This window comes from Canis lupus, chromosome 17, assembly GCF_003254725.2.
Source record: "Canis lupus dingo isolate Sandy chromosome 17, ASM325472v2, whole genome shotgun sequence".
Classification (NCBI taxonomy): domain Eukaryota; kingdom Metazoa; phylum Chordata; class Mammalia; order Carnivora; family Canidae; genus Canis; species Canis lupus.
In genome coordinates this window covers 55,092,809-55,159,042 of record NC_064259.1, presented here as the reverse complement: position 1 = coordinate 55,159,042, position 66,234 = coordinate 55,092,809, and the positions used below count along the sequence as shown (strand labels likewise).

Here is a 66,234-nt window from a genome sequence, read left to right as displayed (position 1 = left end):
AAGGGAACTACAATGTGGTTATGGAAATAAACACACACAAAGATAAAACCAGAATAAAATTGAAGAGAAACTGGAAATGCTGAGTGGGAGCTGAGTGTGTAACTGCCAGCCTTGGGTTTCCAGGATGGCCCCTATATTTGGAAATATTGAAGAAAGGTCTCACTGCAGGGAAAGGAAAAAAGCAAATGGAGACCATGGTTTTGTTTTACTTTGTTGGTGGTTTTTGCTACGTTTTTATCAGATATATGGACGTGGCTACAGATACTAAGGAGGTTCACACTGAAAGGGACAGCAGTGTACCTCCCGCTTCTGTTGACTCTTAGTAGGAATAGCCACTTTTAACTTTTTCAGCTGTTCATTCTGGCTCTGTAAACTGCTTCTACCACTATTTCTTAATTTATGAATTCAGAATGGTGTCCATTGATTTTCTGCTTTCCTAGGTGAAGATTTAAGTCTCTAGTTCTACTTCTGCCTATCTAGATGCTCCAATATGGTTGTCGGTATTTTGAATTCCTCAAATCTTAAATTCCTTCAAATATGCATGTCTTCATTTCTTTACCATTGACTGTAGACAGCATTTTTCAATTCACTATGGTTATGGACCACTTAGTGTTGCCCCCAAATTCATATACTGATGCCCTAAACCCCAGTGTGGCTGTTTTTTGGAGACAGGGCCTTTAAGGAGATAATCAAGTTTAAATGAGGTTATACTGGTGGCCCCAATCCAGGATTGCTCCTGTCCTTATAAGAAGAGGAAGACATGCCAGGAGTGCACATGCCCAGCAAAAGATGGCCATTGGTTGGGCCTGAAGAGGACTCACCAGAAACCAAACCTTCTAACACCTTGATTTTGGAATTCCAGCCTCTAGAACTGTGAGAAATAAGTTTATGTTGCTTAATCCACATTGTGGTATTTTTTTTTATGGCAGCCCATGCAGACAAATATACTTACTTTACTAGATTGGGAACATTTACTTGCCTTACAATAGTCATATTTTTGTTTTCCATAACTTCTTTTTTGTGTCTTGATGGTTCTTTTTTCATTTCATCTTGATCTTGCCTGTAATATGTTCTTAAATGAGGATAATTATTATTCTAATACCAATTAGAACTTAAAAATGTTTGTTCTTCTCTCCAGCTATTTTCTCTGAAAAGCCTGTTTTCTATTTTTTCACATCTCTCTACCCTACTAGAAGACTTCCACAAATGTCTGGAGACCTTAACCCTATGCAGGAAAAATTGCTACATTATGTCTAAAAAACAATGCACAACAAGTACTTAATTGCTAAAAAAAAAAAAATACTAACCATCATCTGCACTTTCAGCAAGTCACAATCACTGATCACAGATCAGGATAACAAATAGAATAATAATGAAAAAGCTTGAAATATTGCAAGAGTTACCAAAATGTGACACAGACACAACGTGCGCAGATACTACTTGGAGAAAGGGCTCCAGTAGACTCGCTCAACACAGAGTTGCCAAAGACCTTCACTCCAAGTGCAAAAAAGCAAAGCACAGTAACATGAGGGATGCTTGTATACAAGGAACTCTAAAACTCTAATGAGAAACCATCAATTGAATTGTATTTTAGGGGGCAAAGATTTGAACAGATACTTCATCAAAGAAAGACATATGGATGGCAACTGAGCACATGATAAGATACTCAACATCCGTAGTCATGAGAGAAAAGCAAATTAAAGCCAAAGTGAGATACTGAGAATGTCTACAATGAAAAGTCTGACCAATAGTATGTACTGGCATGGACACGGGGAGTTGGAACCCTCATACACTGCTAGTGGGAATGGGAAATGGTAGTTTCCCGTTTGGAAGTTTATTAAGGAGGTAAATATAACCTACCATATGATTCAGCCATTCCGTTCCTAGGTATTTGCCCAGAAGAAAGTCCATACAAACACTTATACCTGAATGTTCACAGCAGCTTTCTTTGTAATAACCTGAAATTACCCCAAAGGGGAAACAAATTTGATATATTCCTAAAATATAATACTCTTCAACAATAAAAAGGAATAAACTATTGATATATTCAACAACATGGATAAATCTTTAAATAATTATGGTGAGTGAAAGAAGCCAGACAGAAAAAGATATTTACTATGTGATTCCACTCAGAGAAAATTCTAGAAATGCAGAATAATCTCTGCTGACATAAAGCAGATCAGTGTTTTGGGGGCATGGGAGTGGTTGGGTCAGAGCAAGGGAGGGAAGGATTGCCAAGAGGCACAAGGACATTTGTTCTTTAGATCTGTTCATTATGTTGATTCTGGTGATAGTTTCATGGGTGTGCATGTTTTAGAACTCATCAAATACGTGTATCTTATTGTTTATTATACCATAACAAACTATTAAAATAGAGTATATAAAATATATCTAAAATATATACCATACATATAATGGTGCATATTATAAATATTGTAATATATTAATTATATAGCATTTATGTTTTTAAATGCAGGAAACAAAGAAGAGAACAAAAAACCTCCTGACAAACCCCTAGCTTCTGTTGACCAACTTTTTTTTTTTAAAAGATTTTTTTATTCATGAGAGAGGCAGAGACACAGGCAGAGGGGAAAACATGCTCCCTGAAGGGAGCCCAAGGCGGGACTAGATCTCAGGACCCTGGGATCCTGTCCTGAGCCAAAGGTATGTGCTCAACCCCTGAGCCACCCAGGTGTCCCAGCACTGACTTTTATAAAGAAAAATGCCATAAATGTGAAGTTGGATCACTTCAGCAGCACAAAATGAAAAGTGAAAATGGAATGCTGGTGCTCACACTTTCCCCTCCCTCTTGCAATCTCTCCACAAAGGAACTCAGTGTGAACCAACTCTAGTGTTGGGCTATGGGATGATTTTTAATGCCTCTACTTATGGCTAAAAATTTTATCAAGTGAAAACAAGTCGAACACCCTTGGAGAGATCCCAGCTATCCAAACCTTGTCCAGACTCAAATGTTCTAAATGATTCAATAAAACTATTGCCTATTAGACTTAGAAGGAAAGATTATTATAGCTGCTACATTAATTTTAAGTCAAATTTAGACAGAATAGGGATGCCTGGGTGGTTCAGCGGTCTAGTGCCTGCCTTTGGCCCAGGGTGTGATCCTGGGGTCCCAGGATTGAGTCCCACACTGGGCCCCTGCATGGAGCCTGCTTCTTCCTCTGCCTGTGTCTCTGCCTCTCTCTCTCTCTCTCTCTCTCTCTGTGTCTCTCATGAATAAATAAAATCTAAAAAAAAATTACATAGAATATACTGCTTCTTTAAATGTCATCTGTAAATAATTGTTATAGGATGGCAAGCATTCCAGCCCCTCTGCACTGAATGAATACAGAACATTTGCACCCATTTTATAGATCTCAAAGCAGGATTTTATTATCTTATATAAAGAAATATGGAATTTTGTTTTTCTGTCTTTATTTTTTTAATAATAAATTTATTTTTTATTGGTGTTCAATTTGCCAACATACAGAATAACACCCAGTGCTCATCCCGTCAAGTGTCCCCCTCAGTGCCCGTCACCCATTCACCCCCACCCCCCGCCCTCCTCCCCTTCCACCACCCCTAGTTCGTTTCCCAGAGTTAGGAGTCTTCATGTTCTGTCTCCCTTTCTGATATTTCCCACACATTTCTTCTCCCTTCCCTTATATTCCCTTTCACTATTATTTATGTTCCCCAAATGAATGAGAACATACAATGTTTGTCCTTCTCCGATTGACTTATTTCACTCAGCGTAATACCCTCCAGTTCCATCCACGTTGAAGCAGAAATATGGAATTTTGGAGGTCAGTTACTGTAATCGGAGAGGTTTAGGCTGAAAGCAGGATGGGACATTGGGAGAAGCAGCCTGGAGCCAAGGTGAAGTAAGGTTGGCCAGTGTACCCTAGACATGGTGGTCATCCTCAGAGAGAGAGGCAGGGAAGTCCAGAGAATGCCCAGTGAGAGCCCATGCCTCTGCTTGCTCCAGCAGTGGCTCCCTCGGGGGCAAAGGTCTGGGACTAGGGTGGGGGCACCTGGGTGGCTCAGTCAGTTAAGCATCTGCCTTCAGCTCAGGTCATGATGCCGGGGTCCTGGGATCGAGTCCCTCATTGGGCTCAGTGTGGAGTCTGCTTCTCCTTTTGCCTCTGCCTGCTGCTTCCCCTGCTTGTGCTCTCTCTCTTTGTGTCAAATAAATGATTAAAATCTTTTTAAAAACCACACATGCACACACATACAAAAGAACCCCAGGGTGGAGGAAAGGAGGCCTGCTCCATTTTACTGATTGTCTTCTATGTGCTGGACATGAAGGGATAGAGGCTCAGAGGGAATTGATCACCTCAGGTTCACATGATTTCAATGTATGGGACTTGCTCGGAGGTGCCGGCTGGGCTGTGGCTGGCTGCAGCTGGGGAGAAGCAGCGAGATAAGGGGTCCAGTGCTCACAGCAGGTGCCACTGGGTCTTCTGGCCCACCGGATGTAGGCATGGGACATGGAATGGTGACAGAGACCAGACAGTGAACCTGGGTGCTGTCGGGCCTGGCCTAGGGGATTTATCTGGGGGAAGCTGGATGAGGAACTAGGGCAAGTAGGGTCTGGCAAGCAGAGATGAATGGGACTTGTCCATCCCATGATGGAGCTGGGACCCTGGGACCACTATGTGGCACACACCCCCTAAAGCACACACCAAATGAACAGAGGAGAGCCACATATAGAGAAGCTTGTCGATGGAGACCTGCTTGCACAACCAATGGCTGGTCTCCGCAATAATGTTTTTATTGCCCTTCTCAATGATTTTTTTATTGTGCTGTTTTTGGCAAGCTTGTGGGGTTTTGTTGTTGTTTGGTTTATGTTTTCTTGTGGAAAACCTGAGCAGCTTTGCCATAGGTCAGTGGCTTTCAAGAATACTTTGGGCCCCAGGACAAGTCCTGCCTTTCCCTGCCCCTGGACCTGCTGTCGGGCGGGCCCACAGAGGCTTGCTTTCTGCAACACTCTGAGACCTCAGCATTAAGCTGAGCTTTTCCTGCTCCCAGACAATAGGACATCTTCTCAGTTCAAGGCCATGGAGAAGCAGCAGAATCTTTTTCTCAGTCCAGACCATGCCAGGTTTGATGGATGGTCCCTCACTCACCTTTATAGTTCTTCTCCAATTCTGCAGCCTCTCTCCCTGCCTCCACTTACCTCACCCTTGTTCAGCACCTGGGTGACCTCTCTGTCCCTAGCCCTTGAATTCAAGGCCTTTCAGGAATGGATGGCACCCTCCAAGGAGACTGATGAGAGAGAGACCAGGGCCACAGGCAATGATACCCAGGGACTAGCAGTGGGAAGTGCTGTTACCACCCATAGGCCTGTAGGGGCAGAAAGAGGGCAGGGTGTTATCCGGGCCTGAGAGCACTGGAGCTGTGGCCACAGGGCCAGCTCACAGGACCTGTGGCTGTAGAGAGAAACGTGGCATTGCCAGAATCGTGGCAAAGCCAGTAGGGAATGGCAGCATTGAAACCTCTATGCTCTCCTTCTCTCCCATCTACTGCTGCTGCCTCCAACTGGCTGACCCCAAAGGGAAGTTAGAAGGCTGAGGAGACCAGGAACTGCAGCCTATTGAGGTCAGCCTCCTGGGACCCAGAGCCAGGCCCCAGGATGGATCCAGAGGGGGTGATGAGTGAAAAGGAACCCACATCAGCAATCTTCACATCAGCTCTGTAAGGTGGAGGCAGCAGGCACCATTATACCCATTTCCTAGATGAGAAAAGCCCAAGCCCAGAAACAAGTTCACAGGACCATGCAGAGGGGCCAGGTCTACATGCCAAGTGTCTGACGCTCTTTGATTCTCTGTCATCCAGACTTGAGATGCCTACCTAAATGCTCTGCTCAGCCCTTGAGTCCACACAGCAGCCCGCTTGGCTCCCCCACTCTGCCAGTCATTTCTCACACCCTAACTGAGCACATGCCAGGACCAGTCTCTGGGCTTCAAGCCAGTATCATGTGGCTTAGGACTGTATGATGCCTTATCTTGTGGCCTCAGGACTCTTGTCACCTTCTTCCCAGTTCCTCGTCTCCACTTTCAGCTACTGACCTGGCTTCAGTTTTGAACAAATGAAAAGTCTCTAGGGGGCTCAGTCCATAAAGCATCTGCCTTCGGCTGTAGTCATCATTCTGGAGTCCTGAGATCAAGCACCAGGTCAGGGGTGGGATGGGAGGGTTGGGCGGGGGGGAGGGGGAGCCCCTGCTCAGCGGTGAGTCTGCTTCTCCTTCCCCCGCTCCTGTGTGCTCTCTCTCAAATGAATAAATGAAATTTTTTTAAAAAATGGAAGCCTCTAAAACAAACTCTGTCCTTCCTTCACCACCAAGTTTCCAATATTCTTGTGTCAGCCTTCCTCCTACTCCTCTCCAAACTGAAGATATGTCTCTTCTGCTATCTGCCTGTCTCACCATTTAGGCCAAGGTATGATGTTTGATAAGTTAGATGTATTATTATTATTAAAGATTTAATTAATTTATTTATTTGAGAGAGAGAGAGAGAGAGTGAAAGAGATTGTGAATGAGGGCGGGGGCTGAAATGGAGGAAGAAGCTGACTCCCCGCTGAGCAGGGAGCCCAACACAAGGCTGGATCCCAGGACTCCAAGATCACAACCTGAGCTAAAGGCAAACACCTAACTGACTGAGCCACCCAGGTGCCCCAGGTTAGGTGTATTAAATGCATTTTCTACTTAAGATATTTTCAATTTACGGTGAGTTTTAATTTCATCTAGATTTTCAAATTTATTAGCATAGAGTTTTCATAACATACCTATGTTAACGAGCTTGGGCTACTATAATAAAATAGTATGTTTAAGCTTGGATGGCTCAGACAACAGGCATTTATTTTCTTAGAGTTGTGGAGTCTAGAAAATCCAGGATCAAGGTTCTAGCTATATTGTGATTTGTCTTTGTTTTAGATTTTAATCCAAGTGATGCTATTTAGTTTCAGACACATAGGTGTTTAAAGCTGAAATCCTTTTGTCATTAATTCCTAATTTTCTTTCATTTATGAGAGAGTGCTGAATGGTTCCAATTCTTTTGGCTTATTGAGGCTTCTTTAATGATTTAGTGAAGGGACAATTCTGTAAATACTCCATGCTTTCTCAAAACTAACGTACATACTAAAAAAATAATATATGAATGTATTTATTATATTTCAGATCTTCTGTATCTTTGTGCCTTTTACAATTCTACTCTGTTCTACTAGTTTCGGAGAAAGATGGGTTAAAAATCTCCAGCTATAATTTTTGGTTAATCTATTTCTCCCTGCAGTTCTGATAGTTGATGCTTTTTGTATTCTCAGGGTATATTTTTAGGTGAGTCATACTCACCACATACCCGATACCCCTCCGACTGAACCACACTTGCCCAGTGTGTCCACATGGTATATCTACATAACCCTCCCTTCCGGAGGCTGCGGAAACTCCTTACCAAGGCCTTCCAGGGCTGTGCCATCTGGTTTCTCCTTTTGTCTCCAGCCTCCTCTCCTGACACTCACATCCTCATCTCCTCCACTGCAGCCGCACAGACACTCCAACAGCTCCTGGAAATTCCAAGGTCCCCCCAACCCCAGCCCCAGCACTTGAATTGTTTATGCCCTGCAAGCTCCTGTCCAGGCTCACAGCTGAGCTGACTCCACTTGCCCTCCAGAATTCAGCTTAAATATCACCTCTTTGGTGAGGCTTTCTAGGATCGACCATTCTCTATTACAGGATCTAAGTGTTCTTTTTTTTATCTTTTTAAATTTATTAATTAATTTCAGTTTTCTTCATTGTATTGAGCACATATAGCAATTCTTGATTTTATCTGTTTCACTTTGGATTATCTATTTCTACCACAGAATATGAGCTCCTTAGGAGCACACATTTTCTTTTTTTTTTTATACATTTATTTTTTATTGGTGTTCAATTTGCCAACATATAGAATAACACCAGTGCTCATCCCATCAAGTGAGGGGCACACATTTTCATCTATTTTGTCTGCTGCTGTGTCCCCAGTGCCGAGAACAATGCTGGGCACATAGCAGGCATACAACAAAAATTGCCTAGTAATGGGATGAATGGTCAAATAAATGAATGAAGGTTAAAGATCACTAAAACTGGCCATGCTGGGAACATTGCTGGGTGCCATCTGTAAGTTTCACCCTTTTCGACCTTCACAGTAACCCCAGGAGAATTAAGGAAACTTCTACAGCACAGTTAGCAAGAAGTCAAACGTGTTGGAGCACAGAGTTGCCCTTGGCAGAAGCCTCTGTGTCCTTGACCCTACATCTGCAAGATGGGGTGGAGCCTCCTGCTGCATCACTGCAGCAAAAGGGTGCTCGGCTGGGGTGCCTAGAGGGCTCAGATGGTTAAGCATCTGCCTTTGGCTCAGGTCATGATCCCGGAGTCCTGGAATCAAGCTCTGCATCAGGCTCCCTGCTTGGAGGGGGGCCTGCTTTATCTTCTGCCTCTGTCCCTGCCCCAGCCTCTGCTTGTGCTCTTTCTCTCTCGATCACTCTCTTTCTCTCAAATAAATAAATAAAATCTAAAAAAGGGCGGGGGGATGCTTGGCCTTGACAAGAAGAGGAGGGAAGAGCTAATAAACATAGCGCTGTGCGGGGCTCCACACGGTAGGTTGCAAAGGCCTCCAGCAGGCAAAGTGGGTTTAGTGGAAGAGCAGAGCTAGGATTTGTGGACACTGGGCACCCCTTTTGCCTTCATAGTCCTCCAACCTTCCAGCAGGTGGGGGTGGGGGCTCACAACTTCAGTGCAGGTTAGAGGTCAGAGAGCAGAGTTCAAGAGCACAGAAGATATAGGTTTGAATTCTGGGTTCCTTGTTCTCAGGTGGGTCCCTACTCACTTATAGCCTCTGGCAAGTTCCTTTCTCTCTCTAAGCTTATGTTTTTAAAAAATATTTTATTTATTTATTCATGAGAGACATACAGAGAGAGGCAGAGACATAGGCAGAGGGAGAAGCAGGCTCCCCACCGGGAGCCCGATGTGGAACTTGATCCCAGGACCCCAGGATCATGCCCTGAGCCAAAGGCAGATGCTCAACCACTGAGCCACCCAGGTGCCCCTAAGCTTATGTTCTTAACTATAAAACAGGGATAATTGTATCTGCCCAACCTAAATCCCAGGGTTTTGTGGGTCCCAAAGAGGGGAACGTGTGTGAACAAAACCAAAATGGTGCCAGATTGTAGTAGATTCTCAAAATGTATTAGTTTCAGGCATTCGGTTTAAGAGGTGCTACAAAGATTTTAGATACTTGGGAGAAAATATTAGCTCGATTATGGAGCTTTGGGGATTTTTATGGATTCAGGGCCATCTGCTTCCTTCTCACTGGCCATGGATTTGGTTCTGCTTCACTCTGCTGAGTAAGGACCTCTTTGAGTGATTATCATGTTTGAAAGATTTTTTATTTAATGAAGTGTACGCTGAAATGGGATTTAGCTGTTAATGGTTCCAATTTTTTTCCAATTGCTGTAAGAATTTTATAAGCTGTTTTATACTCATAATAATATCCCCTCTCTACTTCGATAAGAGCAGCCCAGTATCTGATTCAAGCCTTCTGTTCATCTAGGTCCTGGTAAAGAGGAAGGGAGGGAGAGAGAATATGATTGAGTGTCTGTGAAACTCCTAAGTCAAATTCCATTCAATTCAGGTTGATTCCAAGCAAATTCTTAGGTTCTGCTGAAGACAAGGGAGACACAAAACTGTTTGTGCTGTTTCTCTGAGTGAATGCAGTTAGAAGGTAGTTTGCTTTTGTGTTTGGGAGCGCGTTAAGGTTATTACTAATATAGGCAGGTCCCTGAAGCCTTAGCACTTGTTGTATAGACAGCTCTTAGGTAAGAACGGAGGCTGCCACATCCAGTGGCACTCCCATTGCCCTAGGCACTCCTGAACCACTTGTTATAGTTCTCCTCGTGTGGTCACTTGGCCAGTCAACAAACATTCATTAAGATCGCCAAGTCCCACTCCAGAGGCAGTGTGGGGCCATGTGTGAGAATGTGGGCTGCAGAGCCAGGTGGTTGGGGGCTTAAGTCTGGCTGGGCAGCTGTGAGACCTTGGATAAGTGGCTCTTCAGCAGCCAACTGGAGATAATTCCCTTTTTATCTCAGTTCCACAGATAGTTGTGCTTCTCCCCTGACACTTGAACTCTCTACCTTATGGAGACTCAGAATCTTGAAAATGATTGTGATTTCTTTCTTCCAAAGGGTCACAGAAAAGCTCAGAGCTAGCCCTGCATGTGGCTTCTTCTCTCTGGTACACAGAATTTTGAGGCAAGCGTTTGTTACCAGTTTCGGTCTCTCACGTGCTTTCTCCCGGCCTTGCCTGACTTTTCTCACAGATGTTTAATTTGTGGCCTCCCTCTGATCTGTGTGCCCTGCCTTGTCGGAGGAAACTTGCCATGTCTAGCAGGATAGCTCCTCCACGACTGTGTCGCCTTGGCAAGTTGTTCTGTTTCCTCATCTGACAGAGCTGCCACAAGGACCAAAAGGTTCCAAGCGAATATGTAAGGGGTTTAGATTCGTACCCAAGATATAGTAAATGTTCATGAATTCTGTTAGTGCAACAACATCACCACAGCGTAATGGGGCTTGTGTTCTAGAACATTTTTTTTTTAATGTAAAGTTGTGCGGGGGCCATGCATCTGAGGAGAGAACAGGGGACTGAGATGCAGTCTGCACTCCACTCTCCAAAAGTAGGCTAGAGCTGCACCCACTGGGAGAAAGGGCTGCCTTTTAAAAATAGCTCCCCTCTCCTTCCTTATGAATTGAACATTCATGAAACATGAGGACTCACAAAATTGAGCAACATCTTCTATTTGGAAGAAGTTTAACCTGGTAGAAAAAGAAGTTTCATCAAAAGAAGTTCAGCCTGGTATCAACTGGTATTCAAATGGGCAGTGTCTTCCCACCGTGCATCACCCAGAGGTCCCAACCTCATTAGCCCTTGACAACACAGTGAGGTTCCATTTCCTTTCATAATCAAGTTAGAAGAACTCGGAGCCTCCACCTGCCAAACTGGAGAAGTTTGGTTACACATATACACACACACCTGTGCCCCTTAGTCCAAGCTCAGTCCTCCTCTTTGCTCACCCGCTGCCATCTACTGGAAGATGCTCAACCATGGGGGAGAGGTCTGACCTCAGGCCCACTGAACTCGGAACCGTCCAGGCCTCAGCTGCCTCTGACCTGCAGGTGTGTCTGAGGGTGCCCCAAAGTCTTGGCCAGCCTCCAGAGCTTGGGGCAGATTAGGTTCCCACTCCGGCTGTCCTCAGAGCTCATCTTGTTGTTCCCACAGCCACCTACATAGGCTATGCCATTTTGTCCAGTTGTGGGGTTCCTCAAGGAGTGGGAGTCCCTAGCTACAATGATGATGCACAGCAGAAACACTGCTCTGGCCCTAACAGGAAGCCCTTAATGGTGTAGCTCCTTTAGTTCACACATTTCTTTCCTATCCTCCAAGATCCCCGAGGGGGGCCAGGGTCAAAACGTGAGCCTGTTTCCACTCCCCACTATGTCTAGAATTAGACTCTCCTTCCTCAGCCCTGTTTCTTCCCATCTCCTTCCTTTGTAGTCTTTCCTTGTGGGGTGCTCCCTGCCCCCGGCCCTGCTCATTGCTTTTCCTATGATCTGCTCAGCTACTAGCTACCTAAATCATGGCACACACTGTAGTTATTTCTGAAAGTCCAGGTAAACAGGCTGTAGCACCAAGACCTTTTCTCCCAGGGCCCTTGCAAATTCCTGGATAAATACATGAGTCTCCAATTGTGACAGCAGCCAAAACCCAATGCCAAAAGGTAGGCGGGCCTCCCACCTCCTGCATCTATCTCATCTGTAGGCTGCCCACCACGCAGTGGGGGGTCCTTGCCCACATATTCCCAGGAATTCACCACTCACTCACACAACCACAATCATCCTTTCTGTGACGACACTCTCTGCAGGATCTTGCAAGACCCCCAGTATGATCACCTTCCAGTTCTACGCTGAGCAATCTTATCAACTTCTTAGGGACAGAACTGCAAGCAGGTTACTTCTGGAGCCCCACTCCCCACCGGGATGGATACTGCCTGGGAATCTGATGCTCCTTGCAGCAGGGGACATGAACAGAAGACTGGACCCAGAAACCCCAGCAGGAAATCAAGACCAGGGGCCAATTCTCACTCAGGAAGTAAAAAATGGATGCAGAAATGGGCTCCCAAGGTGGGGTTGTCAGATTTTAGTGACTAAAAATGCAGGATGCCCAGGTCCATTTGAATTTCGGATAAACAAATACTTTGCCGCAGAAGTCTGAGCATCCCGTGTTTTCTCTGGCAACCCTCTCCGAGGCCCTGCAAGCCACTGTCAAGCCCACTTAGCACAAAAGCCACAGAATCAGAATCGCCCCAGCCTGCTGGCATTTATTTCAGGGCCCGGGCGTCTGAGAGGTGGTCACAGGTCACACGTGGCTTCCGCATTGGCCCTGCGGGTGTAAACCACCTGACTGGGAGGTAAACCAGAGTCAACAGCCCCAGGGCTGCAGGAGCCAAGGATGGTTTCCAGGGAGAGATGAGAGGAGAGGATGCGGGCTCCTGCTTTTACGAGGAGGGCCCTGCCCAGTGTGCCTGCCTCCTTGGCTTTCGGGCCTCCCCTGTGTTTTACTTGGAGGAAAGAGTTGGGAAGCTCTGCCCCGAGGCACACAGACTCTCTAAAGGAATGGGAAGCTTTCCTCCCTCAGACCAGCACTTGATGGAGTGGTTTCATTCCTTTAAGCTCCCAATGTGTTTGTTCCCCCAGTGAGAGGAAAAGGAGGTGCAAGCTGGAGAGGAGGAGGCCAGACCAGGAGTCCAGGAGGCGGCTGTCCAAACAGGCCTTGGCTGCAGCCGCCTGGCGGGCAGCTCACTCGCAGCCATGACCCAGAGCAGCCTCCCTGAGTCCTCCACTGAGCTCTGCGGGATTTCAGAGCTTCCAGACCTGAATGATCTGGAAAGGAATGGTAAGAAAAATGCCGTGTGCTCCAAAGCTTACAAAGCATTTTTCTAGACCTTCTCTCATGAGGCCCTTGCATTGACCGCATGGGGTAGGGAGGTCAGAGACACAACTTCCCAGGAATTACCAGGCTGGTGAAGAACAGAGCTGGGACTCAGGCTTGGGTGTCCAGAGATCGTCCCGAGATGGGCAGATGCCTTGTTGCTCCTTGCAGATGGCTGGCACGGCTGCGAACGAACCCTGAGCATGGTGGGCAGCCATCTGGCTCATTCAGGGACCGGCGGTTTCCCAGGACGTGGGACTTGCTGCGTACCACCGAGACAGCCCTGGGCCATCTGGGATGGTTGGTCACCCTACTGGGGAGCCCCCAGGGGCTCCACCCTGCATCCCCTCATACCTCCTCTGGAGGGAGGCCACTTAAGCAAATCTTAGCCCAGGATGAGCAGGAGTTAGAAAGAAGGTGGCAAAAGAGCTGAGAAGGAGGGATTTGAGGGCCATGCAGTCTTACTCCTGTGTCTTTGCCCAAGCTCATCCTTCCACCTGGAGCCCCAGATTCACCCACCATTTCTCTTCCATCCCTCATTCACCTAATACTTAAACACCCTTCACCCTGCTAGGGTCCGGGATGCCGCCTCCTCCAGGAGCACCACTGACACTCCTAAGACTGGGTTAGGTGCTCTGTGTATTCCCAATGTGCAATTATTTCACCACAAAATACGTGTTGAATTTGCTTGTTTACTTGCCTATCTCCTCCCTGGAAAGCAACTCTGTGAAGGCAGGGGTTGCATCCTTGGGTTACAATGGTGCTGAAAACAAGCCCAGAACCTGCATACACGGACCCTATAAGTCCACTGGGTGAGACAGTTGTCAATTAAATCATCATCACACGAGCAAAAGCACAATTATAACTACGTTGGTAACCATTTGCTTTGAGTTCATCTAAGTACCATGCAGGAGTAGTGCCCACATTAGGGGAGCTTGTAATAGGGAAACCAGGGAAGCAGGAGTGTCAGAGAAGCTTCCTCTGAGAAGGTGCCCGTGGAATAGAGATCCTGAGACCAAGAAGGGGTCCACAGACCTCTAGGCAGAAGGAGCAGCCTGTTCCCTCATTCTGGGAGGCAAGACAGCACTTCAACACCAGAGGTTCTCTACAGGGGTGAACTTGAACCCCAGGGGACATCTGGCCACATCTGGAAATATTTTCTTATCACAACTTAGGTTGAGGGTTACTACAGGCATCTAGTTGGTAGAAATCAGAAATGTCGTTAATACTGTACGAGGCACAGGACATTCCCCACGATGAAGAATGACCTCGATCAAATTGCCAATGGTGCCCCTGTCGGTAGAGCAAAGAGCAAAGGCAAGTGTGCTAAGTGTGGAGGCTGGAAGCCCTGAAAAACTTGTCCATGTGGTGACATGATCAGACTAATGTTCTAGAAAGATTCATTTAGCTGCATAATGTGGAGAATAGAATAGAGCAGAAGGGAAGCGGAAAGACCAAAGGTGGTCAATTATCGTGGTCCAGTTGACAGAGGACAGCAGCTTGGACCAGGACTTTGGTGATAAAGAGGGAGAGCACGGGATGGATTCCCCAACCACTGTGCAGGTAATATGACCAGGAGCTGAGTGCAGATCGGAGGAGAAGCGGGGATCAAACCTGATCCCTGTTTTTCTGGCTTGAAGACCTGCACACGTTGTGATAAGGGCTCTTCTCCATGTTCTACGCGCATCCGCTCATCCAGTGCCCACAGCTCTGAGGAAACTGAGGCATCAGGAGTAGAGTAGCACACTCACCTAAGGGGCTGGGCCAGCACCCACATGCAGGCGGAGTGACTCCTGAGCTCTCAGTCACCGCCCTGGGTGCCTCTCTGAATAACGGTGCTATCCACTCACTGGGGATCGCGGGTGGGGAGCTGGGCTTGGCCAAGGCACACGAACTCATGTTTGGGCGTGCTGAGTTTGAGGTCAAGGTAGAGAGCTGCAGGTGTGATCTGAAGCCCAGAGGAGAAGTGTACCTCACTTATCCCCATAGCCCGGTCCCCTGCCAGCCACAGCACAGGGGACTCGGGAGCAGCTAGTGAATTGGGCCAGAGGCTTCATGAATTGGTTAAAAAATAACCTTCAGGGGCTCCTGGGTGGCTCAGGGGTTGAGCATCTGACTTCGGCTCAGGGAGTGATCCTGGGGTCCTGAGATTGAGTCCAGCATCCTATGTCTCCCTCTGCCTGTGTCTCTGCCTCCCTCTCTGTCTTTCATAAGTAAGTAAAATCTCTAAAAAATAATAAAAAATAACATTCATTGAGCCATGCCATTTTCAAGGCACTGTGCCCGATACTCAGCATTTGGAGACACCTGAGACACAGACCTTGCCCCGGGGGGATTCACAGTCCCCAGAAAAAAACACAAGACCTCAGAGGAACTGAATTTGGCCCAGCCCCCACCTTACGCTCAGCCTTCTCTCTCCTATCTGACCTGAGGGTCCTAGGGGGCAAAATCAAGTGTCTGAGCAAACTCTTTGGGCTTCCAGAGTCTGGGAAGCCAGAATTCAGTTGTCAGGATGACTCTGCCCAATAAGCAAAAAAACAATAAATGAAAACAGAAAGCAAACCTGGGTATCTGTGTGTGTGTGTGTGTGTGTGCGCGCGCGTGTGTGCACAGGCCATGCCCCATACCCGCTATACCTTCCTCGACCTCCGGGGATGGCTCCTGTCCCACAGACTCATAAATCCTGTCACTGCCTCCTTTCTGCTCTGGGAGGAATGAACTAAAGAGCTCAGCCTGAGACTCAGAAAAGCAGCTCTTTAAAACCTCTGCCTAATTTTCTGTGGCCACCGGTAGTTGGGTTCTCAGCCACTCTTTGCTACACAGGCGGGCCAGGGGGCTCAGACGTGGCCTGCGACAGTGAGACAGATTAGTCTGTTTGTGGGTGGGGTTCACCCCAAGTGGGCTGTTTTCTTGTTTGATGAAAATAAGTCCCTCAGTCCCAGCTCCATAATTTGCAGGGTCCCCGTGCAAAATGAAAACGCGGACTCGTCCCAAAATTCTTAAGAATTTCAGAATGTCACAGCAGAACATCAAACCAAGCGAGGCGGCTCTTGCGAACTCACGCGGAGGGCCCCATGTACACCCTGAAGCACCTCCAGAGCCTTGGGTGGTGGTGCAGGGAGGACGGGCGGAGCAGACCGAGGGGTGCTGTCCCCAACATCTTCCTTCTGCTGCTGCCCATGTGGGGGGAACAGCCAATTACGGAGGTGAGCCAGATCCCAGGAGGAGAAGGCCAACCCTATGGCAAAGTCAGCAGTGGCCTTGGCAGAAGGATCAACTTCCAGGGGATGACGCAAGAGCAGAACCCTCTTTTTCTGCAGCAGAGAAAAAGAGGTGGCTACTGGAGAGGGTGAGTCAGGTCCTTCTCCACTTCCCCAGCTTCTGACATCACATTCCAGCCAGGAGCACCTGTCCACCTTCCTCCCCTGTGCTGCAAGCTGACTGTTTGGACCTCCTTATCCCAAAGGGTTGCCTTGTCCATTCTTCCTTCTTTATTTAATTAAGCAAATATTTCTTGAGTGCCTACTCTCTGCCTGGCCTGCATGATGCCCTGGTGATAACAGTGGTGTGAACCGATGTAGCCACACTGGTTAAAGTCTCGAAAGACATCTCTACCAGCAGGCAAATAGCTGCTACCCTAAGGGGTTTCCATTTATTCCCTCCCCCATTGCCTGCCACACCAGGCCCTACCCCATATCCCCAGGATGTCCCAGAGATCCAGTCACAAAAGGCCCTGCCCTTGAACTATTGAGCAACATTGGCTCTGGCTGGCTGGTATGGAAAGGCTGGCAAAGAGTAAGGCAACTCCTCGAGGGTTCAGGAAAGAAAGACCTTTTGCAGAATGTGGCGTCAGAGCAGAGGCCTCCTGAGTGAGCTTAAGGAATGACATGTAAAGATCCCAGGAAAGCAGAAGGAACAGTAGTAGATGCAAAGGCCTTGTGATGCGACGACGTGCCAGGTTCAAGGACATGAGGGGGCCCAGTTTGACAAGAGCCAGGAGGTAAGGTGGACAGGAAGCCAGGCAGCGTGTCCTGAGAGCCCGACACATCGTAATCTGAAAGTTGGGTTTCATTCTCTGTGAAGGGAAATGAGTGGAGGATTCTGAGCAGAAGAGTGACAGGAGCTGATTTACATTTTTACCAAGGCTTTATTTTTGTAGAGCAGGTTTAGATTGACACCAAAATTGAGAGGAAGATACCAAGATTTCCCATACCCCTCATCCATATACCTGCAAAGTCTCCCTCATTAACCACATCATCCCTCAGAGGGCGCAGCTGTAACCAAGGATGAACCTACATTGACATTTATTCCCCCCGAGACCATGGTTTACTGTAGGGCTCACTCTTGCTATTGCTCATTCTAGGAGTTTGAGCAAATGTATAATGACACATATCCATCAACCTAGGGTCACACAGAGCATTTTCACTGCCGTAAAACTCCTCTGTGCTCTGCTTATTCATCACCCTACCTCCCGCCACTGATTTTTCTATTGTCTCCATAGTTTTGCCTTTTCCTGAATGGTATACAGTTGGAATCCTACAGCTCGGCTGCTTTCACTTAATAATATGCATTTAAGATTCCTCCATGTCTCTTCACGGCTTGATAATTCATGTCTTTTCAGAGCTGAGTATTTCCTTGTCTGGATGTGCCCCAGTTTATTTTTCCATTCACCTACAGAAAGACGTCATTACGGCTTCAGGTTCAGGCAATCATGAGTATAGCCGCTGCAAACATCATGTGCAGGTTTTTGTCTGGTTATAAGTTTTCAACTCCTTTGGGTGAAAGCCAAAGAGTGCTATTGCTAGATCATATGGTGAGGGCGTGTTTCGTTTTATAAGAAACTACACAACCGTCTTCCAAAGTAGCTATGCCAATTTGCATTCCTACCAGCAAGGACTGAATTCCCACAGGAACCAACGTTCCTGTTGGTTGTGCCACATCCTTGCCAGCATTTGCTGTTGTCCGTGTTCTGGATTTTGGCCGTTCTAATATGTATGTTGTGGTGTCTCATTATTGCTTTAATTTGCATTTCCCTGGTGATATCTGATATGAAACATATTTTCATATGCTTTTTTGCCATTTGCTCATGTTTGGTGAGTGTTAAGGCCCATTTTTAATCGGATTATTTTCTTGTTGTTGAGTTTGAAGAGCTTTTTGTATATTTTGGAGAGCAGCCTTTTATCAGATGTATCCTTTGCAAATATCTTCTCCCAGTCTGTGCTTGTCTAATTCTTTGGACATTATCTTTCATGGATCAGAAGTCCTTAATTTTACTCTAGCATATCAATTATTTCTTTCACAGATAATGTTCTTTGTATGGAATCTAAAAAGACATCATCATACCTGAGCTCTGCTAGGCTTCCTCCTAGGTTATTTTCTGGGAGTTTTTAAGATTTGCATTGTGCATTGAGGTCTAGGATCCATTTTGACTTAGTTTTTGGGAAAGGTCTAGGGCCTGTGTCTAGATTCACTTTTTGCATGTGAATATCCATTTGTTGCAGAGACTACCTTTGCTCCACTGTATTGCCTTTGTTCCTTTGTCCTGATTTACATTTTAACAGATCACTCTGGCTGCCAGGAGTGGAAGGAGAAAGGCCAGTTAGGAGGACTGTACCCTGTCCAGTGATGAGTTCCTGATCCTGCTGAAGATACACTCTGGAGCTACAGAAGGAGGGACGGTGTATGATGATTTGGTTCTTGGCTCCAGGTCTCCCAGGCTGAGACAGCTGTACTGAGGAGACAGTTGTTGCATGAGTTCTAAGCTCCCTATAAGGAGGAGGCAGGGACATGGAAAGTGTATGGGCTTAGAAGCTTGCAATATCAGAGATGCCAAACTTCCAGTCCGTGCCTCAGCATGGTTGTGTGCAATCCAGCTGGGTGACTTGGGAAACATTACTAAGCTTCTCTGAGTCTCTATTTGAAAGTCTCCTGTGAAAATTGCCTAATATTAATACCTGCATAGCATTTACTATGTGCCAGGCACTGTTGTGAGTGTTTTCTGGAATTCACTCAGTCTTCCCTATAACCCTACAAGAAGTGCAATTGTCATTTCTATTTTATGGAGAAGGAAACTGAGGCACCAGGATGTTAAGTGATTGTCTCAAAGCCTTGCTCTTGGCGTGTGGAGGAGCTGGCACTTGAATCCAGGGATTTGGCACCAGACTCCTTGTTGGTAATCATCCCTCCCTGCTGCCTACTTTGCAGAACCACTGTGAGGATTAGATAAAACAATGCATCTAAGTCATCCAGCACAATCCTCAACATATTAAGGCTGAAGACACTTGTCTGATGCTTTACAGACTAAAAGAGGCAGATAATAGTGAGAAAAACATGGAAGCCCAGCATCAGCGTGCATCAGAGAAGGTGTGCACACGAAGGTTGATGCAGCGTGTTTGGTCTAGAAACATCCTAACTGTCCATCATTTGAGAATAGTCTAATGAACTCTGGTGTATGTGTCCAATGGTGTACAATACCACAGTGAAAGAGAATGAACTGGAACACAGATCCCGTAGGGGGTAGGAGGAGGTGAGAGGGGAGATGCCAAGTTAGAGATGAATATATACAGTGTGATTCTTGCTATAAAAAGCTTAAAACATAAGAAAGTCTATACATCGTTTATGAGTATATATATTATATATATACTCATTATATATATAATGTATAAGAAGTACTACATAGATGGGAGGAGACACACAGTATTCAAATGAGTGGGTAGCCCTGGAGATGGGCAGAAAGGGATGAGGAGGGAAGATGGAAACTTCTACTTTAGTAGAAGGTTTATTTTATTTTATTAAAAAAAAAAGATTCAAGGCAAAGATGGCAAATCTTAACACCTGTTAACACTGAGTGAGGGCATAGTGTTTCAATTTTGTAATAACAGCTAATATTTGTTGGCCACTTGCTATGTGCTAGAACTATTGTCGGAGCTTTATAGGCATTGACTTGATCCTTTAAAACAATCCTATGAGGTTGTTCCGATACAATCCATATTGTTGCAGCTAAGGGAACTGAAGCACAGAAAGGTTAAACAACTTGCTCAAGATGATACCGTCATCAGGTGGTAGAGCCGGATGGGGCTCGTGTGCAGGCAGATGAGCTACAAAATTTACGCTGTTTGGGGCACCTCCTGGGTGGTTCAGTTGGTTGAGCACCTGACTTTTGATTTTGACTCAGGTCATGATCTCAGGGTCGTGAGATCCAGCCTCGAGTTGGGCTCCACGCTGAGCATGGAGCCTACTTAAGACTCTTTCTCCGTCTCCCTCTGCCTCTCCCCCCACCCCTACCTGTGCACTTTCTCTCTCTCTTAAAACAAAAAACAAAACAAAACAAAACAAAACAACCAAAACAGCCCGTTACACTGGTATGCCCTTTGCAGGCCACGAAGGCTGACACTCACATGTGCCAACTGCGTGCCAGGCTCTGCTCCAGGACATCAGAAATGCTAATGCATTTTATCTTCCCAGCAGCCTCACAAGGGTGTGTGACCGTCCCCGTGTCCCAGGAGGCAGCAGAGCTGCAGGACGGTGAGGCAGCCTGCCCCACATCACACAGGATGGGAGGCAGTCCTGGGGCTGACCCCGGGTCGTCCCTTAGCAGCTTGTCTCTTAACAGTCACACAAAACCAGCACTTGAGCTTCCATTACATTATTCTCAGTATTTTGAAGTGTGTGCGAAATACTTCATACTTTGAATATTTTTGATTGGAATTAAAAATAAATAAAAAATGGAAAGGAGTTCATCCCTAGTGTTGAATTCTATAGAGGGAATGAAGACAAGGGTGTGAGCTGGAGGATGACGGGGGTTGGAGGCTCTTCCCATTTGCCGTATTGGGGGCGGGCGGTGGTCAGTGGTCCTCACCCCTGTCCCCATTATTCCTGAATCTGTCTCCAGCACCGCTCCTCCACCTAGGGGTGTAATCCACTGCTTCTGTCTGTCCAGACCCCCTCATCCCCGCCATAGACTGCTCACAGCCTTTGAAGGGGAATCGTTTTTGTGGGTTTTAAAAAATTTTATTTATTTATTTATTTATTTATTTATTTATTTATTTATTTATTTATATTGAAGTTCGATTTGCCAACATATAGTATGACACCCAGTGCTCATCCCATCAAGGGGAATCACTTTTGAATTCTCCTTTTTGCCCTCAGGGGCAGAGCCTATTACATAGCTGAGGTCAAATCATGACATTGGAATAATAGTGATGCCCAAGAAAAGCAGCCACCTCCCCCCGCCCCCCGCAACACACACACTCCCAGGAGCTGACAGCTGGGGGTCCTCACTAAGGAGAGATGAGGCGCCTGCTCCTGTCTGACTGTCACTTACATGCAAGAGTCAAGACATGGGACAAGGGAGCAAGGGAGGAAGGGGACACATACCAACTCGGGAAGGCTCCAGGGAAGCAGGTGCTTGGTGGGCCAGGTGCCAATGGGACAAGACCAGAGCTGCCGGAGGGCAGCTTGGGGGTCACAGGACAAGGTGATAGAACTTGCCCCGTGAGGCAGTTGTCGTACCACTGAGTGAGCCTCCTCAACCTGAACAGGACTACAGTGGCCACACAGAACCAGTTAAAAAACAAGAAACGAAGTGTGTGGCTTTCGCTTTACGGCCCTCCAAGAGGACGTTCCCCCATCAGAAACTGACATCTGGCTCCTTTTCATGGATGGATTTTTTTTTTTAAAAGAAATTCATAGATGCAAAGTGTTTTCCTTTCAGTTTCCCAACTCAAGTCATTTAGTGATAAATCAGCTCTCAAAACAGTACACCCACTTGGTTTGGGGCAGCAAAGTACAATGTGAAATCAGTCCTCAGATTGAGAAACTGATTAGCTCTCCTGAGAATGCAGACTGTTTGGCTCTTTGAGCCTGAAACTTCATTCACCAGCTTGTGTTCGAACATGAGTTGTTAACCATTGCCTTTATTTTTATTATTATTATTATTATTATTATTATTTTACCATTGCCTTTACCTCAAAGTTTGCTTTCTTATCAGAGTTGAACTCTTCGCACCCCCTTCTTATTTTTTTTTAAGATTTTATTTATTTATTCATGAGAGACACACAGAGAGAAGCAGAGACACAGGTAGAGGGAGAAGCAGGCTCCCCATGAGGAGCCCAATGAGGGTCTTGATCCTAGGACCCCGGAATCACACCCTGAGCCGAAGGCAGATGCTCAACCACTGAGCCACCCAAGTGCCCCTTCCCAATTCCTTCTATGTGTCCTGTGATGCAAGGTGACTAAAGAAGATACCAGAGGGAAAGGCAAAGATGAGGAAGCCAGACAGAGGAGAATGAGTCCCTTCTCGCAGCCTCGACTCTCAGAAGTGCACTGAGAGAGTGTGTGTGCGTGTATCACGTCATTCTGTGGATGTCTAGACAGCCTTCTCACTGCTTCCTGAGATACCCAAGATTCCTCACAGTATTTTCAGACTTCGGATGAGTTTACTGATTACATGGCTATCTGACAGTTAAAAAAAAAAAAAAAGTCAACCACAGTCACACACCAAGGCTTTGGTAACTGCCAGCCGAGGCAGGAATTCTGGCCTCTAGAGGTGTGGAGGTGGAGGCTCATAATCCTCCCTCCTCACCATGGCATTCATCCCCAGAGAAACCCAGCACACTACTGCGACCAGGCCTTTTGGGCTCCTCTCATGGTCCAGGATATCCCTCAGGAAAGGGAGCTCTTTTTTAGGTTCTTTGTAGAACTTCACATTCACTAATTAATTAAGAAAAGAAAAGAAAAGAAAAGAAAAGAAAAGAAAAGAAAGAAAAAGAAAGAAAGAGGAAGAAAGAAAGAAAAGAAAGAAAGAAAGAAAGAAAGAAAGAAAGAAAGAAAGAAGAAGAAAGAAAGAAGAAAGAAGAAAGAAAGAAAGAAAGAAAGAAAGAAAGAAAGAAAGAAAGAAAGAAAGAAAAATGTTGGAATATCTTTAAGAACTAGTCTTCCCTTCAAGCTTCTAGACGAAAACAAACCTCCCAGTTATCTTGGGTTCCTCTCTCCCTCACCTCCCACAGCCCGCGGGCTGCCAAGCACTGTCTGCCCTGCCTTCCCACCCGGCTTACATCCGTCCCGCCCCTTCGCTCCTGCTGCTGCTTCCCTACTTAGCCTCCTCGCTGGCCTCCTGTCTGGTTTCCTGTCTGTCCTCCTCCACAGAGTGTCCGCGTTACTGGTACACATGTCTGGATCCAGGGCCTGGGGCCCCCGAGCGGCTCGGTAAACTGTCAGCCTCTGAGTCCCTGATTTTTCCACCATTTATTCAGAATTCTTAAGGCATCCTTGAATTCTACTTTGGAAGGCTGGAGGGTTTTTTTTTTTTCCCTCAATTTTTAAAATTTGAATATAGCTGACGCACAATGTAATGTTAGTTTTGAGCATACAGCATAGTGATCCGACTCCTGAGTTCTGAACTTGCTCCTCCAGGCCCTCCTTAAGCTGACCAGCCTGCCCGTGGTTACCACACCTCAGGGAGCTTCTATTCTGGCCATGCTTCTGGTCCTCCCCTGCTTCTTGTCTTTGTTTGTGCCATGCTCCCTACTTGTAATGTCCTTGCCCCAAGTCCTGACTATTCTGCGAGACCTATGCCCAGTGGCACCTCTTTCTTGAAGCTATGCCTGACTCTGTGCCTCTGGACAACCCCCCCTCTCCATCCTCTGCACTCACCAGTTTTCTGTTCTCTCATGTGGAACCTACTCTCAGTTCGGGGCATGTCGTCTTAGGCTGTGCATATTTGGGGAGCAACATCTGTGTTTCCGATGCAAGATCATATGTGAAGTGAGCATCAGGGTGACTGAATAGCAGTATTTAGTAAATGCTAGAGTCTCCCCTTTTTCGACAAGCTTTTCGTAAGTTGAGCTCCTCAAAATCTCTACAGTACAACTCCTTTTCTTGAGAAGCCCAAGGGACTTCACAGCATCTTCTCTCTGCTTATTTCAGGGAAGATGCCATGATCAAGCAGAACACATCACACCAGAGTCTGAGTCCTGGTTTATAGGACCATATAGGACCTTGGTGATCTCAGAAAATTTGTGTGATTCCTCATTTTTTTCATCCTTAGCATAGATTTCTTATCCACTATATTAAAACTATAAATACTGAGCTTGTGTCACAGAGAGACCTCCAAATAAAAAGATTCAAATAGGAGAGAAGTTTACTGTGTTCTCATGTAATGACCTCTAGGTAGGGAGGTGGTTGAGGTAGGAGACTGCTCCCCCAGGCCAGCCAGGAACTCAGGTTCCTTTGGTCTCACTGCTTTAATATTGGCCAGGTGAACTAAAGTTTATTTGCCAGCCCTACAACCACATCTACTTCCAGTTCCCGGGAAGGGAACAGAGAGGAAACATCTCCCCCAGTATGGACTTCATCCCAAAGCTGCACATACTACTTATATTCAAATCCTACAACTAGCACAGAGTCTCTCAGCCATGCCCACCTGCAAGGGAACCTGGGAAATGTTTGTCAACCCTGAGCATCTGATTCTTCCACTGTCCTATGCAAGAACACCAAGGAAGTCACATGCCCTGCTAAAATTCCAGGTGGGGAAGGGTCTGTTACTAAAAGAACTCAGCAAGAATGGGTGAAGGCAGACAAGTACTCCTCTCTGCCACACCGACCTAATAAAATTGTTGCAAAGATTACTTGAAAAGATTGTGAAAGCGCCCAACATGATACACAGCAAAACACCGTCCATCCCTTCCAACTGATCTCAGCATTCCCATTTGCCTCGCAGTATCCCACATACTAAGCTCTCACTAGATGTTTGACCAATGAATGCTTCAATGGAGTTCATTTTGAAGGCCCCCCATCTCTAGCTAGGTAACCCCATTTTTGTAATTTGCTTGTTGATTGTTGTGTAGAAGCTTGCTGCTAAAATAGTTTACTGTGGATAAAGAGTCCTCTTTATTTCCAAGTGAGGAGAACTAACATTATTAAGGACCTGTGGGTTGGTTGCTAGGCATCATTTCTGTGGATCCCTGCGCTTCTCCAGAGCAGAGCCCAAGAAGTGATCCATACCAGCCCCTCACATTCTTCGGTTTGAACACTCATGTTTGGACTATTTCCAACGACATCAGGATGGAGAAGTGGATGGGCAGAGTGGGGTCTGCTCTTCTAGAAGTCCCAGGAGAAGCTGAGCAGGACTGGGGAGTCCTCTAGCTGGAGATTACAGGATCCTGTGAATCCCGGGAGAAAATCACATGAAGAGAGGTATGCAATGGATGGGGAGTGGGCTGCTCTCCAACAGGATTTCCTGGGTTCTCTCCCCGACACTAAACACAGAATAGCCTCGAATCAGCTGCCCTTGGTTTGAACCTATGGCAAGAGCTATAGTGGTGCAGCCTGTTGCCTTAGCGAGCGGAGTCTTAGACTTCTTTGCAGGTAAGTTCTTATGCGATGACTCGGCAAAGCACTTAAAATGTCCAGGAATTGTCATTTAAAGCAATCCCCAGAGCTCTGGGAAACTGAGCAAATTGACCTAAATAGAAGAATGCTTTGGGATGGCTAGAGGGAACCCACTATTTCTTCTCTGGGCAAGTAGTCCAGAGGGTGCAAACCCATCTTGATGAAAACCCTGAGAACCCAGGTCAGCCTCCCCAGTGGGCAAGAGTCAGGTGCACCAGCCACTTCCCTTTCTCTCTTTTTCTGTAGTATCTCTTCTCTTGGAACAACTTCCCACTCCCTCCTCTTTGATTCCTGCCAAGTTGGTATATTAACCTCTTCTCTTGAAACCTCAGTTCATATACTAAAATATTTTCTGTAATCAGATTGTACTAACCAAACTTTTTTTTTTTATTTATGATAGTCACAGAGAGAGAGAGAGAGAGGCAGAGACACAGGCAGAGGGAGAAGCAGGCTCCATGCACCGGGAGCCTGATGTGGGACTCGATCCCGGGTCTCCAGGATTGTGCCCTGGGCCAAAGGCAGGCGCTAAACCGCTGCGCCACCCAGGGATCCCCTAACCAAACTTTTCAATCTTCTCTTTGGTAGCTTGTTTTCTTCCAGTCTAATAACAAGATTCCTGGAAAGAAAATGCTTTATATTCCTAATTGTGTGTGTGTATGTGTGTGTGTGTGTGTGTGCATGTCATTGTGTCCATGGATATGTGTGTGTGCATGAACATATCTGTGTTTAAAGATTTCCCCAAACATTTACTCAAATAACATTTTGGGGTACCTCCTATGCTCAGCATTGCTTCAGGTACAAAGACCCAGTAGTGAATAAAACAGATTAAGTACCCCCCCCTTAAAGACTGGAGCAGACCACAACAAATAAATATTGCATAGTGTGTAGGAGTCTGTATATATGCTATGGACACATGTGCACGCACACACACATACACACACACACAGCAGTTGGCAAATGGTGATCACCACCAAGTAAGGTGCCCAATAAAAGTAATGAGAGGGATGCCTGGGTGGCTCAGTAGTTGAGCATCTGCCTTTGGCTTGGGTCATGATCCCGGGGTCCTGGGACCAAGTCCCACATCGGGCTCCTCACAGGAAGCCTGCTTCTCCCTCTGCCTGTGTCTCTGCCTCTCTCTGTGTGTCTCTCATGAATAAAATAAATAAAATCTTTAAAATAATGAGAACTAATATTTATTGAGTACTTATTATGTCAGGTGCTCTTTTAATTCTTAACAACCCTATAAGATATAAATGATTATTGCCTCTGCTTAGACAGAAACTGAGGCGGAGAATGGACACAGCTAGAAAGTGGTCGTGTGACATCAAGCCAAGAAAACAGCTCCAGAGCCTAAGCTTCTTGGTACTTCCTCTTGAAAATGGGCTGCCTTTGTAAAAATGCATGCTGTGACCTACTCTAAATCTTCCAGTACTATTTGCAGTAGAACAAGTTTCAAGGAAAAGTCTGGGGGAAAAAGAAACTTAGAGCTGGTTTAGTAACACAGCCATGAGACTGTTTTGACTGCCTGCAACGTGATTTTGCTCTTCCAGTTTTGCTTTTCTCTGACAGCAAGGAAGAGGCCAAAAAAAGAAAGCCTTTCGCCAGAAAAAATCTTAATTTTAAGCTTTTCTTGTTTAGAAAAGAAAGAAAGAAAGAAGAAAGAAAGAAAGAAAGAAAGAAAGAAAGAAAGAAAGAAAGAAAGAAAACCAAGGCTAAGTAATCTCAACACATTTTTCCACGCAGAAGCCCTGAGAGATAATGTACGTCTGAATGATTCCCCAAAGGGCGAAGGCAAGAGGTGAAGAGAGGGATAAGAAAGAATCCTTCTCCCGGGAGATTTGATTACTGGGTCCCCCAACCTCACTCCTTGAGACCACCTAGGTTAAATATAAGTTTCCTCTAAGATTTTGAGAATCAAGATGTCAAAAAATTCCAAAGGACCTTAGTTGGAAGGTTTAGCCTAAAAATGATTCAAGGTAAATGATGTTTTACCAACAGCGTAGTTTAGTTACTGTTTATTTAGTGCCTATTACGTGTAGGCAGCTTTTTAGATTTCTTACAGACATTGCCTCAAATAGAATCAGAAATACGCAGGGGTGCCTGGGTGGCTCAGTTGGTTAAGTGTCCGACTCTTGATTTCGACTCTGGTCATGATCTCAGAGTTGTGAGATAGAGCCCCACACTGGGTTCCATGCTGGGCGTGGAGGCTGCTTGAGATTCTCTCTTTCCCTCTTCCTGTGCCCCATCCCTCCTAAAAAAAAAATTAGAACTATGTCATCTGCTTGAGCCTGAGAGAAAACAAGCAACTGATTAAGCATTTGATTATGATTATTAATGGTGAGTAAAAAATGAACCAAACTCTATCTACATAATTACTTGCACATTGTTCTAAATGGAATATCAATTTTAGGCATAGTCATTGCCATACTATTAAGTTAATGTGTTTTTTTAAATAGCAAAAGACACACCTAGACAGCAAAATTTGCTATATTATATTACCTCTGAGTGTATTGGGATAACTAACCTATGGAAGAGAACAGCAAACTCCATCCCAATTGCTTATGGCAATTGACATCATGAAAATACAATTCATTGCATATTTAGTGCGTGAGAAGGCAACAGCCTTGATTCTGAAGATATAAAAAACCTGTAGGGCATGCATTATGTCCTTGCAGGTCTTGATGTGTGGTTTGGGACAGGCAGCTTCCATGCAGCAATGTACAGAGCAAGGCACAGTATCTGAGCGTGGAGTCAACTGAGCAATATAGAAGATAGGAGCTCACCTTCAGAGAAGGGAGGGCTTTTGGAAGCTAGGCATGCCACGAAAGGCTCAAAGTCACACAAAATCACACTTTTCTTTGGATTTCTCTTCTCTGGATCTTAGAATCATCTCATTTTCTTCTGTCTCTTAACCAAATCACCGTCTTCTTAACCAGAGATCGATTGGTCTTGGAGTCTTGTTTTTAGCTAATGACATCTTTTCATCAGCCAGCACTGTTGAATGGGCCTTAGTGTGTACAGAGACTGGGACCCCAGGCAGAACAAGGGTTAATGAGGAAGCTGAAGATATGCACCGCCACCATCTCTAAAACCGAAGTGGAGTCTTCTTATCTCACGAGAACCGCCCTTCTCTGAGTATAGCCCCTGATAACAAGGCATATCACCCAGTCTCCACCCTCCACAGGCCTTGTCTGGACCTCACAATTCTGCCTCTGACATAGTCAGACACCAACTCTGAGCTCAGCTAATTTCTAATTCTCTCCGAGACATGCTGAACTTCAGTTTGCTCCTGCACACTAATAACAGGATTCCAGAGAAGGGCCATGAATGCCTGCCGCTGAGGCCTTCAGTGTGCCCTGGTTTCTACCCTCCCTGCTGCTGAGCTGTTTATTCAACATTTATCCTCTATGCATGCTCCAGAATTCTTCTGATAAATGTGTTCCTCCCTTTATTTTTGCTGAAATCCACTAGAGTCAGTATCCGAGGTTTTCAAATAATAAGATTAAATAATTCATAAATTGATTCTAGAGAGTATGTTGCAAATTCCGGACCTTCAAGGAAAATGTAATAGATCATTGTGTTGGCATGGGAGTGAAGGCAATAGTACTTTTTATTCAAAGATGGGAAATTAGCAACCTTGGTAGAAAGTGACAATATGTTTCTTGTGGTCACCTGGAAGGGACTTCACCAGTGCTAGGGTTTGAGAGGACCCAGTAGTTGCCACCATAAAGCAGTTTAAAAGAGATGAGAAAGGTTGAGACCACAGAGTCAGGTGGTTGCCTCTGAGTTCATTGGGATAACCTATATAAGAGAACAGCAACTCCATCCCAGAAGCCTTCCCTATAGGCATCAATTCAAAGTTAGTCCTACTATGATCCCAGTAGCTACTGGCCTGAGATAACTTAAAGCAACAAGTTCAAAAATTGGTATTTCAGGCTAATTGAATTAGACCTGCACTTGCATTTATGAACTTACTAGGTTTCATATGTGTGTACAGCATGGTCAGGAAAGAGTGGAGCTCTGGCAAGGGAAATCAGGATCTATGGGAGAAGCTAGAGGAAGTGGAGACCCTAAGCCTTCAAGCCTCTTGAAACATTCCTCACTGTACCCCACTGCCACCAACCAGAGGAAATTAGCCATCCACCTTGCTGGGTTCCACCACTCAATAATGTCCACTCTGTGGCCAGCATCTGAACTCAACACAGCCTGGAGGGTGTTATGCAAGATCATTATAGAGAAGAAAGAAGTCATACACAGGGAATATCATTAAGATGGGAGAAATCGTGTTAGCATAGACTTTGAGGATGGGGTGTGTTGTTAGTGGTTTTGTTTGCTAAGTAATCCATAGCCTGATGGATATCAGATGGCATCTCAGCATGACTACGGGAGGAATGGAGATCACTCTGCAATCTAGACTTACAGAACAATGGCTCCATGATACCACTTTGGATGCAGTAGCTGTTATGATTTGGAATTAGAGCCGATTTCATTTGGGGTTGTATATGGGCACGTCAGTCATGCTGGGCAGGAGCATCTTGGACATGTGGGATCAAGTGTATGGTGTGTGTGTGTGTGTGTGTGTGTGTGTGTGTTTATGCTAAGCAACTGAGAAGGGGAACGTAATAGACACCACATGGAGCAGCTGCCTAAGCCACAGCAGTGCCCCCTTCTCTTAGCACAGCCCTTGAAATGCAGGGTGGGCCTGTGAAGTCTGTCTATTTTATGACATGAACTTCCTCCCACCACCTCCACGACCACCACCACCACAATAACTGGGTGCAGTGTAACACCAACTGCAGGACCAGGGGGACAGTCTACCCTGGGTTCAGGCAATAAGGAAGCCTGTAGAGAATTTAAAAACAATAACAAAACCAATAGAAGTCAATCTGCTTTTTATTATCACCATGTGTCGGCAATCCTAAGCAATGTCAGTGATAAAGTCCTACTTCCTGAAAAAAATCTTTTGTTGGTCTAAGTCCTAAATTATTGCTTACTATTGAGTTTTAATAATGTGTATGTAAGCTTCAAATTAGCACCTTTTCATTTCTTATCCTTTATAACTTGCATTCTGCATGGGAGTTAACTGGAGAACTCCCAGTTACACAGCCGCGCCCCAACACACACGGACTCAGCCACACACGGTCGAGTAAATTCCTAATGATTTGAGTTCATTCAAGCTCACCCTGTAAGCCTATTCCTGCATCTAAATGGTAAATTCAAAATAAGCAATAATGGGATAGTGCTTACAAAAATGAAGAAACAGAACTCAAATTACTTTCATCTTGTCATTTTATGAATGTCAGGAGAAATGACAGGAGATGCTGGTTTACACTGACCAAAGGAATCAAAAGAGCAGTGAACAGTACCTTGTCCATTATCACCAAGAGCTGGACATTTGATCTAAAAGTAATGGGTCAAATAACATCATGTGGGTTACTGTTCAATCATTAGCTCTGATTTTTATACAAAAGAAATTCCAAAGTCTTAACTAAAAATAATCAAGACGTATAATGACTTTTCTGTTTTACTAGAAGATTTTCAACCATGTCAACATTCAACAGCTACTAGTATCAATAACTAAGACATAAAGACATGAATGGTATTGCAATTCCTAGAATTTATTGTGAAATAGGATTTTTGTGAATGCTAAATTTATCCTTATGTTTAAAATTGTTCCTATTTATTTACATATTACTTCATATAGAAGAAAACCCTTTATTTTTTTAAGGATTTTGTTTATTTATTTGAGAGAGAGAGAGAGCATGAGGGGTAGGGAACAGAGGGAGGAAGAGAAGAGCAGGGAGCTCAATGCGGGGCTCGATCCCAGGACCCCAGGATCACAGCCTGAGCCAAAGGCAGCTACTTAACCAACCAAGCCACTCAAGCACCGTAGAAGAAAACCCTTTAAATTAAAATTAATAAAAGTATTATTCAGTCAACCATAGCAAAGATAGGTGGATAAGTCTTATTATATCACCTAAGGAACATGAATATGCAGAGATTAATTTTGACCAAATTATTTATAAATTTGCAAAAGTTACAACTTAAAAACCAAAAACTGAAATTATATTATTCATTACTGTGACAGACCAATATGCAAGTGTAAATCTATTTTCCTTTTTTTCCGAAAGTCACATTAATGTAAAAATGAGTTATTTCACGACTTTTTTTCCTTCATTATACTGCAATAGTTATTTTATTTTGTACCTTACTTTTTCATTTACTTTTTGTTAGTATGACTGTATATACAGAGTTCAATAGTAAACTATTTCACTGCTCTTCTTCTCTCACACTGTCATTATTATTATTATCCATATTTCATGATTGTTACTGAGAAAAACTTTGTTGGGGGGAGATGTTAAAAAATGAATGTCTCTAGCTGGTTGACCCAGGGCACATAACTGAACCAAACTGGGGCTCAGCCAGTTGTCCAAGCACTGAGAACCATGGGCCTGAGGGACATAGGGGTCTAGAGACTTCAAGTTGGGTTATGGGTGAGTTGGGTTATGGGTGACTCCATGGCATCCAAGTGCTTGAGCTACCTCTGAGAAGCCCTCCAGCTGCCCTGCTTCTGCCCTTCCCACAGCCTCCTTGGATCGTGAGAGATCCTAGAATCATTCCAGAAAACATCCCCTGCACCTGTAGAACCAGGATCCATGTCTACTACACAAGGATAGGCCTAACATCAGGGAGAAAGGTAAAAATGGAAAAGACACTCAGTCAAAATGTCTGTGATGGGAGCACCTCCCCAGCTCCCCTGCTCACTCTACAGGAATAACTGTCAGGGACACCTCTCATGATATCATAGTGGGTGGATGGGTGAGGATAGCAGTGACTTGATGTGGTGTCTGGGGAGGAGGTGGCCTGTTTGTGGGAAAGCACCATGCCCCCCTTCACCATCAGGAAGCCCTCATCCCTGCCCTACCTCCAGCCATCCAGGTGTGTAGCTTGTACGCCACTAAAAGGTGACAGCAACATCCACACCCTGGGGTGGCCACTGACACTACATGTTTAAAGTCTCCGGGATTACACACTAGATACGAGTCATAGATGTCCATAGAGTATTCTGCCCAACGAGCTCTTAGCCCTCCAGGCAAGCCCCCAGACAGCGTCCTGATTCTGATCCAGCCCCCCGGCCACAGCCTGCTGACCCAGGGATGGGCCCTGACTCCAGCCAAACCAATGAACTTCTTTCCTGGGAATTTTTAACTCAGGATCAAGAAAGTTGAGGTCAGACCCCCTCCTGTGAGGGCAGCTACTGCCAGTTATGTTTCCAGAAAGCCAGAGATAAACAGATGCAATGAGATTGGCAGAGGTAAATAGGCAAAGGAATAATAGTGAGTCAGGTGGCATCTGAGTCTTGTATTCTAGCCACTTCCATGCCCCCCTCCTGGTTTGGTTGTTTCAGGCTTGTTAGGGTTCTGGTAGGAATGAATTCCTCTTTTTGCTGAGACAAGGTTCTGACTATTTGCAACCAGAATTATCCAGGGTATGTGAAGCTTGTATGTCCTAGATTCTTGTTTTGCAAACAAGGGCAACGTTGAGAAGTCAGAAAGCGTGAGCAGCCCTCACACACATCTATCTATCTGTCAGCTGTGACTTGTGCTTCCCATATCTGGCAGCTGCACACTCGGCCACTGGAGACTGTGCTGTGTCTTGTTTCACTATATGCCTGAACTCGGGATGGGGGGGAGGCAAGACAGAGGTGAGTGGAGCACCATGAGGATGGCCTGCGGACAGCTGTGGCCAGCTGCAGCTCCCGTACTGGGTTTCATCTGGAGACTGGGGTTCAGGTGACCAGCCCCGCAGGTTCAAGAATCCCATATGTTGCTCCCTGCTGGACTTCCCCTTCCTATCCTCCTGTGTCCTGGGGCTTACACTTTCCAGAGAGGAAATCTTTCTCTATCTTGACCTCATAAGGAAGAAGACGGGTCTCCAGGAAGGAGGGAAGGAACAAAGTGCAGGCACTTTTTCACAGGCTGTCTTGTGGGATCCTGATCTTAACCGCATGGGGCAGGTATTATTATCCTCCTTTGGCACGAGAGCCTGACCAGAGTGCTATCCCTCCTACTTCTCTTGTGTCTGCAAATAACGTGCACCTTGGCACGTTGGTGCACCTCCCCCACCCCGCCCCCCTGTTTTTGGCCTTGTTTTCTATACAAGGAGCATCTCAGATGGAAAGCCAGCTACTGCTGGTTCCTGAGCACAAGATGCCCGGGGAAGTCTCTATTTTCATACCAAACCTGGTTTCCTGGTGGGCACACAAATTGTTGCCTACTAAAATAGCAACTCTGGCAAAAATGTCTCCAATCTGCTTAGATGTGCATCAAATTAAGAGCTAGCCTTGCAGTTCAACCAACTGACCGTTTCTAATGAGCTGGAAACAAAACTCCCTTTAAAGCCATCAGCCGTTGGCCCAGAATTATCAGCACAGCTAGAAACATGGGGCCCTAAGGCAGAGCTTCCTCCTATGCGTGGCTCATTTCAGTCCTACCGCTCTCCACCATTATTCCTTCCTATCTCCCAGGCCCTGCAGCCCAGCACCACTGCCTTTATGCCCGCACATGTGCATTTGTTAGAGTGATAGATAGCATCCAACAGGCCCAGGCCCGGGGACATGGCCCCTGCCCTCCGGGAGCCCACCCTCGAGAAGAAGTGGGTACAACTCTCTCTGTTTCTATCCATGCTCTCCTCCCACCTCACTTTGCTTTTACCCAATCAAGATCAGAGCCACAGGACCAGTTTCCATGGCCACTAGCAACGTAAGTTGATAGCAACGTCACAAAATCAAATGCCTCTGGGGACCAGGCAGATAATAATAAAAATATTTGGCATTTTATCAAACGTGACAGGCTGCCTCTAAGCCTTCATGCTTGCTGTTCCATCAGCCTGCATACTTTTCCCTCCAGAGCTCCACGTGGCTTACTCTTAGAGTCTTTTCTGGAAGGTCACCCTCTCAGGGAGGCCTTCCTGACTATCCTGTTATTGCAACTCAGGACTCTCCACCACTCTTCCCTGTTTCACCTTCCCCTGCCGCATTTAACACCACGTTTCCTTCAGAATCTACTTTTGTGTTTATTATCTGTCTCACCGTGTCCCCCTATGGGGCAGAGATGAGTCTGTTTTGTTCTCTGATGGTATCCCTGGTCCCTAATACGCCTTGGCCCATGGTAGGTACCCAACAAATAAATCCATCACATAGCCAATGCCAGGCACTGTAGGAAACATTAAAGCCTCATTTAACCCCTCTCTGCAAACCTCTGAGATAGGGACCCTTTATGATGCTGGTGACAACGAGGATGCGCATTTTACCAGTGAAGAAGCTGGAGTACGAAGAAATTAAGTGACATAGCCAGGTAGGGGCGGACCCAGAGTTCAGGCCTGGGCAGTCCAGCCATACCCTCCGTGCTCCTAACACACCACACTCTCTATAACATGACAGGCACTGGTGGGAACTATGACAACTGGGAAATTCTAACCTCGCCTGAAAGCACTCCTTTCCTTTTTTTTTAAAATCCTATTCTGGGAAACAAACAAACAAGAAAACAATCCACAAGTGCTTTTCACTTGGCTGCAGGCCCTTCAGTGAGAAGGTCCATGCTCAGGGAGGGTTCAGGGAGAGTTGTCTGAGCAGTCACCTTCTTGTGGCCTGGCTGGACCTTCCCGGATTGCTGATCTCAAGGGCCACCCAAATGACAGGGAGGCTTTTGATTGCCACAGGTTTAGTCTCCTGGGACAACAGCAGCTTCACAGAGGAAGAACAAGCCACAAAGCCATGACCACGTGCGTTGTCTTGGCACTGCCATGCAGTAAGGTAGCTCCCTCCACGTCCTCCTGACCATTTAAAAATAGTCTCTGTAGCAGTTGAGCAGTATATGGTTAAGATAGCAACACACCCCAGCTTGCTTGAGACCGCAGCCATCTCACGCCAGGGTGTCGAGTTCAGGGGATCCATGGATTAAAATGACAGAAAAAGCCTTCAGAAATGCCTTCACACAATAATACTCAAAAGCCGCAAGTATTTGTTGACTACCATAGACCACATGAGTATCATGACCCAGTTGGTGGGAAAGATAAAGGAAGATTTTTCCTCCTTTGCGAGGCAGCTCGGATTCAAGTAATAACTGGCCCAGTCTCTCTTTGTGAATACAAATGGCTGGATGTTGCCCATCTCTTAGCACTCACTCAGCAAATGTGGGTTGAGCACCTAGTCGTGCCAGCAATGAGAAGTGGATTGGCTCAGATGGGCATGAGACAGGTGTATCTCCAACAGTGAGATAAGCAATGTATCAGATGGGCAGGCTGAAGGCTGTGAGAATGCAGAAGAGGCACCACACCCTGTCTGGGACATGTTTATTGGCAGGAGAAAGAAGCAAATCAGAACCATGTTGGGTGGGTTTTTGCTGGAGGAAAAGATCGCTCGAGGGGATGCCAGGTGGGCAGGCAGGGCAGGTGGCTCTTCGAAGGCCAGAGGACTAGGAATTGTCACAGTGTGCGGGAGGGATGGGCTCCCAGGGAGCAGCCTAGAGCCCAAAAACACTTGAGCTGAATCTTGTTCCAACCACTTGGGTTGAGGTAGAAGGAGTCCCAACAGGGCAAACTCAAAGCTCCCTCCACCTTTGATGTCACATCACTCCACGGAACAGAACTTGCCTTTGGCAAACTTTGTGTCTCACTGAGCCTCTGGAAGTGGACGCCTGCAGCTTCCCTATGCATAGTAGTTAAGGTCTTGCTTGGTCCCTAAAGTCAGACATACCTCGGTTCCGATTCCTGCCCTGTCACTCACTGCCTGTGCAGACCTCACACAATTTATTGACTTTTCCAGGACTTTATCTCCTTGTCAGTAAAATGGTGTGGTGTCTAACTCCAAGAAGTACTGGCAGGATTCCATGAGAACAGGAAAGTCCAAAACTATACATATTGTATCAGTGCAGAGTAGTCCAGAGGATTTTCCATTAAGAAAAGATATGGAGGGAGGCCTGGGTGGCTCAGCGGTTTAGTGCCGCCTTCAGCTCAGGGAGTGATCCTGGAGTCCCAGGATCGAGTCCCACATAGGGGTCCCGGCATAGAGCCTGCTTCTCCCTCTGCCTGTGACTCTGCCCCCCTCTCTCTGTGTGCCTCTCATGAATAAATTAATAAAATCTTTAAAAGAAGAGATATGGAAAAGTGCTTTCCAACCAAAAAGATCAATGCCAATTTGTTATTACAGCCTCTGTTACAGATAAGCATCCTGAGAGAGAGTTTTTGGGGATTTTTGGCTTTTGGTTTTTGTTTTTTTTTATCCAAGGCTGCACCTGCAGAGCCCAGGACTGTGCCTGGCTGTTAGCAGGCATTCAGTAATATTTGCAGCACAGATGAGTGAATGCCTGCCCAGAAGGAGGCATACAGGTGAGAACTCAGGGGCAGAAGTAAGCTCCTTCCTCTAGCTATAGGATGGAAGCTGCTACCCCCTCCCCCTGCAAGCCTGCCAGCTCAGAGGATGCAAGCGTAGCCCTGGCTGCCTCTCTGGAGCTTGGTCTCAACCCCCAGAGCCCTATCGAGCCTGGCTTCAGTCTGGGTGGCACAGGTACATCCCTGTTACTTCCAAGCTGGTCCCAGTCACCATCCCGAAGCAGGGGTTATTTTGGATCTGAGGGTGTCAGGAGCATAAAAGGATCAGTCTTGGAAATTGTGGCTGAGACATGGGCAGAGAGTGCTGGCTTCTAGCCCCACGTCCCAACTGGAGCCTGAAATAGTTGTGAGGCTAAAGACAACCTCAGAATAGCTTTTGGCTTTACCGCAATTTCAGGCTAGAGCACAGCACATGCCCAAGAGGGGCTAAATAGGCAGCTCGTGGCGTGGGAAAGTCCTTCCGGGGGAGAGAAACGAAAATCATGATACAAGATCCAGGCTAGTCCTTGTTTGGGGAGGAGTGACAGCATGTTCAGCAACTCCACTGGTACAGCCGGTGACCAGTGTGGTGAGGACACAGAGCCACCAGTGTGGCCATAGCTTGGGGGTGCTTTGCCTTGGAGAGCTCTAGAGCTGGAGCTTCTGAGCATCCAGGAAGGTGCTTTCAGAAGTATTCAACTCACCAGGAGTGCCCTGCCTCGCGCTTCATAGAGACTTTATCCTATTTTCTCATCACAGATCTAAGCAAAAGGCACTACACTTCCCATTTTGCAGGTGAGCTGAGGCTCGCAGGTATTAAGAAATCTGGCTTAAGGAGTAAGCGGTAGAATCGGGATATGAACGCTGGTCCGTGTGATTCCAAAGTACATTGTGGCTGGAGCTGTACAGGTGGATTCTGTACAGTAGGAGCTGTACAGTAGGATTCTTTTTTTTTCTTTTTTTTTCTTTTTTTTTAATATTTTTTTTAATTTATTTTTTATTGGTGTTCAATTTACTAACATACAGAATAACCCCCAGTGCCCGTCACCCATTCACTCCCACCCCCCGCCCTCCTCCCCTTCTTCCACCCCTAGTTCGTTTCCCAGAGTTAGCAGTCTTTACGTTCTGTCTCCCTTTCTGATATTTCCCACACATTTCTTCTCTCTTCCCTTATATTCCCTTTCACTATTATTTATATTCCCCAAATGAATGAGAACATATAATGTTTGTCCTTCTCCGACTGACTTACTTCACTCAGCATAATACCCTCCAGTTCCATCCACGTTGAAGCAAATGGTGGGTATTTGTCATTTCTAATAGCTGAGTAATATTCCATTGTATACATAAACCACATCTTCTTTATCCATTCATCTTTCATTGGACACCGAGGCTCCTTCCACAGTTTGGCTATAGTGGCCATTGCTGCTAGAAACATCGGGGTGCAGGTGTCCCGGCGTTTCATTGCATTTGTATCTTTGGGGTAAATCCCCAACAGTGCAATTGCTGGGTCGTAGGGCAGGTATATTTTTAACTGTTTGAGGAACCTCCACACAGTTTTCCAGAGTGGCTGCACCAGTTCACATTCCCACCAACAGTGTAAGAGGGTTCCCTTTTCTCCGCATCCTCTCCAACATTTGTTGTTTCCTGCCTTGTTAATTTTCTACAGTAGGATTCTGACCACTTAAAAGGGGACAGAGTGGTAAAGAGCACAGGGTTCCAGCTCTCAGATATTTGAGGAGCCTTCTCCAGAAGCCCTCTTGGAATGCCTGTGACACCCCCAGGGCCCATGTCCGTGCTTTAATAGGGACAGAGACGGGGCTGGAGAATTCGGAGCCTACTGGTGTACGCATGCCCTTCCTTGCATCTCTGGGAGGTGGGAGGTGGGAGGTTCGGGGAGCTGGGGTCCCGAAAGGAGAGCCAAGGAAGCCAGGAGGCCATGTGCCCCTCTGCAGGGCTCACACCTCTTGTTACTCCTGTGCCATGTTTCAACACTAATCACGGCACCGTCAAGAGTGACCATGGGAGGCAACAGAAGAGAAAAAACTCAGACTGAACCACGACCTCGGTTATCCTGGCCGCCATTCGATAGGAGAGCTTTTGTTCAAGTCCCTCAACCTGCTGACATCTGCTGGGTCACTGCTGCTGTCCTCTGTCCCCTTACTCCTCTGGGGCAGAGACCCTGCCCCTCTGGCACCATGCTGGGAATGTGTGGTGAAGGAGAGCACCACGAGGGGGCAGTGTGGAGCAGAACCCCATCTGTCCTCTCATCAGCAACTGCCTCCTGTCTCAAAGCTGTAACTTCAGCTACGGACCCAGCAGCCACCAGTGGACACCTTCCAGGCGGTCCACGAGCTTGATGGGGAGAATCTTCCCCTTAGCTGTGTTCATTGCTATGGTAGGTTAAAGTACGAGTACAACCCAAATTATCTGCCACCACCTTCTTCTTCTTTTTTTTTTAGATTTTATTTATTTATTCACGAGAGACACACAGAGAGAGGCAGAGACACAGGCCGAGGGACAAGCAGCCTCCCTATGAGGGCCCTGATGCGGGACTCGATTCCAGGACCCCAGGATCACAACCTGAGCCAAAGGCAGGTGCTCAACCACTGAGCCACCCAGGCGTCCCACTGCCACCACCTTCTAACTAAGGACCCCACACTTCAAGGCCACCCTTGACATTTGGCAATAAGTGGCAACACTTTCATTGGTATAAACGAATGAAGGACAGAGGCCAATGCAATATGGCACTTATGTGCTTGTTCTGCAGGAAGGCCACGCGATACCAGTGCGTGGAGCTTTTGCAGCTATTCTAACAGAGCCGACTGGTGCACAGCACATGGCAGGCCAGATGCAGAAGAGCCTGGGCCGCCGGCGGCATTTCACCAGCAACGAGCATCCTTCAACCAAACTACCTCCTCCATTATGTTGGACTTTTAAAACTTTACTTGCTGTGTCCTTTTTATGATGTTTAATCTGCATATTTACTTTAGGTTTAGGCCTGTATGATTTAGCAGTTTATACCTAGTTTTATATGGGCACATATTTAAGTAACATAAAAAGATCATTTAAGTCAACACTGGTAGACCGTGAAAATCTTTTTCCTGTGACTTCCATTACGAACGTAAAATTCATGCTGCATGAGGCATTCACAGCACTGAGAGTCAGGGAAGGTGGAGTAGGAAAGCTGGAATGTGCAGGACAAGGATATAGCTTCCTTGGAAGTGGAAGGAATGGGTTCCATTCTGGGTTTGGCCACTTCGTTTCTCTGGGGTCTTGGCTTCTTTGACATGTTGGCTCCTACTTCTAAAGTTCCAGCTGCTCAGTGAGCTTTTTGTCATCCAGCAGCCCCTTAGCTGTTCCCCCAAACTGATGGGCCAGGGGTTGCTGGCATGGGGTGGGGAGGGCAGCAAGGTGAGCCAATGGGAAATGGCCTCGGGCTGTACAGACCTGCTTGACTTATTTGACTGTTGGCCCCCAGCACCATCTCCCAAGGAAGCCAGCAGTCACTTTGCAGTGAGTACATTTGCAAGGGTCTGGGGGCAATTGAGCACCATTCCATGATGGGACCTTACTGGAAAGAGCCCACACTAACTTGGACTGTCTTTCCCCATTAGCATACCCAGCGCCCATAGGGTCGGTCAGATGTTCTGGATTCCATGGACCTGGGATTAGGAACGGGAGAGCTGGCTTCTTTTCAGGGGTGGGAATAAAGCCAATGCCAATTTCAGAATTAGCCAATTCTAAAATCTCAGGGCCTTGTCTCTGTAGGACAAGGTTCCCTCCACTGCAGGTTTAGATGGGATGGTCTTCCCCTTTGTCCAGCTCAGGTTTAGCATCAACATCAATAACAATCACTGTTTAGAAATAGGTCTCTAAAGCTCATAAAAGCAGCTCACATGTATTATCTGGTTTGGTTATCAGACTACAGAACTTGGAAAGAAAGAACCCAAGACACTGAAGTTACTGACTATGTCTTAAAGTGCAGTTATAAGGTACACACTGGAGACCGGAATCCAGATGTTCAGACCTAGGGCCCTGTTTTTGTTTTTGTTTTTGTTTTACCACAAGTGCTGTTTTCACTTGCACAGTGTACAGGGAAATTGTGCAACTGTCCCTGCCTTTGGGACACGTACAATCCCAGATGTTTGGGTATCAACCTCCCAACATAACTGTCAGGGCTGGGGACACATCTTAGAGTCACCCAGAACACTCATACATAGGTGCCTGCTCTGATTTTGAGCCAAGAGAATAAAGTTGGAGTGCTCTGGGCACAAAGATTCCCTGTCCCATGGAAATATCCTTCTCTTGGGGCACCTGGGTGGCTCAGTGGTTGAGCATCTGCCTTCAGCTCAAGGTATGATCCTGGGGTCCTGGGATAGAGTCCTGCATCAGAAGCCCGCTTCTCCCTCTGCCTATGTCTCTGCCTCCCTCTGTGTGTCTCTCATGAATAAATAAGTAATCTTTTAAAAAAAATCCTTCTCCTGCTCATCACTGACCAAGTTCCTTGGACAGAGGATAAGCATCATCATTCTACTAGAGAGAGTTTCTCTGGGGGGGGGGGGGGTTGCAGGCTGGGAGGGGCGGTTAGGAGGCATTAAGCATAAGACAGTGGGGGACGGGATGAGAAAAGGGAGAAAGGCGGTGCTCTTACTAAAGAGGAAGGGAGGGCAGAGTCACATCCACAGTCCCGCAAACCACCTCCTCCTTCCAGGGCTCCTCGTGGCACAGTTTGGGCACAGTTTGAGAATCACGTGACAGGATCACTTGCCAGCCGGACTCCTGGGAGACAGAGATGAATAGCATCGAGGCCCTCCCTGCCATCACTGAGCTCTCAGATCGTTTCAACCCAGGGTGACGCAGGCCGTGACAGAGGGTGCCTGGGTGCTGCAGGAGCAGAGGAGCACATTCTGCCCCAGCTGGGGACAGGGGGCCTGGGGGGCAGAGGAAGCTTTGCAAGAAGGAATAGTGCTGGGGTAATTTTTAGAACACTTCTGTAAAACAAAAGTGAAGGATGTTTAAATAAAAAAGAAAATCTATTGGTGTTTAAAGATCCATGAAGTCACTGCCAAAGCAGTCTGCGTCTCTGGAGGGCAAGAAGTCATGTCACACGCAGACAGGCAGGGCAGTGCTGGTGCTGTGCCTGGCTTCCTCCCAACCAGCCCTGAGTGTGTGCTTGTCATGGGAGTCCAGGCACCTCTGAGCACCCCAAGACTGAGCAGCTGCCAGCATGGCCCTCAGGAAGCCCACCAATATGCTAAGTGTCCATGTAGAGAAGGGACAGCAAAATAGCCCTGAGCCACCCGAGACCAAGGCCCACTCTGGTGCTGATCCTTGATCCTTCCCCAATGAGATTCCACATCTTTCAGACTTCATCCTCTCCCCTCTTTCTCTCTCACTCCTCTTCTCTCAGCCTTCCTGGATCTCTATGCTTCTCTTTCTGTCTCCCTCCATCTCCAGAATTCCTCCAAAGTCTAGAATACGTAATGACATGGAGAAGCATCGCAGTATATTGTGAAGCAAGAACACCCCACTCCCAAAACCACCAACAAGAAAAGGCAGCTTACGAAAGAGTATGTCCCGTATGATTCCATATTTTTTTGCAAAATGAGATCACTGGGAGGGGACAACTTTTTTCTGCCTCAGTTCAGAAAGAAGAAGAAGAAGAAGAAGAAGAAGAAGAAGAAGAAGAAGAAGAAGAAGAGGAGGAGGAGGAGGAGGAGGAAGAAGGAGAAGAGGAAGAAGGAGAAGAGGAAGAAGAAGAAGAAGAAGAAGAAGAAGAAGAAGAAGAAGAAGAAGAAGAAGAAGAAGAAGAAGAAGAAGAAGAAAGAAGAAGAAGAAGAAGAACAGGAGGAGGAGGAGGGGGAAAGGGGAGGAGAAGGAGGAAGAGGAGGAGAAAAAACAATGAGCAGCTAATAGAGGCCAAACTGAGTATTTGGGGGATGAAGCTCATTCAGGTAGGAACATGAACAACCCAGCATATTTGGTGCGATTCAGCTTGCACCCAAGTCCTGCTTCTCCCTGGGTCAGGCTCAGGTGGAGGTGGAGAGGGCCAGCGGAGGTACCTTCATCCATCTTCCTCCTTGGGAAGAAACACTAAGGCAGCTAGTCAACCCTTTATTACCTGGTGGATGGCAGCAGGTGCCAGATGCCTGGTCCAGCAAGACAAGTGCCAAGGAGAGCATCCACAGGCTCGGAGTCTCTGTGAAGTCAGGAGAGTGAGTGGCGAGCTCCCTTCCACCTCCGGCATCTGGCTTTAGAGTTCCATGGCAAGCTTCCTGCCTCCATCTACAGGCTCTTGAGGGATTCACTAATGGGCTCAGAGGAGGAGCAGTACATGTAGACTTAAAGACGCAGTTTTCTGGGATGATGACCCACTCGCAGGTTTTGTGGGATTACGGAGTGGAGTCCAAAGCCTTCAAATTAGTAAGAATCACCGTTTCCAAAGTTGAAGGAACTGGGATGTTTTGTCTGAAGAAGGGCTCTCATATAGGAACGAAGGTGACTGCTGCCTGCCTTCCCAGGAAGGAACTGGAACCCATGGTGACATTTCAGGAAGGCCAATTTCAGCTCCCTGTAAGGATCAAAAATGTGAGTGATGTGAAAACCCGACAGACCGTCACCCCAAAAAGGGAGCTTCACATCACTGAAGTATCCAGCCAGGGGACCATCCGTGGTGTTGGGGCACAAGATAGACCAGTAGTCTCCTGGGACTGGTCCAGCTCTAAACTGGATGGAGGGAAGGAAGGCCGTGGCTTTGGATGCCCTCTCAGGTAGAAAAGTGGGGAAACATATTACACTGTACGTTAACTAACTGGAATGTAACTAAAAACTTCAAAAAAAAAAAAAAAGAAAGAAAGAAAGAAAGAAAAAGAAAAGTGGGGGAACAGAAGCAGTTGAGTTGTGCCTTTGGGTTGTAGGAAGAGAGTTGGGTGTCGGGGCTGTCTGAGCTAATCCCATATAGGCCTTTCTCACGTCTCCGGACAGGAGAGGACGTCTTCAGCAGAGCTGTAGGGCCTCAGAGCACCGCCTTCAAGAGCTTGGCGGGGGCTGCCCAGTCCAGACTTTCGCCCGCCGCCCCCCGCCGGGCTGGACCCCCTCCCGGGGACCACAGAACCTCTCTGTGTTTGTCCTCTGGTAAGCAGTGTTTCTCAACTGGCACTTGCCACCTCGGGTCATGTCGACAGCTGGCGTATAGTCAATGATTACTGACGCAGCTTATGTATCTTGACTGAGGATTGGAACACATATTTTCTGTTTAGTTAATATTCACTGCAGACGTCTTTACTCCACAGGCATTTGGTTCTTACGGCCCTGTGGCGGAAAGGAGGGGAATGTGACATGGAAAGCACGCAGACAGTTCTCAACCCGTCCGAATCAAACAAGAAAGAGACATAGGACTTCAAAGGGAAGGTGCACAGCCGTGGCCTTTAATGTCTTAACAAAAAAAAAAGAGGAAAAAAGAGGAAAGAAAATAGAGGAGAGCCGTTGTGGTTGCAACAATGGTCTTGGAGCAGCCTAATCAGAGTTATCGTCAAACTATCACCCTTGTTTCTTAGGGGCAAACATTACCTCTTATCCTGGTTTTCCTTATTTGTGGAGTTGGCACACCCTCGCTGGCCACCTGGAGGTAGCCGGCAGATTTCCAACAGGTGGAAGCCCTGCAGGCAGAGCGGAGCGCACCCCAGCCACTCGGCTCCGCTCTGCGCTCCTCAAGGGCAGCTGGGCTGCCCTTCCCACCTGGGGATCTCCATGTGGGTCCGATGTTCAAGGCCTCCTACTAGGGAACTGGAACCCGGCTAAAAGGAGCTGTGTGGTGTGGAAAAGAGGGGGCTCCCGGGGTGGGTGCAAATGCCAGCTGACAGCCCAGGCCCATCCTCAGAAGGTGAAGGAGGGAGGGAGACTTGTCTCCCAACTAGATGCAGCCGTGGGTGCTTGCTCCAGCGCCAAGAGGGGCAGGCTCTTCGTTTCTCTTTCTTTCTTCCTTTTTGATTAAAAAAAAATTGGGTTTAAGTTTTTTCTTTGAACAATCTTATTTATTATCACTTTAAAATATATCGAAATGTAGTTGGAAGCCCTTCTGAAAAGTGTGTCTGAGAGTGCTGCAGGCTGGCCCCAGAGATGTGGGCTTGAAGAGGGAGGAGCCCAGGAGGGAGGTGGAGGCAGAGAGGAAGCGTCTTCTTCCTCTTCTTGCCTTGGCAGGATCGTATAGCCTCACAAAAATCTCCGTTCCCTTGAAAGACTGCCGCCGCTGAAGGGGAACCCCAACCTTGGTCATGGCACTGACCGGCCTCCATCCATTGCAGACCTCCTGATCAGGGGGTGCTTCAGCTTCTTTGGCTCTTAATAACCCTGGGGTGAGGGGGTGGGCAGGCACCACCCTTCCCCTGGTTCTGGTGCTGAGCGTCAGGGCTGTCAGTCACCGGCTCAAGGTCACACTGCTCATAAAACGGCACATCCAGAGTCTGAAATTGGACCTTCTAACTCCAAAGTCTAATCTCTTCCTAAAATTCATGCTGCCTTGCCCACATGCTCCCGAAGTCCAGTGTGCACCCTCTGCTTGTGAAGGAGGTCACTGTTTGCAAACTGCTTTGTAAGTCCTAGTGTCCTTTTATGAGACGTGTCGTGGATGTATCTGTACACCAAATGACCTCGTGAAGCTCAGAGAGGTGAAATAACTAGGCCAGAGTCACATAGCAAAGTGGGGGTTTGATTCAAATGTGTTCGTGTGCTCTCAAGAATCCTGAAGAGTGTTCTCAGGGTGGGGGAAAGGATTTAACCAGCTTCGGCCTTGTCTTGCTTTATGTGGCTCCGCTCTTTGGGGGAGAAGCATGTAATTACTAGAAGGCCAAAAGGAAAGCAAAGCAAGAGTGACACCTGGGAGGCTGTGAAAGGATCCCCCATGGTGAGGAGGGTCCTGACAACTCACCATCTGTCTACTCCTGGGTGCTCCAGAAGGCATAGAAGTGATTGTCCAAGGGCCCCTGGGGGGCTCATTGGTTGAGCATCTGCCTTTGGCCCAGGTTGTGATCCCAGGGTCCTGGGATCGAGTCCCACATCGGGCTCCCTGCATGGAGCCTGCTTCTCCCTCTGCCTGTGTCTCTGCCTCTCTCTCTGGGTCTCTCACGAATAAATAAATAAGATCTTTAAAAAGAAAGAAAGAAATGATTATCCAGCCCAGTGGAGGATCCTAAGGGAAAATCTTGAAAAATACTTTCACCTTTTTAAAGGATAACACAAGCCTATCAGACCACTCAGCTTTATAAAGAAAGTGGGTAAGCAGCTACTTTTATTATTATGTTCTAAAGTGGGAACCAAAAAGCCTCAATAAAGTAAAAGGGATTCCCTACAGGAACCCCAAAGGGAGGGACTCATGACACCACGTCCATGACACGATGTCTGTGGTGCAACAGAAGCAGTGCTGGATTCAAAGTCCAGATGTGCAGGCTGTGTGATCCTGGGCAAGTCACTTAACCTCTCTGAGCTCCAAAGTCCTCCACCGGAGACTGCGTTCTCTTCAGGGAATGACAGTGATGAGCATATGACACGTCCCAGAGGGAAGGGTAGCGAGTTCCACCCCCAGCCACCTCGAACACATTGTTCACACCATTATCACACCCCTCATGCACATTGTAGTAGAATTTGCTGCTTACTTCACTGAGTCTCCTGGTCAAGCCCACCCACCCCCTGCCACATTGTGGGGCTCCGTGACTATCTTTTGAATGAAGGAAGCAATGAATGAATTGACAAACCTGAAAAGCCCCATGCAGACAGTGGCATTATTATTATGTTTTAAACACAGAGCTACACGTAAATCATGATGCAAAGAAACTCTTTTTTGCAACCTTCTGCTCACAGCCAGAAACCTAATATCATGGAATATTCAGGAGGTGACCAGAAATGACACAATGCATTTCACACCCTTTGCCCTTAGTGAGGTTTAAAGCGTTTCCACAATGCCCATGTCACTGGGTCATCCAGACACGCCAGACAGATCCCGAGAGTGTGGGCGGCTTCCTAGCTCACAGATGGGGAGACTGAGGCCTGGGAGGCAGAAATGCTCAGCTCCAGGCCCTCTGGCAGCCCGGTCAGCAAGCCACAACGAGAGCTCAGAGGGGCCTGATGGCACACCCAGAGCCCCGTCGCCCCTGCCGTGCTCCTGCTGGGGCACAAGGCAGTGAGCAGGGTCCCCGAAAGCCCTGGATTGCTGTGGAGCCTACATTTGGCTCCCAAATCAGGGCGGCGGGGAGGGGGGAATGATGCAGATGATCCAGTAGCAGGAAGAATTCAGATTAATTCAGGAAACACTTACTGAGCCTCTATCAGGTGCCAGGAGCTGGGTTTTTAAGGTAAAATATGAGGGGTTCTTAATTTCTTGCTTGGACCAGACCACGTTCACTGGACACCCCATATTCCAATGTTTGTGTACACCTTCCCTTTCGGCAACGGGATCTGAGCAGTGCTTCCCTCCAGCCCGCACACCATCCGGCCTGGTGCTCTTTCTGTCCCGGGGGTTTCTTGCTCTGCTCTCCAGACCTCACGCTTGAAGAGCCACTCTTCCCCCCCGGGGACAGTCCCAACTGTCCCTCCTCCTCTTCTGCTTTGGCAGCGCTGTCCAGGGCTTTTGCCTGCCCCCCCAGGGATGGGGGAGGAGGACAACTGTGGAAGAGATGGTCATAACCCCGTGACCCTGGGGACAGAGCCAGACCCTGCCCGTCCCTGCTGCCTGTCAGCTGCCCAGGAGTGTGACAGGAAGGCTCCCCCTTGACCCCAGCTGCTCTGTGCCCTCGGGAGGCTGTGGCCCAGAGCCAAGAGGCAGCCAGGCACCCTGTGCATCCGTGTGCTCCGGGCAAAGACAATTTCCTAGGGAAGGCTGGGAAACAGAGCCAAACAGGCCCTGTGTCCAGACAGAAGAAAACAGAAAATGCCAGGAGGGGAACCTGGCTCAGGGGCAGGGTGGAGCAAGAGGAAGTGCCTGGAAACTGCTCTTCTCCACCTGGCTGCTCTGAGTCTACACATGGTCGGAGGCTAGAAGGAAGGCCCAGCTGGGAGGGGCCTCTGCAACCATCCAGTCCACCCCCTTAGGGCTAGGTGGGGAACCCGAGGCCCAGAGAGGGCAGGGAACTGTCCAACGCCACACAGCCGGGTAGAGACGAGGCTCGACTGGGACACCCTGAACCAGTGCGCTGAAGCATGTGATAGGGCCTGCTGCCCACGTGTCCGGAGGTCACCATCGTCACCTCCCTACAGTGCCCTCGGGGGTCACTTGACTCTCTGTCCCTGATGAAAAAGCAGTATTTCTGATGATGTTCTAGAAGTTTAAACCCAGCTGGTCCTGATCCCAAAATGCATCCAAACCTAGTGTTTGGCTGCTATTAGGAGGTTTCTACGTGCAATTCCACATCCGGAGCAACTACTGAGTCCTGTTTGACCTGGGAAGCACACAGGCAGGAATGTGATCAACTTCTGACAGTCCCAGGAACACACTCTAGTCAGGGAGCCCCAAGGTGCACCCAGGACATGCAAGGCACTACGTGACCAGGCAGCTTGCATGGGACGCAGCGCCACACTGAGGACCCTGATGAAGGCTGTTCACATCAGCTGTTTGGGGGCCTTACTCTGAACATCGATTTCAAGCCCCTCCCCACCCAATATTGTAACAGCTAGCCACCCAGCGCCTGCAGTCTGACTGGCAACGAAAAGAGCAAAGGAAGAGAAATACAAATCTCTGGGTTTCACTCCAGCTGTGCTGGTCCTGAGCTGTGTGACCTTGGGCCAGTCCCTTTCCCTCTCTGTGCCTCCCTATTCTCACTGTTAGATGAAAGGGGAGTCTGGATGAGCCCTCAGATCCCTCCAGTCCCAAGACCCTGACTCATAGGAGCCCAAGAAAGACCTGCCCACACCCACCCGGCCCAGAACTTTCCCCTTGGGTTATTTTCTCAGATTCTCAGAGATTCTAACTGTGGGAATCCTCACCTGAATATGGAGTTGAAGAATGACTCCGCTTTATAGAGCAGGAAAACCATTCTGTAAGGAGATTCCCCTTTCTTTCTTTTTTTTTTTAATTTTTTTTTTTATTGGTGTTCAATTTGCCAACATATAGAATGACACCCAGTGCTCATCCCCCTTTCTTTTTACTTTCTCTCATCACATTCCCTTGGGAACACACAGCCCTTGGTGGTACCAAACCAACCAAACTTAAAGCAGCTTTCTCGGCGGGGTGGGGTGGGGGGTGGGGGTAGAATTAGTTTTTATTGCATCTCAGCAGTGACTTAGCAAAGACACCATTGGTTTTCTGATGCTGAGGACATTCTATATACAATTCTAGTGCTCTTCACCCCCCTCATTCTTACCACTGACTCTCTTTCTGGTACCCAAAGTATGAGCTTGCACTTTGACCTTGCAGATATGCTCTTGAGTTTCAAAGAAGGGGGGGTGGGCTTTCCTCTATTTGTATACACGCTTCACTATCCTTGTGTACATCTCACACTGTGCCTGGGAGGGCTTCCTTACGCAGGACACACCCTGCATAACTGTACATGACAAGCTTGGTCTTCAGAGTAGCCTATCTTGTGCTTCCCCAAACAAAAGTCTAGCTTCTCTTTTCTTATGATTTCTCTGCCCTGACAGCTGAGATAGAAACCTTGAAGAGTTTAATTCCTCATATGAAGTCAATGGCCCATTTGAGATGCCATCATTTTCTGTCTGCCCAGGGTCTGAAGCAGAAGAGAAACAGTCTTGGCAAAGCACAGCACCCAATCCCATGCAGCTCTTTCTGGAAAGCCTGGCCTTATCTAGAGCTGAACCCTCTTTCCCTTCCTTCCTTCTACCTCTATCCTGGGTACAAATTATTCAGAACAGAAAACTTTAGTGACATACTCAAGCCTACTGTCACTCCTGCGCCATTCCACAGCCAAGGTACACCACACGGAGTAGGGAAATTCCATGCATTTTGGGGAGCAATCCAAAGTTGCATGGAAAAGGCTTGGATATGGGGGGAGCGGGTGGAGAATAAAGAATTGGGACCATTGAGGGGCATCTGGGTGGCTCAGTGGTTGAGCACCTGCCTTTGGCTCAGGTCATGATCCCGGGGTCCTGGGATCAAGTCTCACATCAGGATCCCCACAGGGAGCCTGCTTCACACTTTGCCTGTGTCTCTACCTCTCTTTGTGTGTCTCTCATGAATAAATGAATACAATCTAAAAAAAAAGAATTGGGACCATTGATGAAATGAACCTTCCAACCACACCCTATCTTCTCATAGTTTGTCCAGTCCTCAGACCCCCCTTCTGTGTTTTCAACTGCCCCTGCTCTACTTGATCAGAACCTGCCCCAAAATATATGCAAAACTTTCCCTTCTTAAGAAAAAGGTATTCTGTATTCCTAATAATCTGCCACCCTATATTTCCCTCTCCATTCTTCAGGGAATTTATTCTGGGAAAGAACGAATATAAAATAAACAAGTGTATTTAAAGTAATAAAAAGCATATAAAATATATGGAAGAGTGTGGTTCATAACAGTGAAACTGAAGCAATGTAAACTCAACAGAGGAAGGATTTGGCAAAGTACCACACAGAGTGGAGGGATGTTCATCATCCAGTCATTAGAAATGATGGTCATGGTGATGACACAACACCAGGAGATAAATTAGAAAAATATAGACTTCACAGGGGTGCCCAGGTGGCTCAGTCAGTTAAGCATCTGCCTTCAGCTCCGGTCATGATCCCAGGGTCCTAGGATTGAGCCCCATTATGGGGCTCCCTGCTCAACAGGGAGCCTGCTTTTCCTTCTGCCCTTCTCCCCCTGACCCCACACACACTCTCTCTGTGTCAAATAAATGAATAAAATCTTTAAAAAATATATAGGTCACACATACAAGCCTATTATTCCCATGTTCACAAAATAACCATAACATGTAAAACTGGTGAGATCTGAATAAAATCTCTGGGTTGTACCAATGTCAATTTCCTGGTTTTGCTATTATACTGTATTTATGTAAAACATTAGTATCAGGGGACACTGGTTGAAGAGAATATGGGAACTTTCTGTTCCATTTTTTTTCAAACTCCTGTGAATTTATATGATCTCAAATTAAAAAAAAAATTAAGGCCCTCAACCTTAAACAGAAAGAAAAAGCCTGAAAAAATAAAATAGGTATATTATGTGATAGAAATATGGGCGATTTTCTTTGTCTTTTTTTTAATGAATTTTCCATTTTTTAAGGTCAATGTGTTACAATGCGAAGGCAATACCCACTGTATTTTTAGGAAAGAAATCTTAAATTCTCCCAGCTGAGTCTGTGCTCCTGCTCCCCTAAACACAATGTCCCTCATGGCCTCCCGCTGTGGCTCTAATACTTCCTTAGTCATCAGCCTGGAAGACAGTGTACTCCCTGAGGGTAGGGGCTGTGTCTTGAGCACCCTTGGCCACCTTCTCTGCTCTCCTTCTGGGCACAGATGGGTTTTACTCAAACTGACTCATATATGCAACAAAGAGGTATTGAACCCAAACTCCACTGGGTATTGGGGTATAGAACCAATTTTTTCAAGGCACATGGAAGAGCTCCTGCCTTAAGGAGCTCACAGTCTTCAGACAGGCATGTGTTCAATCCAACACAGCAAAGCTACAGATAGCGATGGACAGAAGGTGGGAGTAACACAGAAGGGGTTGGGTTGCAGGGAGGGCTTCGCTAAAGAGATAACACTTGGGCTGAGCCCAGGTCGAGGAGAAGGTGGTCAGGTGGCCAACTCAGAAGGATATTTCCAGATAAAGGATGGCCTTGGACAAAGACATGGAGACATCGAAAAACACGATGGTGCATAGGACATGTTAAACCCACCATTTGCATTCTGGGGATGTTTTTAAAATTTATTTATTTATATCAAAGTATAAGTAACATACAATGTTATATTAGTTTCATGTGTACAACATGGTCTTTTGACAATTCTACACATTACTCGGTGTTCGCCATGCTGTGTACTCACCATCTGTCCCCATATAACGTTATTACTATATTATTGACTACATTCCCTACGCTGTAATTTTCATCTTGATGTTTTTAACTAGAAATATATTTTTTAAAGATAAATAACATTAGCTTGGTGTGTTTTTTTTTAAATTTATTTATTCATGATAGACATAGAGAGAGAGAGAGAGAGAGACACAGGCAGAAGGAGAAGCAGGCTCCACGCAAGGAGCCCGACACAGGACTCGGTCCCGGTTTTGCAGTATCACACCCTGGGCCAAAGGCAGGCGCTGAACCACTGAGCCACCCAGGGATCCCCTTAACTAGAAATATTTTTAATCATAATTACATAAGCACTTGTGAGTTTTTGTTAATGCAATTAAATCATTTCAGGGCGCCTGAGTGGCTCAGTCAGTTGAGAGCCCAACTATTGATTTTGGCTCCGGTGGTGATTGATCTCAGGGTCATGAGATTGACACCCCCATCGGCCTCCACACTCAGCATGGAGCCTGCTTCAGATTCCCCCTCTCCCACTGCCCCTCTCCCTGCTTGCACTCTCTCTCTCTCTCTCTTTTTCTCTAAAAATAAATTAAATAAATAAAATCTTTAAATCGTTTCATATTTTTCCTTACTTTTATGTTACTAGAATTATTTTTGCCATCTATTCTTTTTTTATTTTGCTTTACACAGCAAAAATTTTATTCATTGATCTGTTTATTTTGCTCACATCATATTATATTGATTAAAGCTTTTTTCATTATGAGGGTGTATGTCTTTATTCCTATCAACTTTGACCTTCCTCAGTCAAATTTTATATAAATTAATATGGTCTTGGATCTCTCAGTATTTCTTTAATTTTTTTTGGCTAAAAACTAATTTTACCAAGTATAATTTTTGCCACTGTTACTCTTATTTTGTTTTTATTTTTTTCTACCAGAAACAGTCACAATGAATTGAATCAACTGCTGAGCATTTATTTTTCTTTCTTAGATTATCCATGAGAAAACTGAGTGAATTTGTGAGACGTGGAGAGAGACAGATGGAGAGAGAAAAGGCCTAAGAGGCAAGCCTCCAAGAGGCAGAGACAGGCCACAGTGCCCCTGCCATACTGCCTGTAAAACACAAAGTCAGTGTTTTGCTTGGAGAATAAAAGTCACCACTCTTTAAAGGAAGAGGAGAAAATCCATGGTCCCTACAAAGTGTCATTCACAAAGTCGAGCACACGGCAAAAAAAATACTAGATGTGTAAAGAGATAGAAAAATGCAAAAAAAAAAAAAATGCAACCTGTCAACAAGAGAAAAAGTGATAACTAGTTCTCAATGGAAATTTTTAAATCATCAGTTGTACATTTTAGAAGGACCACCCAGGTAGCCAGTAGCCTAAGGTCCATTGAGAAAGGCCTGGCCTAGGAAGAGATAGTGTCCTGTTAGCAGAATCTCCTCCTGGGGCAGCCCAGGTGGCTTAGTGGTTTAGAGCTGCCTTCAGCCCAGGGTGTGGTCCTGGAGACCCTGGATTGAGTCCCACATCAGGTTCCCTGCATGGAGTGGAGCCTGCTTCTCCCTCTGCCTGTGTCTGTGCCTCTCTCTCTCTCTCTCTCTCTCTCATGAATAAATTAACTCTTAAAAAAAATCTCCTCCTGGCTCTAAAGGAAGGTGAAGAACATAAAGACGAATGTCCTACAGAACTGTGAGTTTTGTGGTTACGCTAAGATCACAAAATGATAGGGCTGAAAAAAAATCTTAGAAAGCATTCTATCTACCCTCTCATCATATGTAGGGGAAGTCAGGATTCGGGAGATGGGAGAAGTGATTTTCCTAAGATCCCACAGCTATTTCAAAGATAAATCAGGATTAGAACCCAAACTTCGTAACTTTCCCCAGTCACATGGCCTCCCTGTGACAATCTTGTGCTAAAACAAGGTCTCTGAGTGACTAACTATGTGCGTTTGCCCAGAGGGAAATCCTGGCCATAGTTTCAGAGACAACATCAACACGTCATTTCTTCTTTTTTCTCCCACATAGAATGACGAGGTTTCCAGTAAAGCTGTCAGATACTAGTACAAAGTCATCAGGAATCAGACTTAATGCCCAGTCACGTAAGTGGTTGAGATGTGAGGCATCTGAGATTAGATTTCTAGAAATATGTGTGCTCTTATTCACATTCGGATCTGTTTGGTTGTTGCCTAGAAGTAACACGATACGGTCATGACTATGGCTTTGATCCATGGTCATGCAGTTAATATCATCCAGGAAAAAAGAAAAATACATTCCATGACCTCGATTTTCACCTCCAAATGATGCTCTTGGAAACATGCAGCAACATGTTCCCGTGAATGGGGCTGCGTGAATGGATCAAGTCTTCTCTCTGATCCTGGGAACAAATTGGAAGCCACCCCTGACCCACCCAAACTCATCATTGGACTGTTTGTTTGTTTGTTTGTTTGTTTTTTCTACAGCAAAGGAGCAGGTTAGGGATGTAAGGACCATGAGTCCGATTTGGGATGTTTTGTCTGAGATGCCTACTAAACATTGAAGTGGAGATGTCAAGACTGTAGCTGTATATGCAAGCCTGGAGTTGAAGAGAGGTTCTATGAATCATTGGAAGGGTTCAGGAAGGTGGTCTACCTAGTAGACTAGCTGATAGTACTGTGCTCTAGAGAGCTGCCTCCACCTGTTTCACTAATCTCTTATCTTCCACTATTTGAGTCTACTCTTGCCTAATCTCTCAGAAAGTAATTACCAAGTGTGTGATATGTCTGACAATGAAATGGGCTTCTTCCTATAGGAGTAAGTTCCTTCTTAGTTCCCAGGATTGGTCTAGCCTGGGCCACACAACCAGGGGTTCAATCCAATTGGGTCTTATGACCCTTCCCAGAGGGCCTGTGGCTGGCTGGGACCTGGGGCTGGTGCTCAGGGCAGGGTGCTGAGACAACCAGAGTAGGCCAGATCGAGGTTTGGCCAAGACCCCTAAGGCTCCGCCCTGCTCTACAATGGTTGAAATTCTCCCATTGGTTACAGAGGGAAAGAGGCTAGGCATCCCTCAAGGGCCAGGTAGGGAGCAGTGCTTTTATGCATATCATCTCATCTAATCCTAACCACAACCCTGTGATGCAGGCAGCCTCATACCCTCTGCCTTTACTAATCAGAAAACCCAGGATGCAGAGATCAAATCTCTGCTCAAGGTCACATGGCTCATCACTCATGTCTGGATCACTGTGACTTCAAAGGCCACACTCTTCCTGCTACCCACACTGTCTCTGTAAGTGCCAAGTGGGACACATACCTGGGGGAGCTTTGGGGTCCTTGAGTGCATTTAGGCCACATACCTGGTGTGGTGGAGGGAGTCTACTTCAAAAACACGTTAATGAGAAGTAGCTACTGCCAGTTGTGTATTTCCAAGTCACATTTTGTGGGATATTCAAATCTTAACGAACCAACCACAGTAGAGGATCCGAAACCACAACACAAGGTGAGGGTACATGTATGTAAGAGTGCATTTCCGGGGAGGTACAGACCTGCACATCAATATGCATGATGTCAGTCTCTTTCACACACAAGGGTGTGTGTGTGTATAAACAGATCAGAAAGTATGTTTCACCAGGTAAGCAACTTATTTCCTTTTTCAAATCACAGAAAACAAAACAGAACAAAGAAGCTCCTGCTTTTATTTACATGACAGTCTTCAAAGATCTATGTGACTGGGTTCTCCCTTCTGCTTCATCTATCTATGTGTCTGTTTTTGGACCAGTACCATACTGTCTTGAGGATCACAGCTTTGTAATATAGGTTGAAATCTGGAATTGTGATGCCTCTAGCTTTGGCTTTCTTTTTCTAACATTTCTTTGGCTATTTGGGGGTCTTTTCTTGTTCCACACAAATTTTAGGATTGTTTGTTTCACCTCTGTGAAAAATGTTGAGATATGTGGAGTTGAAGAAACAAAACAGATGAACATAAGGGAAGGGAAGGAAAAAAATAAGAGGAAAACATACAGGGAGACAAACCATAAGAGACTCTTAACTCTTAGGAACAAACTGAGGGTCGCTGGAGGGGTGATAGGTGGGGGATGGAATAACTGGGTGATGGGCATTAAGGATGGCACTTGATGTAATGAACACTGGGTGTTATATGCAACTGATGAATCACTAAGTTTTACCCCTGAAACTAATAATACAGTATATGCTAACTAACTTGAATAAAGAATTAAAAAAAAAATCTGTGTGACTGGCAAGATTACCTGTTTCTGTGATTTCAAACCATTGATTTAACCATTTAAAAGTGCACTAAGTGAGCAATTCTGAGTTTTTTAAAACCAATCACAAGGAAGCCTACATCATGACTTACCCAAACAGTAACTAGACTCTTGCTAGTAGTCAGGTTCTCTGGAAATTCTTATCTAGGGATTGCACATGTTGGGACCAGTGAAACCAGACCTGCCTAATGGGCGCAGGGAGGGTCTGGGAGAGGGGCCAAGTTGGTAGATATCAAGCCAGAGGACCTTCTGCCTTTTTTATCTGCTCTTTTCTGGAAATGCCAGAACTTAGCAGGAACCAGGGGGACCACCAGCTAATTTTGACAAGCGTTTCAAGTCTTCTAGCAGGTGTGCAGAGACACAGAAGAGTTTACTGGCCCCAACTGAGGTTGCCAATATCCCCAGCAGGAACCAAGAGGCTTGAAGCAAGATTGGGGAGAAGAAGGTTCCACCTGTGGAAAAGATTTCCATGAAGGGCAGCACCAGCAGCCTTTCACTGAGGATTTCCTGGTCCAACTGCTCAGCTACCTGGGAAGCAGGCTTCTGACCTGGAGCAGGATTTCTCTGACTCCCCTGAACAGGGAGGCATCTTGGCAGCCCTCGACCTCAGTAGAGACAGGAGCTTCGATCGTGTCCCAGTTGCATCTCCAGCACACAGCACAGTTCTCAGCCACGGTAGAGACTAAACAAACAGTTGTTGAATGAATGAAAGCATTTACCTCCCACCTCCTTGCTTCCTGCTCCACCCAACAAGATTTCCGCTGATAACTCGAAAGGCAAGTGTCCTTTTGTACCTGTTCGGCCATCAAAAGGACTGTGAATTCTAGCTGTCACTCAAAAAGAAGTTCTCCGTGGATTAAATTTAATTCAGCAAACATTTATGGGTACCCACAACACAGCACGTAAAGGGCCCAGGAGCCGGGAAACCCCAACCAAGTCTGGAGGGTCTAAGCCTGTGGCACGCCCGTGGTGGTCATCAGTAATTGATCACAGCAGGTCCACAGGTGGCTTAAGGACTCTCTCAGCAAAGCCATCCAGGCAGCCACTCAGCGGGACCAGCCTACCGCCATCCTGATGGTGGGTGGGTGCCTGGCTCGGCTTCCATATGAAGTTCAATAAATAAAGCCTGAACAAAAAGCTCTTAGACTCCATAAACCTCTAACTGGGGAGCAAATAAACACCTGGAAGATGAGAGGCTCCTTCCTTCCTGCCTCCCAGATGGGTCACCAGTTGCATGATTTTGAGAACAAGATGCTTTTCCACTCAGGAAACCAAGAAACCCCAGGCGTGCCCACAGAACCACAGTAAACACGGATGCTCTGATGCAGGCTCCCCTGGCTCTGTGCCAGCTTTTGGCCCCTTCAAGGGGAGCTTTCCTCCTCTTCACATCAAGACCCTGAGTCCTGTCCCTGGGGCCTGTCATTCTGGCCTGTAGGCCGTTCCCTGGCCACCTTCACCCCCATGCTTGCAGGCCCCATCCCGCCTCCATGCCCACCCTCTCCCATCCTCCCTCTGGAAATGGCCCGGCAATTGCAATGGCTTTCAGGGAAGCTGCTGGGTGTGAGATTGTTTGGAAACTCCACGCCGAGTTGCTCCGGAGACTTCTGTTCAGCTGTTCTCACTGGTAAAGCTCAGTTTCCCCAGAGCCTATGCTCTGTGCTGAGAACCCGAAGCCCTGAGCAGTCTCTTCTGTTCCTGGGGTGTGTGCTTGAAGGGCACAGCCAGCTGCCCCAGGGGGACGCCTGCCCAGAGTGTCCTTCCAGGGAATCACGAGTCACCAGCAGGGAGCCCGGGACACAGGGGTAAGGGGGTAGGCGATGTATTTTATCTTCATTCATGCTTTGCTATCACCACTGCCCCAGACACTATCATCTCCGTCATCATCCCCAAGCACGTACACAGTAAGCCCCCACCTGGGGCACTTGGCTTCTGTCGTGCTACAAGGACAGTCCAGTTGGGGAAAGAGGTTTTCCACGAACAGCGATGAAGGCAATCCAGCACCTCCTGTGCTCACAGCTGAATCAATGCAAGGGCACAGATGCTCTCTATGACTACATGACTTCCAGCAAGCATATTAAAAAATAAAAATAAAATTAGTATCTGAATCAAATATGCGTTTAACTTACTCATATAGTTGGCGTTTTTTGTATTTTCCTTAAAAAGCTCAAATGAGTCTTTTGGGCCCCGGGAACAAGGAATTACTAGGTACGATTTTTTTTCTTTCTTTTTTTTTTTTTAAAAAGGCAGTAAATTGTCTTATATTTTAAATAAAGAATCCATTACAAATGCCAAGTTCTAAGCATCTGCCTTTAAGATAATATTCTCTTCACCAAAGTTTGTGATCTGGATTTTTTGGAATGATATGAATGAAGGCTCTGTTCAGAGGTAAAACTGAAGAAACACAGTCTTGTTTCATGAAACATGGTTTTGTCCACATCTGTGTCAATTCACCAACTAACACGAAACAGCTACGTGCACTCCTCCCAGGACAGAGACTGGGCCATTTGGATTATGCAGCAAGCAAGAACTCGTCTGGCTGTCTCGCCGAGGCTCCGCACAGTGTCAGCCAGCTGGCATGAGCTCAAAAACCATTCGGTGAATGAATGAATGAATGAATGCATGCATGCATGAGTGAACAAACAGAGCCTGAGGACTAGGTATGCTCCTCACTTTTCAGGTGTGAGGTTCTCAAAGGCTAGACCCATGGAAGCTCTTCTCAAACACATGCTTTCCCATGCAGACACCTTTTCTCTCCCATCCAGAGCAAAACAAATGAAAATTGGCTCAAATACACAGCCCTGGCTTTCTTCTAGAACAGGAATGGGCAAACGACAGCTCACAAAATCATTTTCCTGAGCCACGCTCATCTGTTCACGTGCCCGGGTCTCCTTGCACACACATCGGCAGGGCTTACGGGCCGTAACAGCATTCATCGGGCCTGCAGAGCCTGGAATGGCCCCAGTCTGGCCCCTTACAGCCAGCGAGCTGAGCCAGGCTTTGGAACACCGGGGCGGAGGACGATCAGAAGAGGAGCCGGGGCAAATAGGTGGGGGGACAGCCAGCACGGAGGTGGGGTGCAAATGTCAGAAGAGGTGCTGGGCCCCTGGATGAGCCTCTGGGCTCCCACCCCCCACCTCCGAGGCCAAGAAGCGTGCAGTCTTTGGGATAAGACAGCCTGGGATTCACTGCATCAAGGCTCACTGTCTCGGCATCTTAAGAGGTTGCTTCACCACCTTGAGCTTTGGCCTCTACATCTTTAAAAGGGAAACTGCCTAGATCACAAGGTTTTCTTGAGACTCAGATGACATAAGAAGAGGTAAAGTGCCTCTCAGCGCAAATACAGGGCAGAGTTTCCAAATGGACTTATTCCGGATTTCTCTCTCTCTCTCTCTGTCTCTCTCTCTCTCTCTCTCTCTCTCTCACACACACACACACACACACACACACACACACACACACACACACACAAAGGCTCAGGCTGGGGTAGTAGTAGGGCTACAGCATGCAGGAGGCATTTTCTCCATCTAAAGGATCTTAGGGCTCACACAGCCCCATATTTCCCCCAACAACCTTGCAGTCAAGAATCATCTGAGATACCTGTTTAAATTCCAGGTTCAAATCCTGACCTGCCTCTTACAAGTCTGGGGCCCTGGGAAGCACCCAATTCCTAGGGACCTATTTCCATGCCTTTTCTTTGAGGGGGGCCACACTTCCAGCAAGGATGGCTGAGGATTAAGTGGCATAAACAGGTAAGCACCAGCACAGACCCTGGCAGTTAGGAGGTTCCCTTTCGCTGTCACTGCCAACATTCGATCACCAACCCTCATGCATGGCAGGTGCACAGTAAACCTGGGGTCCTTGCATCCTTCCTCCCGTACGTGGTCAGGACCTCCCCTGGGGAATTCACAAGGCTGCCCAGCTAACAACTTGCTGGATGACCCTGGCCATCTCAAGGAACCTCTCTAGATCACTAAGATGTGGCTTATAAAATGATGGGGTTGGTCTAAACTGTCCTGGTGATAAAAATCTCTCAGGAACATCATAAAACATCCAGCCTCCTGAGCCCTTCTCCTGGGGATTCTGGCTCCTAAGGCCTAGAATGGGACCCAGGTTGGAATCTGTCATTTAAACATGTATTGCAGATGATTCTTGACTGTAAGGTAGTTGGGGGAGATATGGGGATCCATGAGCTCTAAGATCCTTTAGATGGAGAAACTGCCTCCTGCATGCTGGAGCCCTACTACTACCCCAGCATGAGCCTGAGCCGGTGTGTGTGTGTGTGTGTGCGTGAGAGAGAGAGAGAGAGAGAGAGAGAGAGAGAGAGAGAGAGAGATAGGGAAGATGTGTCTTCAGGCTTATGAAACTGTGAACTAGGCATTACTTTTCAGAAAGATTTTAGGTTGTCAGCTTTCGAGAATTAGTCACCACATGACTGTTTCCAGGCCCAGGCAGCCAATATGCAGATGTGACTGTTTGTCTCTGTCTTCTGACTCACATTTGCTTTCCTCCAGAGACCTCTGCCCCTTCTGAGAACCAGGAAGGGCCCAGGGCCTGCGGCTGGAGTGTCCTCACCAGCCATGCCCGAAAGATGTCCTTTCATGAGTTTCTAGAAAACTCACCGTCCTCCCCTCCCCTCTCGGCCTAGGCCAGGGCTCCAGAGGGCTGAGTATGGGGGAGATGAGTATGGGGGAGATGAGGGCAGGGCGGCACCAGGGGTAAACCATGGAGCTGGTGTGGGTGGTGCGAGGGGCCCTTCGGCCAGAAGCCTGCTGGGGAGGCCAGGGCCAGGTCTTTCACCTGCCGCTTACCCCTGTACGCCTAGGGGTCAACTCTCTTTACATGTCCAAGCCTTGGTTTCCTACCCTAAAAAATACTTCCTGCAGGGTTATTGTGAGATTCAAGATTACCGGTGAGCCCGGTCTGTAAACACTGAAACTGCCGGGGTCATGGCCCTGCCAATGCCGCACGTCACTCTTTCCCAGTTCTCTTGAAAGTGGCACCTGCACACCCCCAAGTCTTTAGTGACCAGGCTGAGGTTTTATTTAGCTCCTTAGACTGTGGAGATGCAAATAGCTTCGCACCTGGAGAGTCTTTTAAATTATCCTCCCTTCCTGAGCCCTGTTTTCTATGTCTAGGGGAGGGCATGACATCTCCAGGGCCCAGGTGCACAGCCTTGGGGTGTGCAGGGACAGGCAGGACCCAGAGAGTGAGAGGACACAGTGCTCTGGATACTCAGAGGGTGGTAGGGTGCTCCTGGGCTCAGGAATGGGGGGCGGGCAATGGACTCCCCGGGGCATTGACTGGTGTGTGTGTACTCACAGATCTCTCTGTCCATTTGTGTTTGTATTTGTAATTGCAAATGTGCGCTTGGGGTGTGTTTGTGTGTGTGTGTGTGTGTGTGTGTGTGTGTGTGTGTGTGATGTGTGGGCACTGAGCCTGTTCACATGGCCACGTAGAACTCTGACTTGTTCTCCGGAAGTAGACTCACTACTGGTCTAAGAATGGCGTCAGACTCACGACCCATCGAATTGAAGCCCAAGCACTAAAAGTGCAAGGCCATGGTTTTGACTCTGACTGTCCCCCAGCTCCTATCCATCAGGTCACAACTGGGGGCTGTAGGCCCTGTGGGTGAGCAGGCCTCAGAGTGGGTGCTCACTCCTCCACCTTGGCCCCCTGCCTCCTCCTAATCCCCTTATTGCCTACATGCATTGTCCAGGGAATCTGAGCAGACCCTAGAGGCAAAGATTGCTAGAGCTGAAAGAGGTCTTGTCCTCCTTCCAGACTAAATATGATGAAGCTCTGAAGCCCAAAGAGGCCAAGTGATCAGTCCAAGGTCACACAGCCAGTTGTTGATAGCCATTTCTCATTCAATCATATAGACAAACATTCATGTGTGCCTGGAACCATGTTGGGCACTGGAGAAGAGAACCAGGGAGCCTAACTTAGGTCAGGGGTCTGAAGAGGCTTCGGGAAGTGACACTAAAGCTACCATTTTGCTGAAGAGTGGATGGGGAGGCAGCGAGGTGATGGGTGGGTGGAAAGAGTTCCATGCAGAGAAACAACTCCAGGTGGATGAGCCCTGAGGTTTGATGGAGCTTCACATGTTCAAGGTTGTAAAAGGCACTCACCGAGGATGGGGAGATGAGTAGAATGCCAACTCACACAAGGACTTTGAATGTCATCCTACTCGCAGAGGGAACATTGCAGCTGGGGAGCAAAATATTCTTAAAAGGTAATTTGCACAGAATAGGTTGGCAGGAATAGAAGCTGAGAGTTTAGTTCTAAGCTGTTCTCCACTGTTCTGTTTACTTGTACCACCTCATTTGAAGGTCACCGCAATCTTACGAGGCTGCCACTTCCATTCCCACTCTGCTGGGACTGTGGCACATTAGGAAACAAGGCTCAGAGAGGTTGAAGCTTGCCTAGAGGCCGCTCAGCTGGTGAGCCATGGAGGCAGCACGTCAAGCCCACGCTCTTGCCAACAGAGCCTTCTTGCCCTTTCTTTAAAAATATCACCTGTTCTTGGAGGGCATCACCTCCCACTTATTCTTCAGCCCCCTGTGACAGGGCTTTGTCCCCCTCTGCTCTCCTCACCTGCCTCTGAGGTCACAATGATGTGCTATATCCATTCCATGCCATCCTCTTTCACTGTCAACCACCCTGCCTTGACTCCAGGGACGTCACACTCTCCTGGTTCTCTGCCTGCCTCTCTGGCTGCTCCTTCTCATGCTTTCCCGAGGTTTCTTCCTTTATTGGCTCTCTGTGGGTGGATGCTCCTTGAGGAATCTATCCTAGGCCAACTCTTGCTTACTTAGGTGCTTTGAAAACACGTACTCACTGACTACCAATTGTCTATCCCTAGCCCTTGCTCAAGTCTTGAGCTCTGAAACTATACTGGCAACAAGTAGCATCATCTCCTCAAAAGCAGCATGACCAGAGTCCCCATACCTTCTACCATGTTTCTTCCATTAATGATCCTACTGTCTACCTGATTTCCTGCTACAGAAACTTATTTTCCGGGATCCCTGGGTGGCGCAGCGGTTTGGCGCCTGCCTTTGGCTCAGGGCGCGATCCTGGAGACCCGGGATCGAATCCCACGTCGGGCTCCCGGTGCATGGAGCCTGTTTCTCTCTCTGCCTGTGTCTCTGCCTCTCTCTCTCTCTCTCTCTCTCTGTGACTATCGTAAATTTAAAAAAAAAAAAGAAACTTATTTTCCAGGACACCTGGGTGGCTCAGTGGTTGAGTGTGTGCCTTTGGCTCAGGTCATGATCCCCGGGTCCTGGGATCAAGTCCAGCATTGGGCTCCCCACAGGGAGCCTGCTTCTCCCTCTGCCTGTGTCTCTGCCTCACTCTGTGTGTCTCTCATGAATAAATAAATAAATACATCTTGGGCATCCCCAATGGCCTAGTGGTTTAGTGCCACCTCCAGCCCGGGGTGTGATCCTAGAGACTGGGGATCCAGTCCCACATCAGGCTCCCTGCATGGAGCCTGCTTCTCCCTCTGCCTGTGTCTCTGCCTCTCTCTCTCTCTGTGTCTGTCATGAATAAATAAATAAAAAATCTTTAAAAAAATAAATAAATAAATCTTAAAAAATGAAGAAACTTATTTCCCCCTACCCCGACACCATTATTTCCATATCTAATGAGTCATTAAGTCCTCCAATTTAGCTTCTAAATCCTGATCCAGTCTTTCTTTCCCATTCCCGCCCACTACCCTGATCTATGTCCTCATCAACCTCCTCAGCAAGGTGTACAGAGCACCAGGGCTGAAACTACAGTGAAGGGGCTCATGGCCTTCATCATGGCCCATTGTTACAGCAGGCTTCAGCCTAGTTCATAGGCATCTGGCCTCTTCCTAGATAGGATACCATCCTGATGCATGGAGTGGGTAAGAGAAGTATATGTGCTGCCGAAGTGGGCTTTGGGTGGACAAGAGAAGGCTAGTCTTCCTTAACCTGCATAAGCTACAGTGTGTGAGTTTGTGCAAGTCTCCCCTGGGGAGGGCTCCCTGCCCACCTTCTCACCCAATATGGTGCTTCCTTCTGCAAAGGGAATCATTACTACCTACCCATTCCCTACCATATATACACACAGCTCATGACTCTTTAGTCAGTGGACAGATTCTAAGATGGTTCCAAATAACCCTTGGCCCCTGGTATTCACACTGTTTATTCCGCTCTTGAGTGTGAGCAGGATCTATGACTTGCTTCTAACCAAAAGAATACTGCAAAGGTGATGGGATGTCATTTCTACGATTATATAACATAAACTCATGACTTTGGTCTTGCTAGAAGACTCTTGCTATTGTCTTCTTGGCTTGCATGCTTCCATGAAGCAAGTGGTGATTGTGAAGGGCTCCATGTCCAAGGAACTGAGGGTGTTCTCTGGATGACAGACAGTGAGGAACTGAGGCCCTCTGCCCAACAACCTTCAGGGGAACAGAATTCTGCCAGCAACCTCATATGTGAACTTGGAAGTGGATTCTTCCACAGTCGAACCTCAGATGAGACCCCAGCCCTGGCCAACACCTTGACTACAGCCTTGAAAGAGACCCTGAAGCAGAGGGCCCAACTAAGCCATGCTCTGATTCCTGCTTCAGAAACTGTGAGACAATGCGTGTTGTTTTAAGATGCCAAGTTTGTACTAATTTATTACATAGCAATAGGAAATGAATACGTATACAGTCTCTTTTCCTGTTTGAACAAATGGAACTGGGCTCTTTCTGCTGCAAGCAGGGGTGTGCAACAAATAGAGGTGCGCCAAATCCGTCAGATTAGCCCATCTTATCAGCATCTCCGGTACATTTTCTTCCACACCAAATTTCTATCATTCCCTAAACCTGTATTTTCTCTGCTTAGAATATCTTCCCCCTTTTCTTGACCTGTGAACTCCCTTTTCACCATCTCGGACTGGCTGAAATGATACCTCCTCCAGGAAACCCTCTGAGATTAACCCTGGATAGGATTCACAGCTCACTATGTATCCCTCTATCTTGCACCATCTACAATGTCCTATGGCCACCTGCACGCAGGTCTCACTCACCACTCAGTGCTCTTCACCTCATCTTATTTATCATTCTATACTCAGAGCCTATGAAGTCCTAGGTATACAATAAATGTGTGCTGAATGCATGAATAGTTCAGCCTAGCACATCTCCTCCACCAGGAATACCACAGCCAGTGAGGGAACTCCGTAACCATTTTGAGTAGAAGACAAGGCCTTGCTGTCATCATGGGGACCTATCTCTAAGGGTGTTATCATATGATATTTATGTAAGTGAGGAGGACTACCTTCACAGGGAGCAGATATGGGTGAGTAAAAGGCCATTTTGTTGTGCTTAGAGCTAGGATGGTTTTGGATACACAAGTTAGCCTTCAGTAGAACAAGGGGGTGGGGTGGGGAACAGTGGAGAGAGCAGGGAGCTGGGAACCAGAGGTGACACCAACCATGAAAAATCCCCAGTGAGGGGAAGGCCAAGAACAGAATGCTTAATGTTTATTTGAACTTGTTGGCTGTTAGAGTTGCTAGATTCCAAACAACAACAACAAAAAAATGGGGACACACAATAAAAAAATTATTGTTTATCTAAAACTCAAATGTAACTGGGTGTCCTGGGTATTATCTGGGTTTGTATCTATTGTGATATAAATCCCTCCTCCTGTGATTCTTCAGTCAAGTCTGCAGCTATCACTGTGTCTTGTATGATTTAGGGGGTTTTGTGGAATTACATAACAGGAAGAATTTGGGCTCTGGAGCCATTGGGGCACAGAGCAGGAATAGCACAGAGTAAAATGAACAAATTCAATAGCATCAGGAGTTGAGAGTCAGAGGTGACCACAAAGGGTAATCTTGGGAAAATCTTAGGAAGAGCTTGGAACTTTTTAAAAGCAGAGTGAGGGGGATCCCTGGGTGGCGCAGCGGTTTGGCGCCTGCCTTTGGCCCAGGGCGCGATCCTGGAGACCCAGGGTCGAATCCCATGTCGGGCTCTCGGTGCACGGAGCCTGCTTCTCCCTCTGCCTGTGTCTCTGCCTCTCTCTCTCTCTGTGACTATCATTAATAAAAAATTAAAAAAAAAATCTTAAAAAAAAAAAAAAAAGCAGAGTGAGGGCTTGAAGCAAACTTATCCGGGCAATCTTTCAAACTTGAGGAGGGAGCAGGTAGATGACACCTGGATGACATTTAGAACACCTGTAGAGCCCTGAAGAGAGTCCGAGGAACTGTATTCTCTTCCCATCCATTGCTCCCCTCAACT

At 46.9% G+C, this 66,234-nt stretch overlaps 3 long non-coding RNA genes across 5 annotated transcripts; 1 reads left to right on the top strand and 2 right to left on the bottom strand.

Moving 5' to 3' along the window:
• Window positions 1-27,399: 27,399 nt before the first annotated feature.
• On the bottom strand, window positions 27,400-43,987 carry LOC112664124 (uncharacterized). Of its 3 annotated transcripts, XR_004806395.2 has the most exons (4): window positions 43,742-43,947; window positions 42,891-43,340; window positions 41,421-41,548; window positions 27,400-27,650 (listed from the first exon to the last, which is right to left on the bottom strand). It is a non-coding gene; the product is annotated as an uncharacterized LOC112664124 (long non-coding RNA). The 3 variants fall into 3 exon arrangements; XR_007403245.1 differs by having other exon boundaries at window positions 42,891-43,958; XR_007403244.1 differs by lacking the exon at window positions 41,421-41,548 and having other exon boundaries at window positions 42,891-43,987.
• Window positions 43,988-55,250: 11,263 nt separating this feature from the next.
• LOC125752827 (uncharacterized) lies at window positions 55,251-57,119 on the top strand. Its single transcript, XR_007403242.1, has 2 exons — window positions 55,251-55,333; window positions 56,388-57,119. It is a non-coding gene; the product is annotated as an uncharacterized LOC125752827 (long non-coding RNA).
• LOC112664125 (uncharacterized) lies at window positions 55,375-62,572 on the bottom strand. Its single transcript, XR_007403241.1, has 3 exons — window positions 62,111-62,572; window positions 57,896-58,041; window positions 55,375-56,664 (listed from the first exon to the last, which is right to left on the bottom strand). It is a non-coding gene; the product is annotated as an uncharacterized LOC112664125 (long non-coding RNA).
• Window positions 62,573-66,234: the final 3,662 nt, after the last annotated feature.